Here is a 72,089-nt window from a genome sequence, read left to right as displayed (position 1 = left end):
TCCTGGAGTTGGCAACATACAGCTGTCCATGGCTGAAGACGGGGCTCTGAAACCAGACTCCCACTTCTTTCAGTGTCTGCCCCTGGGACTTGATTTTGCTTGACATCATCAGTGGGACTCTTATGACATCACTGATGATGTCACAAGTGCTTTTATGACATCACTGATGACATCACAACCTATTATGCCATCACTGACGATGTCACAATGCCTCTGACATCACTGATGATGTCACAATTTATGACATCACTGATGACATCATCACTGGGACTTTGTGTCTGTGTGTGTGTGTGTGTGTGTGCAGGGCCGTAGCCAGGGATTTCGGGCCCCATGAAAGGATATCATATCGGGCCCACGGATGCCGCCGTCCGAAGGGCGGTGGTGGACAATTTTGGCCATTTGAATCCCAATTTAGAGGAATATCTCATTTTAAATCAGAGGGTTCCCCAAACTTTTGAGTAGCCAGTCAGATTGAAAAAGTAGCCGGATCATGTTTGCGGCGTTTGTTCCAGTGGTCCTTTTCCCAATTAATAAACAAACCTCCAATATGTATCTGAGTGTGACAATTGAAATAATACAAATAAACATTCTTATAAAGGCCCAATGCTCAATTGAATTATAAATAAAACAATATCCATATTGCAAAACACAAACAGGCAATGTATATTTTTAAGAACAAAGAAAATACTAATAACTGTATGTTTCCCACAGGATTTGGAGAGATTGTGGTGGGTAGACCTTGCTTGGACCCTCTTGGGGGGGTTCGGGGGACCATGCCCCCTGTAAGAAAAATGTGTACATTTTAAACTAAAATGCATGAATCTGGTTCACTTTGAGAACCAATTTAAGAGGCTAGATCAGGGGTGGGCAATTATTTTTCATGGGGGGCCACATGAGAAACCCAAATTGTTGCCGGGGCCGAACAAATATTGTCATGCCGTAACCCAGGAACTTTGATGATAGCGAGGACCACAAAAAAATGTCCTCGCCACCAGAGGGCCAGATTTTCCTGAGGGTTGGGGGCCGAACGGTGCTGGCGCGGAAACATTTGGGGCATTTGAAGTCAGGTTTAGAGGAATAACTCATTTTAAATGAACAGTTGTGATGTCATCATTTTAGGGATGCACCGATCGATCGGCACGTGACTGGAAATGGCCGATTTCCACGTGATCGGCCTCGACCGGTGATCTGCGCCGGTCACTCTAAATAGCCGATTCTGTGAGCCGATTTTCACGTGACGTGCGCGCACCCGAAAGCAGCGAGATCGAAACGGATGAGTTGCAGCCAAAACAAAAGCAGCCACTACACACATGCCACAGCATGTCTTCGTCGGTGTGGACATTTTTCACCGTCAGTGAAGACGATACAAAGCTTGCAGTTTGTCACACATGCAAGTCGAAAATAAGCCGCAGAGGGGCAGGGTAGGTTGGAGTCCACTCCAGTTTGAGCGGCTCGCTTCACCTCACCGGCCCTTCTTCCCCGACCAGCTGCAGTCCACATCACCGATGCCTGCTGCAGATCAGCTGCTTCTGCTATCTTGTCAGTCACGTTGTAACGTGGATACAGGAGAGGACTATTTGTTTCGTATTGCGAATAGAACGACGAACATACTAATAAAACGCATCGGACCAGTGTGCAAGGTTTTCTGTGCGAGATGATTTTTTTTTCAATGGAGGATTAAAAAAAATGGACTCTGTGTGTAAACTACGATATTCAAACTGAGTCAACTCAAACTCATTTCCTCATCTACCCAATAACAGCCGAAGGAAGGTCTGGGCTCCAGACCTATAGGCTATAAACTCCTTGTCCATGGATAACATTTTGACGTTTATTTATTTTATTTTATTAGTTTATTTGGCAGGGACATATACAAAAAAACATTAAACACCATAGGGGAAGCTATGCTTTGTAACAGATTTAGCCATAGGCTACTTTCCATCTGGAGCACCTGTTCTGTTGCACCTTTTTTCTTTTGGAAAAGTAAATGCATGATAGCTGTGGGATATACTAGTTGTTTTATATTCATTGTATTTACACAAAAAAGAAAAGCTCTGTCCAGTAACCTGGAACACTTTTATTTTGAGATGTTTTTGAGTGAGATCGTCCTACCTCATGCAAATGATAAGAAATGTGACATGAATGTTAATTTTCTATTAAAGCAAAGTAAAAAAAAAAAAAGAAAACGTCAAAAAATAACCCGCCAATTATTGTTCTTAGAAAGAAAATCGGAATCGGCCAAAATCGGTATCGGCAAGTCAGACTATTCAAAAATCGGAAATCGGAACCGGCCAAGAAAATGGCAATCGGTGCATCTCTTCTTTTCTCACTCACTATGTCACCACTTGCTCTCCCTGCAGGGCTTGAAATTAGCTTTTTTGGCCACCTGCCAATATGGCTGCTAGAAGTTACCAGCCAATTAGAATTTCCACTAGTTTTTCTTGAAATAAACCAGAATATGAGTTTGTTAATTTAAGCATAAGTATCAGTAAGTGGCCCGGGATTCTCAAAGCCTGTGTTGAGGGTCACATGAACAAAAATGCACTCTTGAAGCTAAATAAATCCAAAATCAACAAGTTAATTATTTAAATTTTTCACTTCAATGTAGAACAGTCATTTCTTACACATGAGATTACTTTTAGCCTTTTAGTCATAAAGATTATTGAAAGATATTCTATATTCCAGACTGAAATGTTATAACAGAAGTGGAGTATTGGCCAGAATGACATGAACAAGACGGTTTTAACTTGACAACAAAAACATTCTAAATTGAACCCCCGCTCACTTCCTGTTGCAGTGTTTGCTATGGACATAAAAGAAAAAAAAACATTCAAGTGCAGGACTGACCATTCCGTGAAAACCATCTATACAGCTGAGCAGCGATAACAAAAGTAACGATGTCGAGTGAATATTTCTGCAGTTTGCCGAATGCTGAGAAAAAGGAAGTGCTGTGGGGTTGCGCTCTGGTGAAAACCGTCTATACTAGACATCTTGCGCGCTCGATTCCTAGGCTTGCCTGTTGGGTGGCCTCGCCTGCCCTATTGGCGCACGCGCAATGTCTCCCTCTCTCTCCCTCAGTCTGTCTCCCCCTCTCTTTCTCCCTCTCCCTCAGTCGCTCTTGTGTGTGTGTGTGTGTGTGTGTGTGTGTCACTGATGACATGATCAGTGATGTCACAATGCCTATGTACGACATCACTGAACTGTGTGTGTGTGTGTGTGTGTGTGTGTGTGTGTGTGTGTGTGAGTGAGAGAGTGAATTTATGACTTCACTGATGATGTCATCAGTGGGACAGAGAAACAGACAGAGCCCGAGCTCCCTTTTATATACTGATGATGATGATGATGATAATGATGATGATACTAGTGGACCTGTGGGGACCCCCCTGTGAGTTAGGCCCCCCTGGTCTGGAAAATGACATCATCACTGAACTTATTAGCCTCAGCCAGGAAGGATGACATCACTGATGACATCATCACTGACATCACTGATGACATCATTAGGTAATCAGGGCAATCACCTAATTAAAAAATCCAACTCTGTCACCCGCACAGGTGCTCTTTACACCCACTGAAAGTTTCAGCCCGATCGTACGTAAAATGGCATAGCCGTGGCCGGCCAAGATTCTGCTCACTCACTCACTCACTCACACACACACACACACACAAGCACACGCACACTTCTCATTTTTAGTATAGAATAGATAGATAGATAAGCTTGCAGATAATATTATGAAGAGAAGCTACAGCAATCAAATGTAAATTCATCCTCAGTATGAGTTGGCACACAATACACAGCTTCTAGAGCAGATTTCAGTAACAGGACGAATACACAATGAAAGATGATGCAAAAAGAAAATTATCTATTAGTTGAGTAGGAAGAGGGGGTATATGCTGTGAGAGCAAAATTATTGATTGATTGCTTATTAATTGGTTGTTGATCATTATCGACTCTGTTCCATAATGATCTATGACTCTTATAAGACGTGTCTTTTGTGGACTCTGTTCTCCATCTGCAGAGCATTCCTAAAGATAGATAACATGTATTTTGTCTTGTGACCAGACCAAGGTTGTATTGTCTCTTATGATCATTATGGAACAGAGTCGACAATGACAACAACCAATTAATAAGCAATCAATCAATAATTTTGCTCTCACAATGCACCCCCCGGAAATATACTTCATCAGCATTTCTAAAGTGGAAAAATTGTGTACAAAATGATGAGCTATAATAAAAAATATTCCTGAAGTGGCCACATAGAGGCATGCTATGTAACTTAGGCTACTGCACCGAAAACGCATATACTCAAATGAGCCAAAATGTGTATCTGCATTTGTGTACCTGCACAATATTTGGCTATCACTATCAAATCGATTGCATATAGTATTTTATATTTAGGATTTTCACTCCAAATTAGATTTGTGTGGAAATGGCAATCAGACATACATGGCTACCTGTGAGACTGAACTGATAAGGTTTCTAGCTGCATTTAACGGTATTCTCCGTCATTTACTTTGAGCAAACAGGAGAAAGAACGGTCAGTCAATTATGAGAACATTGTCGCTCAAAGCATAGTGGGGGTGTGTGGCAGGGTATTAGGATGGGAACCTGGCCACAATAGCGTATTTTTCTGCGTTGAGTGACTGTGGGAAAATCTCCCTCCTCTATTCAGACATTTTCCCCTTCTTTTCATATAATGAGGAGAGAGACTGATGAAGGCAAAAACAGAAAATGAACAATTACAGGCAACGAGAAAGCAGAACCACTCAGAGCTGAACTCGGCAATGCTCTCTAGAAGGGTTAATCATTTTAGGAAGGGGGTTTGAAGACAAGCCTTTTATAGTTTAATTCATCTCTTGGGTGATATTTCTTCCCTGCAACAGGAAGAGAACTGTAACACTTGACATGGTTTGACATGCTGAGCCATTGCTGAATGTTCTGACACAGCAAGAAGCTCAAATTATAAACTGCTCGTTTAATTTGCCTGACTGCATGCACAAGGGCTGTCAATCATCTGTTCTCTAAATTGACAGGAACTATATAGGCTTATTCAAGGTGCTCAAATCTGACAAAAATATCGGATTTTCTTTCTTTCTTTCTTTCTTTCTTTCTTTATTGTAATCAAATCACATAGTCATGATCTTTGAATGTTACTTTATTCGTGTGTGTGTGTGTGTGTGTGTGTGTGTGTGTGTGTGTGTGTGTGTGTGTGTGTGTGTGTGTGTTAAAATAACCTTTTGGGGTTACATATTACATACTGTACATGCAAGAAAATGCATGGGCTAACAGTTTTACCCAATTGGATGCTAATTCTTTGTTGCTCAAAATGTCTGAAGTGCACCTCAGATAGACCCTTCCAAGCTTACAAAATAAAGTATTTACTCCATGTATTTCACATTTACATCCACAGTAATAAACAATTACAAATCAGCCATATGAGGAAAAAAGAGACAAACAAGAAAAAACAGCACATGAGGACACGGAAAACTATTATTTATTTTCATGAAAGTTAACTGAATATGAATATATATTTACTGGTTCATAATAACAGGACTTTTGCTTGGAGAAGGAGTTTGTGTTACATAGGGTAGTCAGTGATTCCCAAACTTTTTCACATCGAGGACCCCTAAACTGACACAAATTAGACCATACACCCCCATTTGATACAATTTTCTCCCAGGGTCCCCATCTGATCAGATTTTTGCTTATAGATGTTTTATTACAGAAAGTGCAAAACCCATGACCAAAATAGTACATTGTGTTACTTTAGTGGAGAGGGGCTCTTGCCTCAGTCACATCAGCCACCTGCAGCAAAGTCAAAGGCTTGGCTTTGGAGCCTGTCTGTTCCACTCCTGTCTGTCTGTTCCACTCCTGTCTGTCTGCTCCACTCCTGTCTGTCTGTTCCACTCCTGTCTGTCTGTTCCACTCCTGTCTGTCTGTTCCACACCTGTCTGTCTGCTCCACTGTCTGTCTGTTCCACTCCTGTCTGTCTGTTCCACACCTGTCTGTCTGCTCCACTGTCTGTCTGTCTGTTCCACTCCTGTCTGTCTGTTCCACTCCTGTCTGTCTGTTCCACTCCTGTCTGTCTGCTCCACTCCTGTCTGTCTGTTCCACTCCTGTCTGTCTGTTCCACTCCTGTCTGTCTGTTCCACACCTGTCTGTCTGCTCCACTGTCTGCCTGTTCCACTGCTGTCTGTCTGTTCCACTCCTGTCTGTCTGTTCCACTCCTGTCTGTCTGTTCCACTCCTGTCTGTCTGTTCCACTCCTGTCTGTCTGCTCCACTGTCTGCCTGTTCCACTCCTGTCTGTCTGTTCCACTGCTGTCTGTCTGTTCCACTCCTGTCTGTCTGCTCCACTGTCTGCCTGTTCCACTCCTGTCTGTCTGTTCCACTCCTGTCTGTCTGTTCCACTCCTGTCTGTCTGTTCCACTCCTGTCTGTCTGCTCCACTGTCTGCCTGTTCCACGCCTGTCTGTCTGTTCCACTCCTGTCTGTCTGTTCCACGCCTGTCTGTCTGTTCCACTCCTGTCTGTCTGTTCCACTCCTGTCTGTCTGTTCCACTCCTGTCTGTCTGTTCCACACCTGTCTGTCTGTTCCACTGTCTGCCTGTTCCACGCCTGTCTGTCTGTTCCACGCCTGTCTGTCTGTTCCACTCCTGTCTGTCTGTTCCACTCCTGTCTGTCTGTTCCACTCCTGTCTGTCTGTTCCACTGTCTGCCTGTTCCACGCCTGTCTGCCTGTTCCACTCCTGTCTGTCTGCTCCACTGTCTGCCTGTTCCACTCATGTCTGTCTGTTCCACTCCTGTCTGTCTGTTCCACGCCTGTCTGTCTGTTCCACTCCTGTCTGTCTGCTCCACTGTCTGCCTGTTCCACTCATGTCTGTCTGTTCCACTCCTGTCTGTCTGCTCCACTGTCTGCCTGTTCCACACCTGTCTGCCTGTTCCATGCCTGTCTGTCTGCTCCACTGTCTGCCTGTTCCATGCCTGTCTGTCTGTTCCACGCCTGTCTGTCTGCTCCACGCCTCTCTGTCTGTTCCACACCTGTCTGTCTGCTCCACGCCTGTCTGTCTGCTCCACGCCTGTCTGTCTGTTCCACGCCTGTCTGTCTGCTCCACGGTGGCAGATGATGCTGTTGACAGAGCATGAGATGGAGTAAAGGCCAGACGAGAGGGTCAGGAGAGAGACAGACAGAAAGACAGAAAGACAGACAGGCAGACAGAGAGACAGAGACACACAGACAGACAGACAGAGAGGCAGACAGACAGAGACACACAGACAGAGAGACAGACAGAGAGACAGACAGACAGAGAGACAGAGACACACAGACAGAGAGACAGACAGATAGAGAGACAGACAGACAGACAGCAACACAGAGAGCCAAGTGGAGTGCAGAGTGAAGGTTTTGTCTCATTTTATTGAGAGGGGAATAATTAACCATCTCCTTTTCTCTGAGCCAGCCGGGGACTGGACCCCCCCCCCCCCCCCCCCCCCCCCCCCCCACAGCAGATGCACATTTGGAAATGTTTCTCTGAAAAACATTCTCTGTCCAATTGTATCTTGCACCAAAAACAAGGAGCTGTGGGGGGGGGGGGGGGGGGTGTCCTAGGATTGCATTTATTTGTTATGCACTTCTTAACAGAAATCTTCTTCTTCTTCTTCTTCTTCTTCTTCTTCTTCTTCTTCTTCTTCTTCTTCTTCTTCTTCTTCTTCTTCTTCTTCTTCTTCTTCTTCTTCTTCTTCTTCTTCTTCTTCTTCTTCTTCTTCTTCTTCTTCTTCTTCTTCTTCACAAGGTTACAATGTGAATGCAATAGAGACAGTCGGCATGTGTGGGAACGCCCACAAAATGTTATACGGCTGGCGCGCGAGTGGGGTAAAACCGCCCATATATCTCAATAGGCTGACCCACCAAAGGAAGGTGCTGCGAACACAAGACGTCTGTTCAGATGTGCGTTCACTGCGGTGGTTAAATCCCCGATCGTGTCTGCCTGGGCTGGGCTAGCAGCTAAATTCTAACTTTGCTGAATGGATAGAACGGGAGATTTACCCCACCCTGACCATGCCGCCAGCCAGGCTAAAAAAAACCCCCCAAAAAACATTAACCGGTTACACGCTGCCAGAAGGTCCTGTCGTGTAGAAGAAAATGTTGTTACCGTTGACATCCCTATGGGAAAGTAAATCTCTGGTACAGTGCTGAAGCAGGAAGTAGGCGGTTACTTTGCCTCTCTATGCCTGTGGTTACTTCATTTATTTCAGAGTTTAACCACAAATAACAAAATACTGAGCGAGGTCAGAAAGTTGTGCGGACCAGTGATGTCATTCATGCACAAAATGACATCACTGGTCCACAACTTAACTCAATAACTGTCCAACTAAATGAATGTCTGGAAAACTGTTTACAGTGACTTGTGACTGTGGAGAACATTATAGGCCTACATGGCTTTTTTTTACTGGTTGCACACTTGCTGTTGTGCTGCTGCCACATGTCGAATCAGCGCGACCAGCAGCACTTCAGCTGTTCCATGCTCAGTCGCACTCCTTGATGATCTTTGATGCACATTCTCTTACACACATGGAGCGATTCAGGAGTGTCTCCTAGCAGTGGTTCTCAACATGAGGTCCAGGGACCACCACGGGTCCTTGGGGGTCCCCAGCAAATTGACGCATTTTTAAATTTCACAATTATTTCATTTACACAAAGTTAGAGAATGTAGAAGTAAGGTTGAGAATCACTGAGCTATACAGTGATTCTCAAACTTTCTCATACATGTACATATCTCATACCTCTATTTTAATGCAGTATAGGACCACGGACCCCCATTTAATGAAACCAAATCTGAGACCCCCCCCCCCCCCCCCCCCAGAATTAGGCATAGAGATAACAAATAAACTGTGATCAAAATAGTTTTTCTTCTACATTCTCTATTTGTGTTCACTTCTTGTACATGGAATAATGGTTAAGTTAAACAATCATCTGTTGGGGACCCCTGGAACCCCCTCAAGGACACCTGGTGGTCCCCGTACTCCACTTTGAGGACCACTATAGCCTATACTTCACGCTTAGATGTTTTCCATTAGGCTTACATATCTGCATGCCTTTGTCTGCTTTGTTTAGGTGTCTCATACCTGACAAAATCACCCGTAAGGCTGATGAGACAGCGAAAGTCGGCACTCAGGCCGCTGTAAGGAAGGGAGCAAGTCACGGGTAAGTTGGAGCCCATAAGTTGTCGTCCTCCTTACAGCTGTGGCAGTAACCTGGGGAGCCTAACTGGCACAAGTGGAGTGCGAGTCAGAGTGCTCCAATCACTCTGCAGTCTGCCCCTGAGAGGCTGCATGGTGTTATTATATCCTCAGAGCTATGGGGACTCGTCTGACACATGGCCGTCTGCCAGCATCATACTGATGACGAAGACCAGATTTTTATTATTGATAATGATGACGAGCAACTGATACATGAGAGTGATGCTGTAGTCCAGCAGCGCCGGGGATCTGAGTCCATTTTGAGTATAGCACAGAAAGCGTTGAAAGTGCTTTGGGTCAGGTTAACAAAACTGAAAACCCCATCTTTTTAAAGGCAATGTACACTGACTACAGTACCAGTCAGAAGTTTAGACACATGCATTTTTCTCATTTTAGAATTGAAAATACATCAGAACTACACAAATGGAATATGCAGTGACCAAAAAAAGTGTTAACCAAATGAAAACTATCTTTCTTAAAAAAAAAAAAAAAGCCATCCTTCGCCTTGATGGAAAGGTAAAGGCTTTGGAAAGAAATGAATGTATCAACAACTTAATTATTTATATTTGTCTAAAATAAATAAATAAATACATGATATACACACACATATATACTGTGTGTTTGTGTGTGTGTGTGTGTGTGTGTGTGTGTGTGTGTGTGTGTGTGTGTGTGTGTGTATACTTGCTATACACACATATACTGTGTGTATGTATGTATGTATATATATACTGTATATATATTATATATATATACACACACACATACATACATACTGTACATACATACATACAAAGAATGGCTTTAAGATGGTGAAGAAACATAGTTCAATCGGGTGTGTCCAAACTGTTGGTAGTAGTGTATAATCATGTAGTAATGTATACCTCTTTTAAAATAATGGTTGACATCAAGCCATTAGCCAGAATATTTGTCACTTTTTCCGCTCAGTCAGCATGAGTCCACCTTACCTCTGTCTGGCTGGTCCTGGGACTCAGTCTTGCTATAATACCCCCCCCCCCCCCTCCTTTCATGACACCCCCTGCCTGCCCCCATCTTCAGATGGCTGCACCTGTCACCTGGGGGCCTCTGCCTATTCAAGATCAATTTACATAACCTCATTTAGCAGTTCACAAATCAGAGCCATTAAGAGCTGCTAACAGGAACCAAGGCTTCTCATTTAGCCTGCCTTTCACAGTGGGGAAATTGTTCGGCTCAGGCCTGCAAAAAAAAAAAAAAAAAGACTCAGGTCTTGGCTTTGATTGTTGATTGTGATGGTAAATGTACAGATGATTAGAACAGATTCCCCCCTATATTGATTTCCTGCCAAAACACAGCAGGCACTGGTCCTGCACTGAAACCAATGGAGGAGGTAAGGGGAAAGGGAGTTTGTTGCAGACAGATGTGCAACATATTAAGTGTAATAAGGTATCTGTTAATCAAATGCAATGATGTTCTGCAGTCCTGGAGTTTTTTAAATAGTAAATAAAGATGCTCAGGTCTCAAACATCTACCATTATGGAGTATGGACTGCTTTTCTGTGTTATTTACTATACATTATGTAAATAAGACATTTTAAAACTAAATAGATTCTGACAAAAAAATACTATCCTGAGAAATAATGAACAAATGATCATTTCAATAATTCATTTATACACCTATATATATGTAACACAGTAGTATTTTTTTCACTCCCTCCATATGCACATTAGAGCACAAGTACATGTCCCCCAAAAGCCATACAATCATGTGAAGGATTTGCTTAAATGCTTTTATTTGTGTGGCAATATAACAGTAGCAACAAATTCAGAGTGCCATGAATAGCTGAAGTCAAGAGCTGAAAGATTATTTTCAATCGGCATTCAATTTGGCCTCAAAGATGAGCCTCATAGAATAAAGAGGCTTCAAATGTCCACTTGTTCGCCACTAAACTTGGAGGTATCGTACCGTGAATGTGTCCATTTATGGCGGGGGCACCTTTAATTAATGAACAAATCAATGCTCTTCTCACTTGCCTTGCAGAGGCATTATGATTGCAGTGCACTTCAATGTAGAATACGGAGGAGGCTCTGCATGAGACGTAGCCTACAGATTGAATCTTCTCTGCTGTTGCAACATCAACCATCCGCAAGCGGATGAGAACAGGAACAACAATAAAGATTTGTCAAGGTTTAGAAGATAGGGAGTGAAACACCCAGACATGCATTGACTGTATAAAAGCATTCATGGGGTCAAGTCACACAAAAGTTGAAAATGTTTCTGGGGGGGGGGTGATTCATGAAAATGCCCTATCCAGCTCAGTCCAGCTCGTTTTTAGCCATTTCACTTGAGGATAATTTATTACAAGTAGGTCTAGTGCAGAGCAGGTCTGTGTGGGGGCTGGGATTTAGCAGAATGGTGCTTGAAAATGCTATAGCAACCAACAAGAGGTAGTGGGCCTTTGGTAAAAGCAACTCTGATTGTGTGTAAAAGGAGATGAGATAGCATCGTGATGCTAAAACATGACATTACAGTTCAGGCCCTCTTGAAAGTAGCACATAATAGTCTAAACCAATTACTGGATGTCTGTCTGTTTTCTGATGATAATAATGAGAACACTATTACGTTTATGGACCGCAAGCAGGTCCATCTAAATCTGGCCTATAGTCGATTTCATGGGCTGGGTGGATTTCTAGACAACCTTTCCCACATGAACAGCCAGTTTGCCTTCAATCATTATACCTCCATGCTTCAATCCAGCTTGCTGGTCGCAGTCTGAGTCAGATGAAATGTTCAAAAGGGAGTTGGACAGCAGCCAGTGTCTTGTCCATCACTGCTTTAAAAGGGACAGGGGGAGACAACTATAGCCTACACAAATTACTTTAAATGAACATGTAATTAATGGAAATAGACTGAACGCTTTCAAAGCAAACAACGATTCTAATTGATTTGCATTTCCCTTTTTGCGCTCCCATTCTCTTTGTCCGGCGTCTCTATTGATTACCCGCTCTGTGTATCGCTCCGCATGTGTTTTCCTTCATTAACAGATAACGGCTTCCTGATTACTCCCGTCCCTGGGTTTAATGTCTACTTTGTTCCCGTGTCATGTCGCAGGGCAGCGAGAATAATGAGAGGCTGGGTGGGCCATGATTGGCCCGTATAAGGCAATAGTGTTTAGGACGCCGGCTGCAAGGGGATCAGTGGAGAGGTTAGAAAAGCAGAACCTTTTGGCTGACTGAAACGCAGCATGTGGCCCCATGGCTCTCACTCTCACTTTCACTGCTGTTTTCTGGTAAATTGCCATTTTGCTATCAACACCTGACACCCCCTTTAGTGAACTGCCCTGACATCACCCTGACATCTCTGAAATGTGTGTTATACCGATGGCGGCTTAGAAAGAGTTTAACATAAATTTGCTTTTGAAACATTAAACTATCTTCTGAGCAGCTTTGTACCAATACTCAGAGGATTAGGCGGTAACAGTTTACAATAAGGTACACAACATTTACAGTAGTATAGTAGGGAACTAATGAGGAATGAACTATTAGTTCATGCTTAGTTAATGATTAGTTAAATTCAGTTTGTGAGTATAATCATTAGTAAATCATTAGTTAATGATTAGTTGGTCAGTTCCTGAGTAGTTAATCATTAATGGTTTTGGTCAGTTTGTGAGTTTAATAGTTAGTCATTAGTTAACCATTACTTAATTATTACTTGTCAATTCGTTAGCCTACTCGTATCCTATTGTAAAGTGATGCATCATACTGAGTAGTTCATGAGTAGGCTACTGAATCATTACTTAATTATTGCCTGTCCATTATTTACTCTTTTTGTATACCCTAATGTAAAGTGGTGCGTCAGAGTGACTACTTCATAAGTACTGAACAGGCGCGGACTGCACCAGGGAGCTGCGGGCCATTTCCATGGTGGCCTGGCCTGCCTTTTTTTTTTGCCCGCAGTGCAGTCACTGTCAGGCCACTCATTGAACAGCAGCCCAGTATATATAAGTGTTCCTAGTTGTGCAGATAGCAGGCAGGCAGGCTGCAGGCAGCCAGGCAAGCAGGAATGAGTTAACTTGTCAGTCAGAAGCTGCTGAGACCCTAGCACGGGTGGGTGGGGCTTGCTGTTCAACTATGCCAAAATGGAGAAGAAAAGAGGTGGAAAGAGAGGAGCCTATGTTGTGTCTTGGCCTAAAATATCAGTGGTAGACAATTGTCTATTGCCTCTAGAATATTCAAGAGAAATTAAATTAATAACACTAATTTGTATTTATTAATTAATTAATTAATTAATTAATTAATTAATTAATTACTTTATTTATTTATTAATTTATTAATTTATTAATTTATTAATTTATTTTATATTAGGCTATATTAAAAATTTAATTTGTCAAATGTAAACAGTAGTGGCTAAACTGAAAGTATCGGTTGGATTGCTTTTGGGGTTTTCTTCACAAAAGTGGAGGAGGCAGAAGCAGCACTAGCACTGCAGCAGGTGCTCCTGCAGAGCTGGGGGTGTTGAACTGATCAGAATCAGGAACCTTCAGGTAGGCTACAATTTCAGAGCATTAAGGGAAACATGTAGGCTATGCTTATTGCTTTCACATTAATGTGCTTTATGAGATTATCAGTAGGACTGCACAATACAGTTTAAAGGGGAGATGAAGATAGTTTGATTTTATTATTTTTGTATTTGCATTTCACCTCAGACAAGACAAGACAGGACACTGCACTCTTCCTTAAATTAAGTTTGCTGTGAAGCTTTTGTACAGAGGCATGTTTTTGTTTTTACGTCTTCATATTATACTTGCAGTTATCTAGGCAATGTTTAATTCTATTAGTGAACAAATAGGTAACATGTAACATCATGTTAGCATTATATTCACTAAATCTTGCTTCAAACAGCCCAGATTGTTCTTGTGTGTGTCCGTGTGTGTTGGCCTGGCCTGAAACTCCTGGCCTGAAAGATGGTCCCAGTCACTGGTACTGAATCATTACTTAATTAGGACCACAATGGAAATAAATTTAACGACTTTATTGTGATATCCGGATGAATGATTTTATACTTGTTAGTGTATTGTATTTTTTAATTTGTCTCATAAATTCAATCAATCAATATATATACTCACAAACATAATTTTACAAATCATTAACTAATCATTAACTAATGATTAGCAATACTCACACAAACTGACTTTAATCATTAACTAATCATTAACTAATGATTAACTATACTCTCAACCTGACTAACTAATCATTAACTAATAGTGAGTTTGTCATTAGTTCCTAATAGTTCCCTATTAACTACTGTAAATTTTGTGTACCTTATTGTAAAGTGCTATAGACTAGGCCCCTATATGCCCTTCTGTCGATTTCCGTTCTTTATAGCCTGTAAGAAATAACATGGCTCCATGCCCTATACTGGGCAATTCAGCAACTGCAATAAAATACACTGACAATGGGCTTAAAAAGAGAACTACCGCGTTGTGAACAGAATTGCATGTTAGCTAATTGTTAATTTAAGCGGCTCACAGAGGCTAATTATGTCGGCACAGCCAAGCCATTTGCATGATGGACCAGCCACCTGCCTAAGGCGCTGCCAGGGCGAACTATATAATCACTGAACAGCAGTGGGGCAATTTTTGACTGTCGCCCCTTTTGTGTTACATGAATTCCTCGTAATGACATATTTCATTAGGGGGGCAAATAGCACCCCTCCTCTTGGTTCTCGGACAAAACATGCAAGTCTCAACAGGTCCTAAGCCGACAGGACATCTTCCATCCAGTGTTTTCATTAACCTGCAGTTATGCTTCTTTGCTGCGAGTTAAATGGACGGCTATATGCCTTTTCTCAGCTCAGTTCCATTGGTCAAACCATGGCTTTGATTGGAGCCTGAACTCATTAAGCTGCCAAATGTCTGGGATTGGGATCTTGATTGCTTATTGTGTAGCAACATGCAAGGAATGAAGTTTTATTTTAGTCTGGCTTGAAGGAGAGAGTCTGTGAGTATAGTCATATTCACAACAGAGGCCAAAAACATATAGGCAATAATGATAGGCTGCTCACATTGACTGACTATTGGACTCAAGTTTCATTAGATTTTACTAAATGGTTTACCACTTTATTGGGATTTGTGTAAAGTTCAAAATTGTCTTGCAATACTTCAAATCCAGATCAATGAAACGTTGTGAAATTTATTTTGATCCGCAAATGAGTCCAGCGTCGGCCGGAAAAATCACCACATGGGGCGATTGCTTATTATAGTGACCTTATAGGCTACTTTATATGCGACAGCTGCTGGTATTTTTCGACCCACATGTAGCCGGAGGTCATTTTTCAGTTTTTTACAGATTATGAAAATTCAGATTGTAAACATTCAAATGGTGTCTCACACATTTAATTGAATTAAGGGAGATGATGCTTATTTGAATGTTCACACTCCTAAAAGCCACATTCAGAGATAACGGCCCTCAAAGTTGGAGAAGCTTTTCACACCAGGCAGCCATGGGGGGACTGGACAACAAGGACTATTATTTAACAAGATACACTTATTTACTGATTCTAAAATGGCTGCATTGTATGTGGAATGGATAGTTCAAAACCTAAACTTTTGTATTAATGGAAAAAACGGGGGGGGGAAAAAAAAAAAAAGGAACTATTTTCTAATTTTCTGGGAATTACAATTGGCCTACATGTGATCCCTTCTTCTGGGGGGTGTTTCCTGCCCTATGTGCTAATATCTTTATAACATTATTTTACCTTCAGGAACCATAGTTTCATTTTGATATTTTGTATAGTGGCCAGCACTCTAAAATATTATGGCGTAGCCCACTTTTTGTAAGGACTGTATTGATTTTTTTCTTCCACATTATCACCCATAAACATAAACCAATGTTCTATCATGGGTAGCCTGTAGCCATAATAAGGTCAATTAAATTTGCTTAAAGTCTTGCCATTTGAAATAGATAGATTTGCACTATTCAAACATAAGAGAGGTTACAGCTGCTAAAGGCATAGAGCAAACTGCGGGATGTGAGTCTGCAGGGCTTGACGGGGTTAGTGATGGCTTGTTGGTTTCTAAAGGACTCCTGCTGACAACTCAGCTCAGACATGGCAAGCTTTAAAACACAAACGAAAATGACCTACAAACATTTAAAGCAGGACTAACCCCCAGATTTCTGGCAGAACGGCATGCTGCTTGATTTGAAAACTCTGCAGGCAAGAATTCCTCCCCCATAAACTAACATAACTTGGCCAATAAGTATGTAACATACAAAATAAAACAACCGGTAATGTCTTCATTTGATGTAGAATGCAGAGGACATGTAACTGTTTAGTTAAACTTGCATTCCAGGAATATTGCTCTAAAGATAACGTAAATGGCTCGAGACTGTTTCGTCCTGAAACCCACTCGCTTTGTGCCAGAACACAATTGATTGGGGGTGGAACACGCCAGGATTGGCCAACGCCAACGCCAGTGCCCAGAACTGTCAAATCAAATCATCGACAGAGACGCTATGGCCCGCCTCCCAGTATTTTCATTGTATCCGAGATAGATATCATAGAAAACTTTATGAAAGCCACGTTATAAACAACAAACTAACGCTGGTGATCCGTATGGAAACAGTGTTACTCGAAGTGGTTAAAAGTTATATCAATTTGGTCATTCAGTGGCGTTTTACTGCCATGTAACATAACTAACTATAGCGGCTAATATTAGCCACAGTAGGCATTACCTATGGATGCATTGCTCTTAAAGGGCTCGCGCCGCGTGAACTACAGTAATCGCATGGGGGAAAAAAACAATTTTCACATGAGTGGGGCACGCGCTAACCCCACCGTGACGTCACGATGTACCAAATCTCCCATTCATTTGAGGGCACAAAAAAAAGCAGGTTTGAACCCATAGAGGGAACTTATGCTGCTGAAAATGATACAAATGGTACAATGGTAACAGTTTGGTCTCAAATGTGGAAATTTTGACCAGAATTCTTCACACACCACCCCCAAAGTCATATATATTGGTTAAAAGCTGAAAAAAAGTGTTTTGGGGTTTAGTCCTGCTTTAACTAGCTATGTTAAAAGCCAAGCCCAAATTATCTAAAAAAACATTCAGTCACAATGAAGTCCCTGTTCTTGCATTATAAACACAGATCTGTTATGACCTTGAATTTCTCCAAGCTGGAGTAGGATCATGAAATTTAATGTTACACATCAACCTGGTCGCCAGCATAACATACACAGTTTGGATATGAGCCAGGTGTCTAATTTTATGACTATGCAGATTTTACACTTAAAAAAATAACTTAAACCTTGGACCGACCGATTGATTGATTGATTGATTGATTGATTGATTGATTGAAATAACAACAGCAACAATGATGATGATGATGATCTTACTAAATACGGTAATAGGGCAACCGGCAGGGGCAGCGCAGCGGTGTCCCACACCAAGACAATCCATCAACTGACCATGCAAACGACACCGACTGATGATGTCATCATACCCACTGATGATGAATCCATCAACTGAGCATGCAAATGCCACTGACTGATGATGTCATGCATGCCCCACAATCGTCAAGTGATGTTATACCCACTGATGATGCCAGACTGAATTGTGTGTGGCCAGTGGTGACTGATGATGTCAGCAGACCCACTGATCAAAGAGAAAACACGCACATCCAAAACCAGGTTGGGCATGCGCCGAGCTCAAAGGTGAACAAGTAGTAAAAAATGAATAAAAAGCTTGCACACTGCATGGGCTCCAGTTTCAGTGTTTTTTGATTTAAACACCCAAAAAGTGACGTTTCGAGCGTCAAAGCTCTTCATCAGACCTTTTTAGCAGCCCCGCTGATCTCATACCCACCCTGACTGATTATGTCATCCCCACTAATGATGGCACATAGATATTGTGACATCATCAGTGATGCCATAGACTGAATTTGGGATGGATGTTATGAATCACTGAAGTAAATAAGAACAGAAAAAACAGTTATCCCCATTTATACATTCAAACATAGCCTACATAATATGATGAAGACCTACTGTAAAATAAAGTTCATTGTGCTGCTATTCGTATAAGTGCATGTTGCTTTGTGCTGCTGCTGCCAATTCTGTGCTTTCAAAGTGCAAGTATTGAACAGCTTCAATCAGGATATGTGTTGTTCCTGAGGCGAGATGTCCTGCACTTAAGAGACTGCAGTCTCCTACCTAGCAGGGTGAGAGGGGTCGGCGATCATCACCTGGCTTCTGCATGTGGTTCGCAGTTCGCACGTCCTCCATGCCACACGTATCAGAGGACATCGCCACAGTGGCCCTTCTACAGCTCAGCCGCCATGCGGCCTCGCCCGCAGCTCAGCTGCTGCATGGCCTTGCCAGCTCTATTGGCATGCACAATTGCCCAACTTTGTATCACTGATGACATCACTGTCACTGATGATGTCACAATGCCTATGACATTACTGATGATGCCACAATGCCTATGACATCAGTGCCTATGACCTCATCAGTAACGTCATGATTTTGGTCAATAATGATGTCACTGATGACATCACTGATGATGTCATGACATTGTGACATCATCACTGAGGCAAAAAATGAAACAAACATTGCCCACTGAAACAGATATTGCCCACTTGCTCCCTTTTATATAATTATATAAAGGATATATGCAAGGTGTTGAGAATACCAGATGTTTTTTCATTATTAATTTATTAATGGTCTTAGGTCAGCAGGCTGTTTATAGCTATGGCTTATTTAGAACTTACCACAGAGTTGGAACCTTTGAGTTGGCTGGAGGTTATGTTTTCGCCCATGTTGTCTTTGTCGTGTGTGTGTGTGTGTGTGTGTGTGTGTGTGTGTGTGTGTGTGTGTGTGTGTGTGTGTGTGTGTGTGTGTGTGTGTGTGTGTGTGTGTGTGTGTGTGTGTGTGTGTGTGTGTGTGTGTGTGTCTGTCTGTCTGTCTGTCTGTCTGTCTGTGTCAGTCAGTCAGTCAGTCAGTCAGTGGAGATGCGTCCATATGTGTGTGTGCTCCCATTGAACAGGCCAATTAAATGAGAGCAGATTCAGCGGCTATATAGTGCCAATAGCCTAATTGAGCAAGACGCTGAAATCAGTCACAGCACATCACTCGCGGAGTCATATCAAAGTGCATGTATGGCCGGAAAAAAAGTGATGTTGATATACATGGGCATTTACAATTTCAACAGCTTTTTATGCACTCGAGCAATCCATACATAAGTAGGTTATTTGTATTTTAAATGTATTATTCTTGTCATGTATGCCTTTTCCCTCTCCCATGTCTTGTAGACAAATTGCAGCCAGCGCCATTTAAATTCTCTTAGAAATAAAGACAAATGAACACCGAAGACGTATAAAATGCGCTTTGTTCATCAGAGAGAGAGAGGGGGGGGGGGAGGGGGAGGACTGCACTCAGCCTCTGAATGCTGCATTTCATGGCTGCAACAATTATGCTGAAAGGTCAAGTATTACAGCATCATGTGTTCCGCCTTGCATGCAAAGTATTTCAGTCCACGAAAGACCCTCGGTGCGCTCTTTGCGCAATGAAGAACCAGATAAACGCAGGACAATTAAAGATTTTTTACAAACAGTTGAGTTGACAATAACATTGACCAAAGGGAGTGATTGTAGTTGCTGTGTAATTGTTCTATTTGTAATGCACATTAAGGAATGCTTAGGTCCTGCTGCACCTGAAAAAGGTATATAGCCGAAAAGCGGCTGTGTTCAACAATAAGAAAGTATTTTTTGTCTATCCGAAAGTTTAATTATGTTCAGCGGTGAAGAAAATACTTTTTTAGTCTATCGAGTTTTGGTGCATATAAGGATAAGCATTATATAGCATTATGAGCTTTATAAACCTGAAACAGTGGTCATATATCTATGAAATTGAATTATAAATGTGTGGTCTTTCATTATTAATCGTACAGGCTAACTAATTAACATCGTCAGTCTGTGGGATTTTCCATTCACAAGTCACAGGCATATTTCAGCACCACGGACAGCACCATGAGCCCGCCTATCTTAAATCTTTAAAGCACATGTTTTATAGCCACTCTCATCCATTGCTAGTGGTTTATGTTTCCATAAAACCGTCAGATTAAATTGTTATTATTGTCTGCATGAGGTTGATCTAACTGCGACTTAATGTAAATATCTTACAATGCATTTTCCATGCACGTCTCCTGTAGTAGAAATGGGTTCACTTGCCTTCAAAGCTGTAAATCAACGAAGTCGCTGTATCCCCATTTATTTATTTATTTATTTATTTATTTATTTATTTATTATTCTCAATTCGACTTTGTATTATCTTGGGCTGCTTCACTCTTGGCACCCCACACACCGAAATATCCAAGTAATAGCAATAATTCAATCATTACTGTATGTGATCTGCCTTATTCTCATAGTTTCCAGATATTGACATGCACTTCATGAGAAATTTCCTTAAAAAATTGCATTGGAAAATAAATTACATTATTTTCAATGGGACAAAAATGATAAGATTGACACTTTTGCTGCAAAGTCAGTAATTGTACGTCAAATTTCGTTCTCTAAGGCAAATTGGCTTTGCGGCCACTGTAGGCTAGCAGCCACAGTTTAAATTAATCTGGCAGATGCTGGTTTCTTGACTCTCTTGTGGAATTTAGCAGCCTTTAAGAATTTGAGATGCACCCATATCAATTCAAAATTAAATTATGATCTCTCCCGAAAGGCATATCGTTTGGCTAGGTCTGTCTTCACTGACACTGTCTCTAAACACATTTTACTGACACAGGTGCAAGAATGCTAAATGTATCCAAAAGAGAGTGGAAGCTAAACTGGCGAATAAAATCCACCAGCCAACCCATATGATTGAGATTAGGGACTAATTGCTTGCGGTTCATGGAGACTTGCCCACCAAAGCAGGAGGACTTGGGTCAGACAGTGGGTCTCTACAAAAGAGAGCGATGAGAGCACACACGCTTCCAACAAGTCATTCTCAACAGCTACAAGCTCCACACAAAGACCACACACCGCGCCAAAGACATGTTAATGTAATCCCAAAGTTCCCACTTCTTTCCCGGACAAAACCTGGACAAAACCAGCTCGGCAATAGGCTACCTAGAACATAGTTTCTGATGCTGATGCTGATGAGATTTCGCTTAAAAAATCCAAAGGCTTTCGGTTTGCCTGGTGGCTATGCATGGGGACTTCTGTCTCAAAGTGATACACAATAGAAAAGAGTCGAATTTGAGAATTTAGTTAACGTCCCAATTTCATGTTGTGGTAAAAAAAAAAAAAAAAAAGTTTGCATGTTGGGAAGTAAAATTGAATGTCGCCTCAATAACACATACATTAATTAACGGGACCTATACTTAACGTAATAAGCACCCTTAATTGCAGCCTTGAGTTGAAATAAGCTTGCTATAGCATATAACCCAAGGACGTATTTCCCGGGAGGGGGGGGGGGGCGGCACACAAGGCATGTCCCCTTTTTAGAAGGCGTATTGGACATATTTTTCAACTCCTATTGTCTTTCGAAGGCTGTAGTGGTCCCATTTTAAAGCCATGCCAACCATGTCATGCTAGCTTGTCGGGAATGGGGCTAAATAACTCTCCAAACTTAGGCTCAATTTTGGTGAGGGAAAACTATAGCATGGCCATTTTCAAAGGGTCCTTTGAACCTCTGGACCTCTCACTCAAGATATCTGAATGAGTTCTACCACAAGTCTCCTCATATACAGACATGCACACTATCGCAGCATGCCGTTTTGGCAAGCAGTTTTTTCGCATGCAGTAAATGTGATATTTGCCTATTCTATTTGAATATTTCTGCATATGGTCCCATAAACAGTCTTGGAATTGCATACATTGGGACTCCCTGGGAAGCTGCACTTATGGATTCAATAGATGAGGCCATTTGCATTCATGAGTGATGATGTTAGTCCCCATACATTTCATTAGAACATTTTCTCTAAACTTGACCTCATTGTATGAAATTACCTATTGTGACGATAATCACAGCTTCATGAAACTTTACAACCACAAGCTAGAGACTAGGGCATTCAGGGGAGGTGGCTTTCCTATGGTTATTCTATATTATAAATAAATACATACATACATACATACATACATACATACATACATACATACATACATACATACATACATACATGGGGACCCCCCCCCCCCCACACACACACACACACCTTTGAAAATGCCATCCTTGCTATACCTCAGCCACTTCATGCACCAAAATACTGTTAATTAAGGGTTAGTTAATGCTTATTAAGCATTAACTAATCCTTAATTAATACCCTTATTGTAAATTGTTGCCAAATACCCTGGCCTGCAGTGAAACCACTCTTACAGTAAAATAGTGCAAGCAAAAGATTTGTAGTCCGAGTCGAAATAGCCTACATGCAAAGCTTCTGAATGTGCGGGGAGCTATATGTAAATATGATGGTAACTAGTGAACTTACATCCTGCAGGCCAAATGTAATTTCGGATAGCATCAAGTTAGTGGCTCAAAATGAAAACTGCATTTTTGGTCCCGCAGGCTATCGCACACAGGCAGAGGACAAACCCTTAAAATCAGTAATCCCAAAGCTGCAGGCATTATGTCAGGTGCATGTGGCCTGGATAATCTGCAATGGCTCTCTTGCCTTTTGGGCAACATATCTGATACATTTCCCTTGTTAGTAGGTAGACATGTTTATACTTTGATGTTTGATATTAGAGATTGTATTCCCACACATGTCAAAGATATGCCCCCTAACACGGCATTTAGTCCACCAATAAGTAAGCGGTTGCGTCGATTTTTTTTTTTTTAAGTAGGCTATAGGCGGGTTCAGAGGATATGGTCACCTGAAAATATGGATTTACAAAATAGAAACAAGTTTACAACATCAGCATTCAAATAACAGGGCAGTGGTATTTGGCTATACGATGTTTAGCTGCCTGCCATCTTCACTTAGCCTATGTATTTAATAGCATATTGGATTTTGAATTCCATGATAGCTTTTTTTGGACATGAAGACAAGAAGCTGACGTGGAGGGAATAATAAAATTACGTTTGGCTATCCTATCAACGCCAGATGGACTACGAGCTAATAAAACAGTCATCGTATCTTGAGTAAATGAACATTACCATGCATTGCATGTACCGCGTAGCAACCATGCACGTTGTAGGCCTAAGCGTATCGGCCCATTGCTTGGAAGAAAACAAAGATTATTGGTGTTTAATTATGATGGTCTGACAGACCAATAATAAAAAAAAAAAAATACATTTAGGCTCTTCTCTTAAATCCATCTTAAATCTCTTTTTATTTGCTATAGCCATACCGCCGTTTTATAAAAGCACAGTCAGCTGATATCGGACCTTTCTTCTACACTCATAAATGGGTTTGAGTAGGCTATACCGGTATGCTATTTTCTTTAAAATAAGCTCATGCACGCGAGACAGAAAATAAAAGAATAGGCTAAAATAACTAATCTTTGTCAAACTTTTCGCTGACACGTGTTGATTTCTTATCAACGCGTGAAACAGCGCTTTGCAGTTTTCTTTCAATTCCCTGATTGATTAGGCTATTGATAAACCGAGCCAGCTGTCTGATATAGCTCAGTTCAGCGCCGAAAGTTCGCCTGGCGAGTTAGTTGAGAAGAATACGGCGTTGTTTGGTCAAGGATTTCACCGATAAGCTGCCCTTTGAGCAGCGTTTGTGTTTGATGTTGGGAGCCGAGACCTCACCTTTCTGACTCACTTTCAGCATACAGAAAACACCAGCGCTCCAAAACAGAGAGAAGAAAGGCTCCGTTTACTCTGAAGGTAGGCTTGGGCTATAGAGGCTGCTAGAGCCTCGACGATAAGCCTGCAGGGCAGTGTGTGATTTGTGAAGGAGCAAAGTAGAAACATTTGCCCCAAGTATTAAGAGACTGCCGGCTGTATAGCCCATAGCATGTTGTCAATTTACCAAGCCTCTCTGCAGATGTGTCCCAGCGCATCATGGATATCTTCATAGAATCATAGGCCATAGGTTTAATATAGTCTGAGGCAACATTACCATGAGCTGATGCATTAAAACATAAAACATTTGGGGAAAAGTAGCTTATGCTCCAATAGCCTATTCCATGCTTCTTTTTTCTTAATAAGGCTAGAACGGGCTGCATAACAGACGATATAATAACAACAACAATAATAATAAATAATAATAATAATAATAATAATAACGTGTAGAAAAAGTATATCCCAGCTCGGCTTAATTTATCACCTGTTGATTTTTTTTCTCTGGCCTCTTTCCCTATTCAAATCAGAATATGGTGGCATATTTCACAAAAAGTGTAGCCTACTGACTTTTGTTTCCATAATTTATTAATAAGACTGTTTTGTAGTAAGTCATCGATATAAGTTACAAAGAAATAAAAACGTAGCCTATAGCTACAAATACCAATGAAACGACAACAAACCGCGGCAACAGCGTCAAAAACTTTGTACAACCATGGGTTGGTATACAACAGATAGCTAAAAACTATTTTCCAATTCAAACCTTTTACAGAAATAGGCTATACAAGCTATCTACGGCTTACATTAAACTCTATTATAAACCAGAGCCATCTGTGTGTGTGTGTGTGGGGGGGGGGGGGGGGGGGGGGGTTAGAAAAGCACCCATATAGGTTCACTTTATCCTAACAGGTGCGGCTATAACTGTTGATCGTATTTTTCTCTTTCGATATAATTTACATAAATAATTCCAAAGTCATGGTCAAAAAGTGTTTCTTTTTCCTCATGCAGCCAAGTCACACTTCCTTCCAAAGATGAAAATATCAAGAAGAGCTGCACCAAATTGGTTCTTACAAATGCGGCACATTTACAGTGAACTTGCCACTCTTGAGAGCAAAGTGTCTCACGTCGCGTTTTTTATTATTATTATATAAATAGATTAACTCATATGTGCTCTTGTCACCATGTCCTGCCGTATAACAGGGCTGAGCACTGCAGGGCAGAGCCGTATTCTGTACCGGGGGAGTTCAGGTGCGAGAGGCCGGCCACTTGGCTCTGGAGTGACGGGGGACTGGAGGAGTGCTGTGCCAATAAGTCTGGAGAGTGACCCGTGCTTCCCACCTGCTGCGGGGCCTGGTGCGTGCTGTTGGACATGATCATCACATTGCCTCCTTGCTGGTGGTGCGTCTGTGCGGAGGATGTGGGCGTGTGGCCGCTGCCCTGACACGGCTTCCCGTCCTTCACCAACACCGGCACGGCCACCCTCCGAGGGGACTGCTGCTGGCAGGAGCCGCTCTCCTGCTGCATTTGCTGCTGCGACACTTTGTCCTTAGCCTGCCTCTTCATCTTGTAGCGGTGGTTCTGGAACCAGATCTTGACCTGGGTCGGGGTGAGGTGGATCATGCTCGCCAGGTGCTCCCTCTCCGGCGCCGAGAGGTACTTCTGCTGCTTGAAGCGTCGCTCCAGCTCGTAGACCTGAGCCTGGGAGAATAGTACCCGTCTCTTTCTCCTCGGGGTGCCGGACAGGACACCCATGCCTTTACCCACGTCTGCCAGCGAGCTGAGACTGCCCATGCTGCCCATGTTCATGCCCGTGGAAGAGCCCATGAAGCGAGAAACTGGAAAGAAAGAGAAATACAATGAAATAACTGATTTCATCTTCAGCGAAATTGTCACAATTAATGCACGATACAAAACAAACACAAATTAGACACACAAAAAATACAATTACTAATATAATAATAATAATATGTATTGTTATAGCAAAATTGGCATCATCTCCCCGAAATACTAACACAGGTTTAAAGCAGGTGGTTTAAAACAGGACTGTTACAGTTTCACGAACCCTGGCATCCGGTGGTTCCAACCTTGTCAATGAATATTTAAACAAGTGCAACTTGTGATCTGCATTTTGACAAGCAGAGCAGACGCGTAGTCGAGTCCTAAAACGCACCGGGAAGAACACAAACCCTAACCTAACGCTTAATAATATTATATTATAGGCGTGTATGCTATACTTGATATAATATCACTGTCCCTTATTTAACTGGATTTCTGGGGACAAAATGGAGCAACGACTGATGACAGCAATGTTATTATTTTGGTCAATGTGATAAATTAGAATTATTTGACGTTTGTCGTCAAATTACGCACACGGAACTGACCATGAAAACCTCTCTGAGAATTTTCAGATATTGCCACCAAAATAATTTGTGGAATTTTGGTTGATATTTCTTCTCCATAATAATGATGAGAAAGATGCATTTTGGACTATTAACTTAACCCAAGGTATGGCGAGTGGCCACATTGGCGCTCATACACAGGTGAGTTGCAACCAATATCCTCAGACGGACAGGCAAACGAGCACTAAAATACAACATGAACACTCATGAGAAGTCTGAATTTCAGCGTCCCCCTGCGGGAACACAGTGACTAGCTTGCCCGTGAAGATGGTAAAGGCTATAGCCTACTCACTGGTGGAGAAGCGTGGATCTGGGTTGGCTCCATACCAGCCGGTGGCTGTGGCACTGCTCCTCATGCCGTCCTGGTAGGAGGGAAGGTCGCTCATGTTGCCCAAGGTGCCATTGCAGTAGCCCCCCATGGCAGTGTGTGACAGCTGAGAAACACCTGCCGCAGTCATGTGGTAAGCCGCAGACACAGTCCCATTATGGCCCATGTGGTGCTGTTGCATCGCCGCCTGAGAGACCTGCGGCTGCCGGTAAGAAGTGAGCGGTGACGCCAAGTTGTTATTCTCCATACTTACTTTCTTATAGCTCTCCTCAAGGGGACTCAAGATATCGGAAACAGAAAAAGGAGTCGTATGCTTAGGGCTCATCGACATTGTTCTGGGGCTGGAGAGGGAGAAATTAGAAGGCAAGGCAATCTCTCCTTCTGTTTTTTCTAGGCCAAAGCCCCTCTGGTTCCTGTTGTCTCAGCGTCGATCCACAGCTAGATGAACATGTAGGAGAGCTCCTCAAGTCCGCCTTAATTGGATTGAGTGGGAGCTCGGTGCTGGCTTTGGTTTGTTTTAGCTGGGTGCCAGGTTTAAGGCTGCCATCAGAGGCGGGGCATCGGCAACAAAACAGCTATAGCCTCCCTTCGCCCAGCGTAATTTCACTTACAAGACATGTGCTCCCCTCCCACTAACAAAGTACTGTACATGGGTCATATATGTCCATCGCGTCTCTGGAGCTGCGGAGTGTCTGCAGCGATGTCTGAGCGCACAGCTGCATTTGGAGTTTCTGACTGGCTGCAGTGCACCTTGGGATTGTAGTGACTGGCCACAATACACTTTATTAACTGTAGTGATGTTTACGAGGACCTCTTGATGAAAGGAGGCCTATATGGACTTGAGAGTTGGAGAACCACTCCTCAGTTGAACTACTGACTTTTAATGGCCATGAGAGGCCTAGTGATTGCAGGATTGTTTGTGTTATGCCTTATCGTACTCAGACATGCAAAAGTGCACTTGCGGGGAGGGAAATTGACTGATACTGATAAGTAAATAAATACACATCCGCGTGTTAAGTGGCTGCGTAAATGATTAACCCTTTTTTTCTTTGATATCATTGGACACAAGCAGCATGTTACCTAAATTCAGATGCACACACTCGTCTCAGCACAGTAAAACAAGAAAATAGTCTGGAGTAGCCTAGAAGAGCCTCTCAAGTTAACAGCGTTCAAGTAGGCCTACCTACTCCTGCAGCACAACGCCAGGTAGTGTATTGCTCAACGAGCCATAACAGTTTAACTTAATCATATCTAATTTCCAATATGTTGCGTAAATATAAGAAAAGCTTCTGCCTCTCTCAAACCACCTTTCAAGTTCAAATAATTTCCTTGCTCAAACATGCACAATTGAAGCATTTACTGTACCAAACCAAAGTGCGCTTTTACGCAAAGCGTGCGCTTTTACGCAAAGGTTTTTCTCACTGTTCACCCCAAACATGTTTTACGCAAGTCAACGTACTGTAGGAATTAAACAAATAAGAATAAATTACAGGTCCTAAATATTGTCTCAATCAGTTTAATTATGATGATGATGATTGTGATGATGATGTTGTTGATGATGCTGCTGCTGCTGCTGCTGACGACGACGACGATTATTATTATTATTATTATTAATATTAGGTTATTATTATTATTATTATTATACAATGTTAATATCATCACTATTTTTGTTGTTGCTGCTGCTATCATCAGCATTAGGCTATTGGTGTTGGTATTAGTATTGCTATATTGCTATTAGTGTTAGTATTATTAATAACAGCTGTAATATCAGCTAATTACTCAAATAACATATTTTTGCTACAACATTGTTTCAACCTATTTAGTCTTGCTTGCCAGACTCTCCGTTTACAACCTATTTGACACCCTTGAACTCATGAATATTAATATAAAGCAATACATGGATTAAGCTAATTTAGTCGCCTGCTTAAGCCGCTTTTGTACAGCAAATTAATAATACATGAAAACAGTGTCTTAGTTGATAAAATAACTTAAACCTGAATAAATTATCTCTGGATGTCAGGATACCGGAGTCAAATAAATATAGCAACTCTTTAGTTTTTCAAAGCTCTTCTCGACAACGCTACCGTCGCCGGCTGCAGAAGCCTGCCCTGCTTCTCGGTTCAGCCAATATCCGCAGGAATTACAGAAACACAGCGTCTTCTGGTGGCAGCCACAATCATTTGTAAAACTCTTTCTGTTTCATATCAAAAACAGCCATTTGCAAAACAGTGAAACTCTAACAACTTTAACTGTAGGCTATTAGCCTATACATTATTGTTCTGTTTTATCTTGAATTTCACATGGGATAAGTACAGCAATAGTGCCTAAATAAACTACAGTGACATGCCGATTCCTCGCTATTGTCATCAGTGGGCTCCTCTAACGTGACTGTCTTATTTCAGTGCTGTCATTGAGCAGCATATTTCACGGCACGTGAACTGTTACCATAGCTAATCTGATCCAAGTGGCTTATAGATGTCAGTGCTGGATGGGGCTGTGTCATGGGCGTAGTTTTAGGGTGGGACAGGTGGGACACGGGACACCCACTTTTCTGAGGAGCTAAAAATGGTCCCCACCACTTTTTGGGTTGGCCCGAAAATCCGTGATTGATATTTTTATTTTATTTTTCATTTTTTTTCAATATTTTATTTTCAGTTTTCAGAACATCAAAAACAAACTCAGACAGAGAAAGAAAGAAAGAAAGAAAGAAAGAAAGAAAGAAAGAAAGAAAGAAAGAAAGAAAGAAAGAAAGAAAGAAAAACAATATTCAACATTTGTGTTACAACATGGTGCTAGCTGCTAGATGTGTCTATGCTTCCAAGAGATGTCATACATGGGATCCCACACAAGGGGTTCATGAAAAAGCAGCTGCAAGTCTCAGCGGTCGCCCCTAACCTCATCAAGGTAGGCCAAAAACGGGTCCCAAATAACCGAAAACTTTCCAAGTGAGTTGGTCCGCAGGAACCTGAGTCTCTCCATTCATATAACAAAGGTCATGTCCGCCAACCATGGCTCAAAAGGAGGAGGAGAGGGGGACTTCCATTCCTGCAAAATGAGTTTCTTGGCAACAATAGTCCCCTGTGTCAGAGACTGTTGCACAGCTGTAGGAAAGTTCAGAGAGGACTCTGAGCAACCAAAGATGGCGATTTCTGCCTCTGGCTGAAAGGTTATTTTGTAGGCTTTAGAGTACCAATCAAATATTTTGGCCCAGAAACCTGTCAATGAAGGGCAGAACCAGAAGGCATGAGACAGAGCGCCCTCTGACACCTGACCCCTGTCACACAGTGGTGAGACAGACGGGTAAATCCTGTGCAACTTATGTTTAGAATAGTGAAGACGGTGAGTGACTTTCAATTGGATCAGTTGGTGTCTACTATTAACTGAGCAGAGTTGCACCACGGACATGCTCCTATCCCATATAATGTCAGATAAGTCAATGCCAAGTTCCCCCTGCCTCTCCTCTCTAATCCTCTCAGTAGAGGCTATGGTGTTCATTTTAATTTTTAAAGCTAGCTAGGAATTGATTGGTGCCAACCATGTCAACCTACCATGCCGGGGAGGGGGCTAAATAGCTCTCCAAAGTTAAGCTAAATCTTATAGGGAAAAAATTGGCATGGCCATTTTCAAAGGGGTCCCTTGACCTCTCATCTCAAGATATTTTAATGAGAATGGGTTCTATATAGGATTAGGGCTACACACCTTGAGTTGCATGCACTTTCTGTCACAAAGGTGTCTTTCGCTTTGAAAATGTTTAAGCTGTTTTCTTTTCAATCAAGTCTAAATCTAACTGTAATATAAGTTTTTAATAAAAGTTCAAAAGTTCGAAAGAATTTGGGCACCTCTGATTTAGCTGCTGTGCAGGACTGTTACGCTGTTCTGCTGTTGGGATAGGTGCATGTATGGTTCTGATATTCTGAATATAAGCTACAGTACAGTATAAATAAGGTTGTGCATTGATTTCCCTGCTGTGCTGCTGTGTTTGGTCATTAAATAAATGGAGAGAGAGAGAGAGAGAGAGAGAGTCCTCCACAGATACTGTATATGTCGGTTCAGTCTTTGTTTTTCGATTAGAGGTGGGCTACCCGACTCGAACCACCGATGGGTCCCGACAGGTCGGGCCGGGTTTGGACCAAAAAAAAAAATGAAGTGATGTTCGGGTTTGGGCCGGGCTCGATCACGTTGTTCAGTCACTGTAATGTGTTGTGTTGTTTTATGCTTCAAATCATGCTGTATCAGTGCCTGAATTTATTTACTACGTCCCTGACAGCACCTGAAGGCATCGCTGACAGTGGCGCTGACAGTGAGATTGATGCATTTTACTTTAAAATGTACAAAATTTGCCTCTGGACCCCCCTACAGAGTCTGTGGACCCCATGCCAAATGTCCCCACCACTTTCCAAATCAAACCTATGCCCTTGGGCTGCGTTGACCCTCATTTGAAAAGGGTCAGAGTCCTGACTGCAATATTAGTCTACCATATCTCCCTATTTATCCTATGAAAACAATATTATGATATAGTAAGATAAATATTACAGCCATACTAAATATGGTGTGGGTGCCATATCGCAGGCAATTCAAATTAAAACATGTTGCTGCTGCATCCAAGGTTTAGCCTATATAAAGGCATTACATCAGTATACCTGTTCCCTATTCTGGAACATGGCTATTATGACCAATTAGCGGTAATTAGTCCAAATTCCTCTGAATAATGAGGATTTTACTTTTTGAATTGGTGGTTAGAGCCTTTATTTGCGGCTCCAAGTTGTTGTTAACTGATTAACGCATGATGGGCTGGTTAGGTTTGGGACTTGGGTTTAGGGTTCAGATTATTAGAATTAGGCTACATACATACATACATACATACATACATACATACAGTACATACATGCATACATACATACATACATACATACATACATACATACATACATACATACATAGTTAAAAAAAAATAAAAAAATAGAAACATTTGTCCACAGCCTAAAAACGTTTCTATTTCACAATTTCGGCTCAAAACTTGTTAAATGGATTTAATGATTTATTTTTTGGTTAGTGTTACGGCCTTGGTCAGAGTATGGCCTAGGTTTGGTCTCAGTATTTTTTACATTGCCTCACCTCTGTCTCCATTCCAGACACGCCCCCTCTGATTGCCTGATTGCTGTGAGGAGTGCTCACCTGGACCTAGACAACTTTTTCATGGTCATAACAGTTAGGTTTAGGGTTAGGGACACGCCTAAACCTAACCTCTCCCACGCCTAACCCTAACCCTAAGCCTAACCTCTCCCACCCCCCACGCCTAACCCTCCCACCCCTCTAAAACCTCCCACCCCTGTAAAAACTACCATTATAAAAAAAAACGTTTCCATTTAACAATTTTAGAGCCGAAATTGTGAAATAGAAATGTTTTTGGCTGTGGACCAATATTACTATTTCACAATTTTCTAAGAGACTGTGTGTATGCATGCATACATGCATACACATACCAAGGTCAGTAAACGCACTATTGAATATAACTGATAACACACTAAGTCTCTTTAGTAATAATATAGCCAATAATATTATGACACAATAGAGATATAAAATACCATAAACTCACTAACCTGACACAATAAGTCTCTCTGCCAGGAGTAGCCTATAAATAAATCTCTTCAGGAATAGGCTAGGAATATTATAATCATCTATTAATAGCCAAAAGGGAGTAAGTGGGTTCTGTTTGTTTGTTTGTCTGTCTGTCCGTCTGCAATTTTTGTCCCACATTTTTGTCCCACTTTGTCCCACATTGTGAGGTTTGTGATGATTTTGGTCAGTAATGATGTCACAATGTCTATGACATGCAAAGTTGAGCAATAAGTGCGCTGCGTGATGTCACTCGAGCACTCCTGTGATCAGTGATGGTCACTCGAGCAATTGTGATGTCATCAGTGAGTGATGTAATCAGTGATGCGAAATTGCGGAATTTTGCGCTGCGCATGCCAATTAGGGCAGGCGAGGCCACGCAGCAGCCGAGCTGCGGGCAAGGCACTCGATGATGTCATCAGATGTTATCAGTGATGGTCACTCAAGCAATTGTGAAGTCATCAGTGATGCGAAGTTGAGCAAGGCAAAGTTGATTTGTATAGCACATTTAAAACAACCGCAGTTGACCCCCCCTTAATGTGGGTCTTTCGAGAAAGAAATTGACAAATATAAAAAAAATATCCAGATTCACCGGTGTCTTGGCTGAAGTTGGCTCATATTCCACTTTGTGTTGGCTGAAATATAGCCTATTTCTACGTCCGCCTCGACTTGGAGCACACACATTAGGTTACATTCATGGTTTAAACAAATAGACAAATACAAAGGGCCTTGGTGAATATTATAGTCAGAGATGGTTGTTCTATTCTCATTTTAAAATGTATTTAGTGTCTCTATAGCTTAAAAAATGAAAAAGTTACAAATATTTTTTAAATCACTTTTTTTTAACTGAAACCCCATACATTCAGGAGGTGTCTCGTCATAGGGTCAGCAGGGCGTCATAGGGTCATAGGGCGGTGTCTCATCAAGGTCAGCATGGCGGTCGGGGGAGATCCCGTTCTCCCCAGCATAGTTAGCATTTAGCTGCTAGCCCAGCCCAGGTAAACAGGATCGGGGATTCAAGCACTGCAGTAAACGCACATCTGAACAGATGTACCTGCTCTAGAATCCCCAATTCTGGAGTGTAGAGCCGCAGCACCGTCCTTTGTTGACTCAGCCCATTGAGATGCATGGGGGGTTTTCTCCCCCACCGTCTAGTCTCGCGCACCAGCCGTAGTAACATTTTGTGGGCATTCCCACACAGACCGACTCTATCTATTGGTAACTATAGGGACAACCAAGCATTGCGACAACCAGTGCTGTCAGTGTCTTTGAAGGGTTATAGGCTACATTACAAGAATGAAAGGGATATCCATTTCAAGCAATGTAGGAATGACTATTGTGAGATGTGTTGATGATGAGCAATCTATGCGAGAGTAAAAGGGCAACTTCGGTTCGGGCCAGGGCCAGTGCATCATGTAGCAACCAGGCGACCTCATGCAACTCAAGCCCAGTCGAGGAAACTACATCTTTCAACAGCCCAAGTTTGGCACTGATGACATCATCACCATTTCAACAGCCCAAATTTGGCACTGATGACATCACTGATGACATCATCACTGATGGCATCATCACCATTTCAACAGCCCAAGTTTAGCACTGATGACATCACTGATGACATCATCACTGATGACATCATCCTCCATTCCTGACTGACTGACTGACTGAATGAATGAATTAATTCCTGACTCACCCCAAAATGCCTTCTCTTCTCCCCTATGCTTGTGTTTTTCTTCATCGATCATCTCACATGAGAAAGAAGACACACACACACACACACACACACACACACACACACACACACACACACACACACAAAACTCACTTCTTGGACAGAAAGCAGAAAGCTGCATCAGCAATTATCCACTGAAGGAGACACAAGGAGATGTTTTCAGCAGCTTCTTGAATCTCCAACTGGCGGAGTTGAACATCATGTTGTTTCATGGTCATGACATGGTGCAAAGCAGCATGCTGGATGAGTGACTTTGGAGTAACCTCGCGTCACCAGGCTACTTTGGAGTGTGGAGAACAGCATCTATTCTACAGGAATGACGTCACACACCAGGCCGCCAACACACCATTGTCCAAACCAGTGTAGGAGTGTTCAAATGTAGGCTACAGCATGTGGTTCAGCGGTGAAGCACGGCCCCTAATGGAACATCTATTTTTCACCAACTGAAATCACCATCTGGTCATAACCACAGTGAGTGAGTGATTTTGCAAACTGATAGCATGTGTTATACTGCTATCTAGTGGAGGTTTGTATAACAAACCACAGGAAACTATTTTCAGTCTGCCAGTAGGAACCTGGCTGGCTGTTTTTTGACTGTCCTTTAACAATTCAACTCAACATTTTGTACTTACTGCACTTTTGTTCTAGGTATGCCCATTGCCTATACTTAAACGCATGTAGGCCTAACTGCACTGAAACTGAGAAAAATAATTTCATCATTTATCTCCTGCCCCTGCTCAACTATTGATGGTACAGCATAGGCTGTATGCTTATAGCATTCGGTATCATTTTTTAAATGTAAACCCTTAAATTTGATCAGAAAGTTTGAAACTGCTCTGCGTCTATGTATAGGGCAGCAGTAGTCAGAAAGGAGGGAGGAGAGTTTGTCCAGGCCCAAATCGGTAACGTCACACAGATGCGCAGCTGTCTAGAGAATGGATTGATTGTGAGGCTAGATTTGGTGTAGATTTAATTTTGAGGTATATTTTTCGGTTTACTGCAACATGTTGAAGCACATCCTTTTAAAGTCTTGGCTCATGGGGTTTATAGCTTGAGAAAGCATCATTGTATGTTGTCTGAATTGTGGACAAGAAGAATTTCAGTAGAGAATCCCAACATTTAGTGTTATTCCTTCTAACATTCAAAACAACAATGCAGTCTGTGTTGCCAATTATTTATTTTCTGCAAAGCTGACCTTAATGGAGTTCCATCAACTCATCTCTCTTATTTTTGTCATACAGATTGTTTTGGTCTTTCTTTTTACAACAGTTTGTAGATTTGTTAAGAATAAGCAATGCAAATATGATGAGAATACTGTCTGCAGTATAGGGAACAATCCCTGAAAACTGGCACCTTTCTCATATCATATCATATCATACGTGTACAAACTGCTAGTGGGTAGGTTACAGGTGTAGCCTCAGCAAGTGGGGCATCGGTAAGAGTGAGGAGGACTCAGAGGAACCAAATGCAAGGGTTTTTATTCAACAGATCCCTTGATTGTTGATGGTAGGTTGGCACATGTAGACAAATGGTACAGATGATTTACACCTATAACACAAACAAAGTATTAAAAAATGATTCTATAACAAATGGTTCAATTTAACAACAGGGAAACAGCTTTAAGTAATCGAACCAATCTAAGTCAAATAATCATGAAATCAATACACAAAGGAAATAACTAACAAAACTGACTTCAGATAATGCATCTGCACCATCTGCACGCATGATCAAACACCAAGGGAAATGAGAAAAGGCAGCCTCCTCTACTGCTGTCCAGGGCACAAACTGAGTATGGAGCCTTTTGTACAATGCGTGTCCCCAATACTTGCAGTACACATGTCCTCCATGTTATAGATAGATTGATGCTTAAAACACCTTCTCTTCAATATACTGACATGATTTCTATATTCAAAAAAATATTTTTGTATCAACTGAAATGAAGAGAAGCATCAGGAAGCTTGAGGAACCTGCAGCTTGCATACTTTTTGTTCCATGGGCAAAACAAGCATTTGAACTGAAGGGTTATCTCCATGTACCAACAGCTGCACCTCCAGCCATCAGTCTGTCAAGCTCCTGAAATTCGCAGATGACACCATCCTCATAGGGCTCATCTCTCATGGAGATGAGTCTGTGTACAGGCAGGAGATCGACCACCTGATGACCTGGTGCAATCAAAACAACCTGGAGCTCAATGCCAAAAAGACAGTGGAGATGGTTGTGGACTAGGAAAAATGCAGCCCCACCTTCCCCCATCCATCACCCCCATCCATCACTGTCTGGTATGCTGCTGCTGCCCGCAAGGACATCTCCAGACTGCAGCGCATCATCCGCCGAGGTGAAAAGGTGGTCGGGTGCAGCCTGCCATCCATTCAAGACCACACTGCCAAGATGCTAACGCGGTCTCAGAAAATTATGGCCGACCCAACCATCCATAAACTCTTCAGGGTTCTCCCCCATGGCAGAAGACTGGTGTCTTGCAGTACCAGAACCACCCATCACAGGGACAGCTTCTACGTAATTGCTATCCGAAAGCCCCCAAAAGTCAGGAGTTTGACATCCCCTTCCCAGATGCCCCGGAGCAATCCGGCTCTGCAACGACTGGGCCCCTTCTCCCTATGGACATTATCCCACAGACATTTAAGGACTCAACTTGATATTTCGCATGGACTTTTACATGATCATTTTACATGGACATTATCCCACGGACATTCTCTTCTGTCTGCTCTATATTTTGCTATTTGCTTTTGCTATTGCTGTGATTGCTGCACTGCATACTGCACAAATACAAATTCCTCTAACATACTCACTTATGGCTATATATCAAATTAATCTTGAATCTTGAATCCAGTGGAGAGGTCAGCAGGCAATGTCAAAACATTTGAAACTTTTCAACTGCTCATCTTCACATGTATAATACTTGGTCTTTCAAAAGTATAAGTTGATAATTCACTATTGTTTTTAATTATTGGCTGAGATGAAGAATGCAGTCCGACACTCTTGTCCATATCAGGCTCGCCATCACAATCAATTTTAGCCTGATTCAAATGCTGCAGTCACATCTGTGCTGAGTGATAACTTTCAACTTTTACCACAGACTGTTGTATTCTGACTCTGAGACTATAAAGTCAGCCATGTCCTCTCTAGCCACTGTCATGCATCTTAAGTGGATTGTGGCTGGCAGCACATCACCCATGGCTCCAGATGCACTAAATCAAACTCATTTAGTTTATATCCAAGTCAGCGCAATCAGCCTCTAATAATAAGTTATAGTTCAATCAATTGAAAAAACACCAGAGATGTCAGTGTCTTGTTGCTTTGTGAAATATTTTTACTATGCATAACAATAAATAGTTAAATCCCTTAAGATTTATTTTCCCTGCTCCTAAATAGGCCTTATTCTTCTTCCTGATGAGTAAATGTTAAGAGCCATTTGGTTTGGCTGTAGCACTGATGAAACAACAGAAGTTTAATTTAAAAATAAACTGCAAGAATGTTAACTTTTTTAGACAATGATTCCCTTACATGACTGCAGCAGACTAATAACAAAATCTGTTGAATACAAAGAGCAAAAGACAATCTTTGGTAAAGCTTTGATGGTTGAAGTGCATTTCTAGGCGTGCATGTGCAAATCGAAATATAATAGCAACCAAATAATACCAAAGTTTAGTATAAAAAGTAAATCCTAAATCCTATATTGAACATATTTTGCAAACACTTGTCAAAGCGCCTCCCGTTGCCTTGGAACATATCTTTCCCAAAGGGGCCCAGTGTTGGCCAACGAGTAAAACTAGGATGGGTAGGAATACCGAGCCCATCCTTTTCAGACAATTCCTCTGACCAACTTAAAAAACCAATGGCAACCTCTAAAAGCCTGTCTTTGTCACCCTTAAACCCCACGATGCTCTAAAACACCATTGTGCAGTTAAACCTCATAAATTTGTCGCAGGGACTGATTAAACATCACGGGAATTGAAACACTAAAGATTTTGTCTAGGTCCCTTTTGGATGAAGGACAATGGTCCATTCACGGGGAGACACCCAGACAAAAAGAGTGTTTAAGGGGAGATGCAGCGGGCTGAGGGGTTTGGCCAGTCCCCTCCATATGTGATACAAGGTGGCCCCAGCAAGACGGACAAAGGGCCAGGTGACAGGGACGATGCGCTGCAGGGTCACAGGACGAGCAAACAACATCACAGGGGGCGTGAAAGCAAGGAAACCCCTCCGTGCAGATGAGCACTTAAGTTCTTCAATAATACAGTATTTATTCAAAAAGTTGTATTCTATCCAAAATATATGGGGAATACTGCGCAAAATCATCTTAATTTAAGTGTTAATCACTTTTGGGTATCAGTTCTTGCCAATATGGAAAGCATAATGTTTCATGAGTGGACAATTATTAACTGAAAAATCAACCAAACTAGAAATATTTGCTGTGTTATTTCATTTAGCCTACCAAATTTTAAATGGCGAAACTGAATAAAACACTCATGCTGATGTGCCCCGTTGGAAATACGAGTAAAAATAACATCCTCTTCAAACCCTATAAGGTCTCCTATGACCCCCCCCCCCCCAGTTTATTCTTATAGCCTTATTTAGCCTATACTTTTGACTTAGGATAACAAAACGTTAATTTGCTTAAAAGTGAAAAGCACCCCATGGCCCAGACGACAAAAAGGCTATAGTGAGTGAGGCTGTAATGTTTACTGGGTATTCTTATGCTTAACCAAATTCATTCCGCAAGTAATGTTTGCTCAGCTTTTGGGTGCTTGATGAGTTTTTAACATCATAAAAGCCTTTGGGCCTGTGTCATGACCTGCTACATATTTGATTCAAGCCAGACTGGAATGCTAAATTGATCAAATTTGCTTTACGTTTAAATAAAAGCATAATTTTCATACAAATAAGCAGCTTTAGAAACGACCGTATCCATGGACTAGATTGAATATTATTAGGTCTAGTCTATAAACAAATATATATAATACATAAATAAAAGTGACAAATTACAAAATAGGAGAAAGTATTTATTAATCATTTTGTTCAAGAAAAAAGCAACAATTTAAACAGTTATGGCCTTTAATGAAGGACTACTTGAAGACAACAAATAACATTATACTTTCCTTACATTCAGGATAATAGCCTACTGACTTTACTACCGGCAACTCTTCTTCTAATATGACCAAGCGCATCCTCCATTTGACCTCAACAAAAAATATGTTTTACAAATACTGTCTATAGCTTCACACCAACACACGCATAAAAATACATTATTTTACAGGATAAACAAAATCTTCTGTAGGCTACACCAGTAAGCCCATGCACGAGAAAATATTATCAGCATATTTTAAGTATCAAAATAGTCACAGACGTACACAAAATATCAAAATAAAATGTGCAAAATAGTTTCATCCTGCTGTGAGAATCTAAAACATTTTAAGTTGCTCGATTTTTTTTTTTTTTTGCAGTGAACATTCAGAAAACATTTGATGCCATTCTAAATGAATTTGTGCATTAAATGAGGCTCTATAAGGAGGCTTCACTTGAAAGTACCAAACTGAACCGAGTCGCTCCAAAAGTCTCTCCAGGGGAAGGAGTATCTGGAGGCCACCGTGCTGGGAAAGTGCTGATATCCGGGAGGAAGGCTAACCGGAGGGGACGGATGCTGAAGAGACTGGTATGCCAAAGTGAAGGGAGAGGTGGTCGGCGCCATACAGCCACTTTTGTCCGTGTCAAATAAGCAGGTGTGGAACGGTTTCCCGTCCCGGACCAGGATTGGCACAACGACCCTGCGCAGAATTGGAGGGGGTATCTCCATCTCCTGCGCCCCCTCTGCCCGTCCTCTCTTCATCTTGTAGCGGTGGTTCTGGAACCAGATCTTCACCTGGGTGGGGGTCAGGCTGAGGATGCGGGCCAGCTGCTCTCTCTCCGGGCCGGACAGGTAGCGCTGCTGACGGAAGCGCCTCTCCAACTCCAGGGTCTGCGCCTTGGAGAACAGAACCCGCCGCTTCTTCTTCTTGCTGCTGCTGCTCTTCTCGGACTCCGAATCCAGGGCTGAGTCATCCGGCTTGGTTGAGTCCGGGGAGGCCTCGAGACTGCCTTCATCTGAAGCTGCATAAATGAAAAGAAGAGGTTAGTCAATTTAGCTATAAGAAAATATTATAATGGCACTCTATAGGGAAATTCTCTTTTCTCGGAGTGGGTAGGGATGGTAATTTTCTCGTGGACACTCAGCAGGTTGGATACCCGGTTGGACAATGCGTTGGATACCGGATTCATGCCCCATCACAGCATGAACTCGGGTTGTCAAATGACATGTCTATCCTCGTCTTAAAACAAACCTATTAAACTACGGTAAACGTAACCAGACTTCCAATAGGCTGGAGGAGGGAGGGTGATTTTTCGCAGACTTTTATGATCGAATGATAAATAAATGCAACACCATCAACGCGCCACGGCTTTATGCACTTACATATACATGGACTCCGGTCGCAGTCCATCCAGGAGGAGTAGGGCGAGCAGTGGAGCGGCGAGGACCGCGGCACCGTCTCCGCATAATGCTCAGGCAAATCCAGGATGCTCCTGACAGAAAAACTGAACTTTGTCGGTACGGCCATTGCCCCCAAACCGTTTGCGTAAAAGCTCTCCAAATTGCGTAAAGGCTCTCCAAATGGCATAAAACCCTATCCAATACAGTGTATGCCGTGCGGATTCTCTCCACTCGAGGCAAAGCGGGGCTACACACTGTCAAAACACCAGCTAGAATACCAATGTGTGCACTAGGCTCAGTTTATACAAACAGCACTCCATAAGCCGCAAACACAGCCTGCTTATAAAGCCTCTCTTCTGCAGAGTACCTGAATGGCTCGAGTGCTGTCACCCAATGATGGTAGGTGTGGACGCGCACAATGAAAAAGCCCAGAGAGCCTCAACAATGACCGAAGGAAACACTCGTCATCATTACAGATTCGTCCCGTATCGTCAAACTGGGAAACAGATAATGGTAATTGTTGTAGTTGAATCACGTCTTGGGTGGCAACTGACAACACAGCCCAGCATCATCACCCCCTCCACCCCTTTGCCAAAATAACGTGTCCAATATTTGCATACAAAGTGAGCAATTAGCGTGATGCCTTGAGTTGGTTTAGCTAATACACGTGTTGCTGTGCGGCCCATTATAGGCGTATAATTGCAGGCGTGAGAATTCTGACGTTTTACAATGTGGAGAATTCCGAGCATTTAGGCGGCAGCAGCAGGTTTGTTCACGTTTTTTTTTACTTTTGTAGGAACCCCCCCTTCTTTTTTTACTTTGCTGATTGAAATTATTGATAGCCTAAATAGACCCGCAGGTGACATTTTTTATTGATATATTATCGCATGATCTCATATCACATGATATCCTTTTTCTTAAATTGTTTACATTATATGTTTGGAGAAATGTCAAAGGGCGTCAATTCACTAAACTCGAAGGTGTCAAAGTCCCTGCATCTGATATTATTTACTGCCAAACCAAAACTTCCAATCATTGATTAATTGCAATGATTGATGACACGATATCATCATTGTGATAGATTGCTAGAGGTCACCAAATATCCTGCACAGACGTACAAAGCTTAGAGAGAACATTGTGGCTTCCAAATAAATTTCTGGTATTGCTTGAGCTCTCAATATAAAAAAAAAAAAAAAGAAAAGCCAATGGCATTTAACTGCCCAATCAGAGGGAAAACGTACTAAATGCGTGATTCCTGTCTAATGTGGGGCGTATAGGCTATTTCTTTCGTATTTGATATTGGTCCACATCCACTTCAGTGAGGTGCATGAGGCAGGGAGAGGACATGCCTCTCAGTCGTCCTGGGTGGTCGTATAGAGGGAACACAAATACATGCCAACCAGAGGAGGAGGACAAAAGAGGAAAATGTAGCCCCGCGTCCGAGACCCGTTGGAAGCATTTGTTCCAGTCAAGATTTTGCATTTGTTCAGTCCCGCAATAATGCCTGATTGACGCCCCGGCACAATGTCCTTTAACTTTCTAGGATAAATCCGAGCTTGTTCCTTGTTGTCATGGTTTTGAATGGACCTGAATAGGATCCGGGCCACTATCTACTGCTATACGTCTACTGCCGCCAAGTCTATAGACCAGAGCAATATTATATGTGCGATTTGGCACGTATTAAATTCCTTTTAGTTTTTCACAGTTGAGCAAATTCACTGACCTGTACGACTAATAGTCCATATGGCAAACACAAAGCGCTTAATGCAGCCTTAATTTGTGGCTTTATCCTTACATAAAACATTATTTATACATCAAGTCCTGTGGTTGAAAAGGAAATATTGTTCAAACTATACTTTTAAGATGAAGCACAAGCACCCAAAACACACAACACCTCCTCAGCTGCTCTTCAGAGGAGTGATTCCCTTGTGAAGCATTTCTGTGTACACAGGCAGTGGTGGTTGACAAACAGCGGATTACAGTAGGCAGGTTTGCTGAGTGGGTAGTTTGCAGAGGGCACTCGATTGGAGAGCAAAAACACTGGAAGGCAAAGAAAAGTCATGTCCAAAGAGCGGGAATTTTCTTTCCACAATGACCTGGCAGCCCCTTAATCTATTTAACACCCGCAGGCTTCAGCCAGAGAGGGTCCTCTGCCGCTCCCAAGAGCTCTCCACTGCCAAATATTTACTCTGTTGTTCAACTCTCCATTTCCAATCTCTTCTCAACCAATGGAGATTTTCCTCACTTGGCTCTGGATTTAGCACCAACTAAACGATATAGGAGGTTCTAACATCTTAAACTGGCATGGTTAAATACTGCTTAAATTGAACCCCATAAAACAATCAAAAGCTTGTAATTTATTTACCATTGAAGTTGCCACTAGGTGTTAATTGATTTCAATCTGAAATGTTGTCCTCTAAGTGATTCTCAAACTTGATCAAGGTCCCCTAATTTTTTAGAGCAACGACTCACATTTGTCTCTTGGATGCAAATCTCAAATAGTTTTTATTGTCAGATATGATTTTGTCCAGAATTCAATGAATGTCTATAATAGTCTAGAGATAACAGCAAAACTATCATCAAAGCAGTTATTCTTCCACATTCCTTCTGTTAAATGAATAGGTATGGTGAATTTGGACAATTCATTAATTTGCTGCATGGGACTCCCTGAACTGACCCATGGTATTCTGAGAACCACTGCTCTAACAAAAAGATTTCCTCTACTTTTGTCCTATTTTTAAACACTATTTTCCACTGAACCACATAAAACCCTGAACGGCTGCGATTGATTCCAACCTGAGTCATTTGTCCACCAACCAAGCAGCCACATTGAAATCGCTGTTTGTTACTCCTTGAATATCTCAATGGGTAAAACTAACATGCTCACTGTATATAGCATGATGCCTTGGCAGCTGCACCTGCCTCTGGTATCCTCTCCCCTTCTGCCTGTCCTGTAAATACTATTAGCATTATCATGAGGAGGGGGAGGAAGGGGGGTATCTAATGACTTGGCAGCCACATCTCTCTCTGTCTCTCTGTTGTAAACTGTGGGTCTTGTGAGGCTCAAGTTGGTTGAGCATGCAGCAGCTGTGAGTTGGAAGCATGCAATCACTAAGTCAAGCAACGTTATTCATATGGCGCTTTAAAATACAAAACCAATGTGTGCTTTACAAAATAGGGGGTTATACATGCACAAAACAGGGGAAAGGAGAGAGAGACTGACATCAACAGCACAGTTAAGATAAAAGGCAAATAAGAGCCAGGGTGAAAGCAAATAGGCAGAGGGTATAATAAGACAAACAATGAACAAAAAAAGCTTTTATGAAGAGTTTAAAAAATGTGACTGATTTGGATGATCTGATGTTTTGAGGAGGCTTTTCCACATCAACCAGGATGAAAGAAAGCCCATCCTAAGGGTCACTTTTGGATAATCAAATCCATTATTTGAATGTGGTTTGTTTGCAAAGTTGTATGATCATGTTATTTCCAGATTATGTTTAGGCTACTTGAAAAAAAGTATAGGTTAGCTCACAAAAATATTGAAATGTCAGTTGCTTTTGAGTTGAAATGTTCCATCCAGCCCCTCCTCTTTACCTCCAAAATTCCATCCCAAATGTGCTTTGGGACGGATTTTGTGATTTGGGATTACCCTGCATATTTGGGAATGGTTCCTTAATATCAACAAAGCTCAGTTCTGGGAGTTGAGAATGATTCTTGTCTCTTAAGTGCCAGGTGCTACCATAGTAACCATATACAGTACCCACAACTCTTGAGCCTAAAAATAAAACTTCCTCAAATAATAGAGGAAATGCATAAATACAGTACAGACTAAAAGTAAGCATAGTTGCTCTAAAACATATGGCTATTCAAATGCAATAATAATAAAATAAATAAATAATATAATAATAAATAATAAAATGATTTAGCATAAAGACCTTCTCAATTAATGATAGCAATAGACTGAATACAAAAATGAGATTATTATGGACATTAGAAATATTGCACGCTTCGCACGTTCATTTCGAGCTTGGCCTTGTGCTTAACTAAGCTAATGCAAAGGAAAAGAAGCATGACATCTTTTGACTAATATAGCTGGGAATACAAAAATGTATTACTTAAACTTGCTAAAAATATTGTTTCAAAAGTGACAATACGGTATTTGCAAAAAAAAAGTGTTAAGGTGAACTTTCAAACTTCACCTTCAGAACTTTTAAAATATTTTCCTTTTCTTCTTGGTCCTCAAGCACTTGAACAATTGAAAGCTCTGAGGAAAGACATTATCTAATCTATATAAATCAGCATCACTCTGTATTAAAAGGTGCTGGCTACATGTTTTCCGCTCCAGAACAGCCACCCTGCGAAGATGACATGCTGTGTGAAGAAATAACAGCTCTGTGTGAATTAGAACTTGCATTAGAGGCACAACAGTTTCACCTTTCCACTTCTTTCCTTCAAAGCCGTTCAAATGTTTTCCTGAGATCCATTGTGGAAACTGATATCTCCTTGCTATATATAGCATTAGCAAGGAGTCTATATATAGACTGGGTCAGCAGTCACTGTGACTCATGCCACTCCAACTTGATTTCATGTCTTATTATCCTGAAACAACATTTGGTTGCTTGGTCTTTTGGAAAGTAATCCCCGAACTGAACTGATCCTCCTAAGACAAAAAGAGACTTTGAACTCTCAGTGCTACAACTGACTGGTGCTTTGCTGCCCTCTTCAGGATACTCAAGTAAGTGACAGAATTACTCGGGATGTTTTTAACCCTTATTCAAGTCATTCTTACTTTCACCAACAGTCTGGGATGGTAATTACAGGGGAGGGAGACTTATATGAAGTCACACCTGGAAGATACGTATATGACGAACACTGTTGGCCAGCTCCATTGGATGCAGTGCCTTGCTCAAGGGCACTGAGACGAGAGTAGCTGCAGAGGGAAGGGAAACTGTTACTCACTGGCCTGACCCAGGTTTCTCTGCTGGGAATTCAAACCGCTCACCTTCCTCTGAGCCCGCATCCTACGCAGGGTACGCTATGCAACCACCCGGCCTGCACACTGACTTAGCAAACCCTTCTCTTTCTCCATGTCCCGATCTGTCCCAGAGAGATTATAGATTGTAGATTATAAAGCGCAGGGCAATATATGGATATGATATGATATTGATATAGATATGGTGATATGAGATTAAGGCTTAGATTTTGGATATGGTGATATGACATAAGTGTTGTCTTCCTGGTTTTAAAGGCTACATTACAGTAAAGTAATAAGTACACCAGAGATGGGAAGTAAGTACAAATACTTTGTTACTGTACTTGAGTAGGATTTTCAGGTATCTGTACTTTACTGAGTATTTATTTTTCTGACAACTTTTAACTTTTACTCCCTACAATTTAACACAAATATCTCTATAGTTTCTACTCCTTACATTCAAAACAGGCTAGTTACTTTAGTTTTAATGCATGACAGACAAATATGATGTTGTTTGTCTCTCATCTCGCGCTCCCCCAGCCTTTACGCATTATCTGCACCTTTTCCATGGAAAAACCATATCACACAAATTATTATTCAAAATATAGTCTTTATATATCTTGGAGGGGATATTTTAAGTTGAATAGCCTTTGAATTATTTTAATATGATGCAAGTTTCTATTAGCTTTACACAGAAACATAGAAATATTTTTACTTTTCAGAGTCTGTACTTTTTTTACTCTTACTTGAGTAAACAAGTTGAAACAGTACCAGTCTTCTTTTGAACAAGTAACTGTACTTCTACTTAAGTAAAGAATGCGTGTACTTTTCCAATCTCTGTTTATCGATACTGTGTAAAATTTGTTCAAATGCATGTCAACAGATTACATGTGGTTAGAAACTGACAACTACTACCAATAACAGTTATAATGCCTGCTGCTCTAAAATAAACTTCTGGAATTGCTGAACTAGAAAGTTGACCACAAAGGGACTCAAGCCATTCGTCTTCTGATCCAAAACCAGACACCTTATCCATTAGGCCAGGTGGGTTGACTGCTGCAACAGGGTAACTTATTTATTTGCCACTGTGAAAAGGTTTTTGTTAAGTGTCTAAAAGCCCTTAGCCTCAGTCAAACTAGCCACACCTGAACAGTTAACAGGCTGTGATTAGGCCTCAGATCTGTTTGCCCTTTGACTGCTGAGAAACTGCTTTGGTATTTTAATTCCTGAGATTGAGACAGGTGTACAATCAAAATACATCTCTATATATTTCTCAGTTTGGCATGTGATTTGAAAGCATAAAAAGTGAGAATGGACTGGATTTGAACCAGTGAACAACTACACACCAAGCAGCTGTTTATCTCACTGAGCTAGAGTCAGGGATAGCACAGCCTAATTCACCAGCTTATTGATATCAGTGTTTAAACTACTGATAATAAAGAAGCATTCTGAAGAAGCCAGTCTGACGCTGGGATTGAACCAACAACCTTCTGCACCACATCCACATGTTTATCTGGGTGAGCTATACAGGCCTCTTCCTAGCTGGTATGGAGCTGGGCAATATTATGGACGAAAAATCATGCCTCTGCAATTTTAGGCTGAATGGTGATTTACGATAGGCTATATATTTCTCATCCTCATGCGTACTAAAATATTTTATATGGGGTGAGGGCCTATAGGGGTCATTAAACCTGTGAAATCTTGATCATCAGTTTAGGGTGAGCAGGACCCAGTGACTAGGGTTGCCAACTTCTTGAAATGGAAATAAGGAACGGGGCGGTCCGGCAGAGAGGGGGGGTGGGGTTGCTAACTGTAATGGCTTTGGCTTCAACCATTTAGGCTACCGATTAATAACAAAGCGAAAAATGAGCTGCTTAGAGTTTAAAGGTAAATAAATTTAATAAGAAGTAATTTGTACCTGCGTACTTCACAGTTAACAAACAGTGTACATCTTCATATAGGTGATACGGGCAAGATACAAAACGCAACGCGTTTCAACCGTTGGTTTTCATCAGGCTGTATCAGTGTGGCTACCGATTAATACAAGCAAACACACAAACCTGGTTTTTATCCGTTTTTGCGCTATGGATAAAGTTCAACATTTTAAGAAAAACAATAAACAGTAGTGCAAATGTGACATGTCACTCACTGGCAGTGACATGTCACACTTGCTGCATTGTTTGTTTGTATAAAAAATGTCCAGCAGATGGCGCCACTGTACTGCAGAATAACTGGTCTGAGTCTGGTCATCATAATAGTCCTTGCTGGCAATAGTGGCCCGCTGTACAGCTCCTACAACTGACAGTGGTGAGATGACATGACATGATACATGCAACTTTTGCAATGGCGATCAAGGAGTTGCTGGAAGCCACATTGCTCAAAAATGCGAGTGGCCCCTTATTTGCCTTGTTGTAAGAATCAACTGACCTCATTGTACCTGATGCTGATTCTGCAACATGCATCTCGCTTGTGCATTTTCCATCTCGCAGCATAGGCTACCCGAGATGGATTAGGAAGGCCCTCCGTGCAGGTAATCCCGTATGATGTCGAATTAATCTGTAAACTGAGACCTGCAATACGTTTTTATAACTTCTTTTCTGGGAAAAACTGGCCCACCCAATTAGTCTACTGGCCCATCCAAAATATAGTATTTTAGCCTCCGGCGCCTGCAGGTTACCCAGCTATAGGCCACATTATAAATCATGCACAATGACAGAAGAGTTTGTCACAATTCCCGCTGACATTACACATCTGATTTTTCCCAGTCTATAGGGATATTGCAGCATCGAATAACATTGTCTAAAACCCCGTGTGCCCCTAACTGACCAATTGCGGCGAATGTTGTTTGTGCAGCAGGGGTCTTAATGGATGAGGAAATTTAATAATGGTATAATTCAGTTATGACTCAACTATTCCAGTGCTCACAGTGGTGTAGGCTACTCTATATCAGCACCCCATTTGCACTTTCTAACAACAGAAACACAACATTAAAAGCGCAGTAAAGAGGATATAGAGCTCTCCATCTTTCCCAGTGTCCTTGGTCGGACCCGGATAAAGAGGGCTCCAAATTAGGGCGGAATGTAATATTTAATACTAATGAATGCCAGGTGCCAGACGAACAGATGTCAAAGTGATGGATGCTTAAAAGTGTCGTTAATATTGTTTCTTTTGTCCCTCTCTCTTGGAACCCAGCCTTGGCCTCTGAAACACGACTACATACGTCGTTAACCCGCGTTCGTCCTCATTAAGGCCGCACTAAAGTTACCGGGCCACTCAACTTTGGAGAAGTGCTAACCTGCAAAAGAGTTTAATGGTGTCACCGCATGTGGACGCTAAAGGTTAGAGTCATCAGCAATTGATATTTTAAAGGCGCTCAAGCGACGACATTTCCCAAATCAATAGCCAAACGTTCCCTATAGCCTATTAATTTATGCATAATGAGGAATATCAGTTTGGAGACAATGCCAATATGAAATGACGTGTGAAGAATATCAGTTGGGCCAGGGCCAGCATGATATGATAGACTTCCCATCCTCTCTGAAATCAGAAATCACTGGTGTCCCCATAGACTGGGACTGTTGGGAACAGCAACTGGGAACTGCAGGGGAACATTTACCCACCATCTCCGAAAGTGGAGCAAGGGGAGCTTTGCACCCATGTGTTGCAGATAAGAAAGTCTGCGTTCAGCATATAGACTTATAAGACCCCCCTTTCCCGAATGACCACAAAGAAGAATCAGCGGATGGATTACAGACCAGGCGTATCAATCCACTTCCAATTACTTGTCTCTTGATATAAGATGTGTTTTGATGTTCAGGCCCATTGATACAAAGCCATGTATGCTATCAAGTTGCATTGCATTTTACGCGGATGGATCTGATTAGTTCGAGTCTAAAGTCAGATAGGCAAAACACATGTCAAGTGCTGGCTCTTTGCGTGTAAATAAAGGGCTTTAAATCAAGATAATAATAATAATTATTATTATTATTATAATAACAATCAAGTCGTATAATAAACAACAATAATAACAAAAACAACAACAACAATAATAATAGTAATAATATTATTATTATTATTATTAATAATAATAATAATAATAATAATAATAAAATGGTAACATGTATAAATGGGCCTATCAAGGGCGTTGCTATAGAGACTGTACATACAGGGTTGACTGTTCCTTGACATTTCAGCTGAGAAACTATTTATTTATTTATTGTAATTGATAGCCTATAATAATCTTCAACCCGTTTACGTGTCTGCATGCAGGTGCATGTCCCAATTTCTGCCTTAATGCCTCCACGACCACGATGCAAATAGGGTTTTTTGTGTGTGAGATATCCTACAGCTATACGGGCCTGCTGCAGCCCTGAAGGAGATTGGAGAGAAGTGTATACGTTCAAGCAAAACAGATAAACACATGAGTGGAGCTATTTGGAAACCATGCAGAAACAATAAGACCCGCACGATCACAGGCGTTATATACTAGAAAGATTATGATGGCTGATGGATTAATGGGGGGAGATCCCATTATCAACATCGATGTCGTCCTCATCATTTGTGGAGAAAAGCACGTGACAGGTGCTACAGAGAACATTTAAATGCTGATATCCTAAATCAAATCGCTTAACAACATTTTGATATCCAATATTTCTATCGCATTATTTCACTCATAATTTGATTTCACAACAAAATGAGTATTTGTTATTCATCACCGATATCATTTGGAAACATTTTGGTTCGATTGAAGGGATGGACATGACTTAACCTCCCTTTTTGTCTGATAGTTATAGGCTCAGATTAATCTTGAGGTCAAATACAAGTAATGTAATCCTTTCATTAAATAAAAACGATTTTCTGTAAATATTATTCATTTTTGTTTGATTTTTGATATGACACCGACAGGAGGTCACAGCATGAATCTTTTATTTACCACAACACTGATAAAGTCCGAAATGCAATCGTCGATGGAGAGGAATCTGGATGTGTTTGGGTGCAAATAAAACGTTTAATGACTTTGAAGATCTTCCTCGTGCTTTTTCGATCAGGCTTAATCGAAATGCTGAAGCAATCAGCAGCTCTCGCCTGTTTCACATTCTAGTTGGTATAAAGCAATGCGTTCACAGACAGCTACAAACCAAAATGCATGGCTAATTGTTTTGTTTTTGTTTTTGTTTTTCTCATGAATTATTGGCTGCGTTACATTTCTCTCAAGGTGCACTCAAATGCAGAGAAAAATGTTGCTCATGCCTTCACTTGCTGAATGCTGGAAATGTAAAACAAGTGGGGAAAAGCAGACATGGAGAAGATAGTCGAAGTGGGAGTGTGTATCAGCATAACTCACTATGATAGTATGATGTCAATCTGTTGCCACCATTCAGCGTTTTCTCTCGTCTGTCGGGACTTTACTGCGTCTTGAAAACAAAACAACAAGGAAAACATCCAAACATGTATACATTTATCGTTGTAGCCTATATATTATTTGGAATTTGTCGCCTATATAGGCTCATCCTCTCTCATAAAACACGTGAATGCCATAGACTATTTTCGTAAACGAATTAAACATTTGGAGAGTGAACTGTCTAAAATCAGGGTCCATCTTCATATCACGGTTGTTTCAGGCAGTGATGTGTACAACTGTGAGTGAACATTGACTTCCATTATTAAGGAAAACAATGGCCAGAAAGAAAATGCATCATCAGCAGGGTTGTGGTTTATGTTTTTCCCTATATTTTCATAACTTCCATCAGTTTCAGTACTTCTGGCCCGATATACATTTACCTCGTATAGATCCATGTCCAAAGTTGGTGAACTCTATAGCCTGTAAAGGTGGTAGCTGATTTTAGTCAGACTTTTACTTTCCTTTTTGTTGTTGTTGTTGTTGCTTTTTGGCAGGCCTAACCTTTGTCATTCAATGTGGCCTATACCTTCAGGACTCTAAAGGCTATCAGTATTTTTGGCCGCGTCATGCCTCTTGCTCATCTTGAGTCAATGTAAGGACTTATCAGCCCGTGAAAACAATGCAAGTCAAATAGCCTACCGGCACTTCACGAAGCCTGATTGGCCTTACAAGTGCAGACGGTGCAGACATCCAGGCAGCGCAGCGACAGATGCAGCATCACGGTCCTGTTGGGACAAGAGCTTAAGCTTTGTTTGCTGAATATTTTTTTCAACGAAGGTAAATAATAATAATAATAGCCTAATAATAGTAACAACAACAACAACAACAACAACAACAATAATAATAATAATAGTTTCATGTCTGCACACAGGTAAGCAGCGCTGAATATAAGAAAATTCATGCAGAGGCGCAATTATTTCGATTGGAATAAATCTGATAATTATCATCATCATCATCATCATTATGTTGATGCAAAGCCTCATGTGCCTATATATTAGTTGGTGGGTTTAGGCCTATTTCGCATCACCAAATCATTGATAGCCTATAAATTGAGGTATGCCGGGTTATCAGCTGAATTGAGGTATGCCAGGTTATCAATGTTTTCAATCGAGTTTAGCTAGGCATATATTCTTATTATTTTACCATACATTTGTAAAATTTAATAAAGTTGGAGACAGAACAACTAGCTAAAAAGGAAAATATTACAGCAGTTTTAGACAGAAGAAAGTTGATTGTTGAAAGTTTGTACAAAGGGTGTTCTGGAGGGGGGCGCCACTGATGATAATATAATTTTTCTTCAAAATGTTCCTCAAGCATTAGATTAGGAAAAAATTTTAGGCCTGTTAATTACCAAAGCACAATGACACTGACGCCACTAGTGCTAAATCTCCGCATAATAAGAGCGAACACACACACACACACACACACACACACACACACACACACACACACACACACACACACACACACACACACACACACACACACACACACACACACAACACACAAACGTCTCTGGAGTCGTTGGAGTTTGCAAATAGCCTATGGTTAGCCTACCTAAACCATAAGTTCGGTTCAAATGCAAAACTTGTATTTGCTGTAGGCCTACCTGAACAAGCAAACGATATTAGCGTCATGATATTCCTGAAGCCATTTATCACACAAGAAGACAAGACAGCCTGTTTCTGTATCACTTTCCAAGTTCAGAGAGAGGGGGGGGAGCATGAGCAGGCGAAGGGATCGAGTCGCCCAGCTTCAGAAAGCTCAGTCCATCGTTACACAATCTGTCTGACAAGTGATGCGTTGCCTTCACTGGCGGCCTGAACAATTCAATTCGACATGGACAATTTTAGGCTTGTGACAGCCAGTCTTCAGAAATCATGCGTGCAGCTTTAGCTTATTAGCATTGTGGCCTATAGCGAAAATGTAGGCCTACTTGAATTTGTGTATAGCCTAAAGGTCGCATAGCCTTCCTTCTTATTATCAAAGAAGATGCGTTCAGGGAAATGGGAGCGGATGGGCGGTTTAAATATAAGTACATTTATACATGGCCTACAAATGTGAAACATCCCATAGACATCCCACAGGAAGCGAAACGTATCTTCAACCTTCAGTTCCCACTTTCTTAAATGGGCAGTGATAAAAGTTATTATACGTTGTATTAATATTAGTATTAGTATTAGTATTAGTATTAGTATTAATAATTATTATTAATAATTATTATTAAAAAATAATACATATACATATTATTATTAATAATAATACAATTATAATGATGACATGACAGTATTTGGATTTAATATTGATGATGATAACAATAATAATAATGTGTCAATAGTGAATCACTATGTCAGTCATTATGATTTTCAGAATATCGCAATAACTATTCTGAAAGTAATATTTTTGAAAGAATTCTAAGTTTCAATAATTTTTTTCAACCAGCGACATAAAACATTTCAATCATCTGCAGAGTTTGTCAAGAGGTGACGGGTGTGCAGTTGCGCAGTCTCAGGTGCCTGCAGGGTAGTGGTTCTCAAAGTGGGGTCCGGGGACCCCCAGGGGTCCTTGAGGGGATTCCATGGGTCCCCGGCAAAAAGGGGAATCATTTATCACAATTCCATCCACAATCACAGAATGTTATGGGTTTCACCCTCTGTAATAAAACATCTAAAAACAAAAATCATATTAGATGGGGGACCATGGGACAACATGTTATCAAATTGGGGTCCGTGGTATAGGGGTCTTTGACGTGAAAAAGTTTGAGAACCACTGAGCTCAACAAGATTATGGTTTTATCAGAGGAGCGCTTTCCTTCTCACTGGTAGCAGGAGCGCATCCCAGGTGGCTCAGCCTGAACCCTGAAGATGTAGTACTTTGGGGAGACCTTTGATCCCCCACAACTGACCTTCTGTTATTTCAGCCACCGGAAGCACCTCAATGGAAACAAGTTGAGCACGTTTCCCAATGGTAAACATTATCCTTGACGCATTAGTGGGGAGGAGTGCGTGTGTGTGTGTGGGGTGGGGGGGGGGGGGGGGGGGGGGCTAGGAGGTGACCTGGGGGAGAGACAACCAGTCGTCTAGTGGTAAATATAAATAAATAAATAGAAAAAGTTAACTGACCTCCAGTCGTGATCACCACAAGGCAAGATAAAAAAATCATAAATAAATAAATATAAACTACAATACAATTTCCAGAAAATCGTCCCCCCCCCCCCTTAAAAGGCCCCATATCTCCATCATGTCTTACATCAGTGTGATAACGGTTAAACGGTATGTGCATTTACATAGGCTACCGGTAATCGAGATTTATGCCACCATAAGGTGAGTAAACTCCATTCCAGAAATGGAAAATTGAGGTGGGTTTTCCCTCCGAGTCCACGACATTCCTGCCCACACATGAACACCCATAGCGCCGGAGAGCTGTGCGCGCTGAAACAAATACTGACGAATTTTGTGTATTATTATATTATTTCCCCTCAGACTCGTTTTGATGCTTAATGCATATTGATAGTGCAGACATTTTCATCAATATCTAGCAGTGCTGCGGGGGGGGGGGGGGGTGTTTGGTGTTTACACAGCGTTGATCCCTTTAAATTCTGCAGCACGATGGAGACGAAGAAGGTCACTGTTGTTCCGTGGCCTTTTGCAGGGACATGGGAAAACTGAAAGCATGTGCCAGGCGGGGGGAAATAGTCCAAGCGCTAAGTTATGGCGTGTGTTTGTTTCTCGTGTCGGCAAGCAACAAATCTCGCTTATTACTCGCGACTGGAGTTTCTATAGAGCGAGTCAATATGCAAAGTTAATCATAATCCACGTTTTATTGTTTCATAATGGCATATCCGAAGGTCTTATGCATTTGATTATACTTTAAACACAAAGCTACACATAAATACCTCATCATATCAGGGTTATGAGAGGGTACTCTAAACGCACTTGCTGTGCGTAATTGGCAAAGAATGGCAACGTTTGGCCTATCCGGTGCCAATCAATGAATTCGACCTATTAACAAGTTAAATAAAAGTCTTACGGATGATGTCCGTTATACCACGCATAAGCAGTAGCACAAATCAAACTATCAACAAACAATCAACATTAAATGATCGTGCGTAATGTTCCTGTATTTTAGGTTTTCTGACAGTTATTTCCAAATTCCACGACCATGCTTTAAGATCTTTGTCTTTTTATGGCCTCATTTTGCGCAAAATATCATCCTGTGTAGTCAATCTTTGACGTGTATTAACTATTTCAAGTTTAAGTTATTGTATGTGTATAAGTAGGTTATAGCAGTCGATTGTTGGTGCGTAATGGACAATCAAAACATACAAATGGGATTACCGCTCATTTCTCCAACGCACCCTGTCAATTACTGAAAACCAACCATAAGGTCCGCCATTCAAATGAATGATAAGCAGGGATGCAGTGGAGACTGAAGGCAACTAAACTCATTTTACGCACCTTTCTATTGGCAGAAGAATAGTTTACACATTTTTAATCTGATATTAATATTTATTACAAATGCATTGTAAAATAAATCAAACTTTTGGTAGAAGTTACACGAGGTTATTTGGTATTTAAGTGAAAAATACATACCGTAGTCTAAAAATATTTATGATTTCTGTTTTTGTATGTGATGTTTGCCTTGTGATGTTCACAACCAGGAGATTTTTTTACGCACCTTTTTATTTACGGCCACATCACTGTTGATAAGTGAAGATCTGATCCAGAATCACCATCTTGATATTGGATTATACTCACCCTATATGTCTAAATAACAAACGCAATTCATGGTGGTATATCCCCGCTTTGCTTTCTGACGAAAGAGAGGAGGAGGGAGGGGGACTCTGTACGGGACATGTCATGTCAAAGTTTTGGACCAATGGGAAAGCTGCTTTGCGCTATCTCGAAATTCTATTGGCGAAGCGAGCCAATCAGAGGGACAGGAGTCTTGCAAGTCCAGCCCACTTATTCCTCCAGATTGAAATGTAAGCCTGTCTCCAGCGCCGTCAGGAAACAGAGAGAGAATTTTGTCCCTCTCGTTCCTTATCGCACAAGAGGGTTTCTTGGACGCGCTTTTGGACGGTGGACACGCTGGACGCTGAACAGGACCCGCACAGCAGGCACAAACCTGACGCCCTCTTCATCTTCTGTGGCTACAACACTATGGGTAAGTCTGATATCGGATCGCTTTCTTGTCAGGGATGGAGCAAGCAGTCCGTCCAACGGCAAGGTGGGAATGCGAGATATTGTCTGCATTGTTGTGATAGGTTAGTTTAGCCGTAACTCAAGCGGGAATAAAACACCAGGCAGGCATTATTAGGCTTTGTCAGTGTGACAGTTATAGCCTGGAAGTTTGGCGCTGTCGCTGTAGACCGGCTATTCCTGTGAGCTTTAGCCCACGATAGCATACAGTGCTATTGGTTACTTCTTATCCAAACAACGTACTCATGATATAACTTAAGCCTATTTCGGGGTAAACATTTGCTGAACTCATTTAACATTATAGCCCGAAAAGATACGGCGGACTACAGTTTAAAGGTGTGAATGTGTGTGTTTATTTGGTTATAAACTAGATTAAATATGGGCTAGGTTACAGCCTGCCTTTATAAATCACAACCTCACTGGAATAACACGATTGAAATCACAATTTAACACTATAGACCTACACCCTTTCTAGTTTCATTTTCTATTTTATTTTCTACAATGAAAACTAGAAATCAATTAGAATAGCAGGCCTAATGGTCTCTTTAGCTAATTTATCGCAGGCTATAGCCTCCTAGATTAATCTAGGCCTCGGATTGGTTACGTATAGGCTATGCACTTCGCCTAATAGCGGTTGTATTTTTCTGTCCCGTGTGTTTTCATGAAACCAGAGCCAGCCTTCGGAGAGGTGAACCAACTCGGCGGTGTTTTCGTGAACGGCAGGCCGCTTCCCAACGCCATCCGCCTCAGGATAGTGGAGCTGGCCCAGCTTGGGATTCGACCTTGCGACATCAGCAGGCAGCTCCGCGTCTCCCATGGGTGCGTCAGCAAGATCCTGGCCCGGTACAACGAGACCGGCTCCATCCTCCCTGGCGCCATCGGAGGCAGCAAACCACGGGTCACCACCCCAACTGTGGTCAAGCACATTCGGACATACAAGCAGAGGGACCCGGGGATTTTTGCCTGGGAAATCCGGGACAGGCTACTCGCCGACGGGGTGTGCGACAAATTCAACCTGCCCTCCGTCAGCTCCATCAGTCGGATCCTCCGCAACAAGATCGGAAATCTGTCCCAGCAGAGCCAGTATGAGTCGGGCAAGCAGGGGCACCCACCGCCACAGCCTACGTTACCGTACAACCACTTGTACTCATACCCAACACCCAAAGTGCCCACTCCTCCCGGCATGCCCACCCTTCCTGGACACATGGCCATGCACAGGATATGGCCTTCCTCGCACTCTGTTACAGATATTCTGGGGATACGGTCTATAACAGAGCAACAAAGTAAGCATGGCTCCCTGGAGGGCAGTTGCATTTCTCCAGTTTAATCCACAAAATGCGTATAATAGTTTTGAAGGCGCGCAAGTGTGTGTGTGTGTGTGCGTGTGTGTGTTTGAGAGAAAGAGATGACACATTTTTTCCACTGAGGTTTTTATAGGCCCAAAACTAACTATTGGACGATTAGAAATTCACAGGCCTCTATGGGGTGAGTCAGATTAAATGCCATTTGACCTCCTGATAGTGATTTGGAGCAGGTAGGCTAGCTAGTTCAGGAACAGATGGTCCAGCTTGCATTAATAATTAAGAGGCGGATGTGGATATTAGAGGGACAACCGAGGGAAAGGCGCAGCAGTGAGATGAACTGCGTCAAAATGAGGTGTGCTGAAAGTTTGCCATGACTGGAGCCAGACATTTTGTGCCATGCAGGCTGAGCATTCAGCAGCTTTTAGACACAAACGAGCTCATATTATGAGGTTCTATCTGCCTTCAGGATAGTTCTGAGATATTGAGCTTCAATGTTGTTGTTTTTTCGTCAATTGAGTTAATTTGAGATGGGTATACTTTTGTGTTGGAAATGACAGGCTCAAAAATCATTATAAAAAAAAATACCAACCACACATATGCCAAAAAGGAACTCAGAATAGGTTCGTGCAGTAACAGTTTTGACAAAAAGGTCAGATATCAAGGTCACGAAAATTTGCCTTTGGAGTCTGCGGGTGTGATAGCTATAGCCTGAAGCATCAACTCGTGCTATGACTGAGTTTCTAGGCTATACTGCATCACTCTCGTTTTTCTAATTGTGTCACATGCAGGTATAACTTTTGTTTGGACTCAATAAGACCACGACTGTTTTGGAAACAATGAAATAGGATCTACCATAAATCACTGTTAATGGTAGGCTCGTTGTTGTGAAAGGGATTTTTCTGAGAGCGTGTTTCTCATGTCGGAGAGGAAAGTGTCTGTCAGTCCAACACACCGTGCTGTCAGGTCAGGACGCAGGCCGCCATGCATAAACTTGCCCCGGTCCTATGCAGGCTACCATGCTGCAGACTTAACTCGGGCAATCCAAACAAGACAAATGCAAGGCAGATATTCATGGTGAACAAGAAATCGCAAGGGAGGAATGTGTTCTCAGAGGCTGCCTTTATAAACAATTTATGCATTTCCAAATTATTAGCAGATGCTTGTGGCAGGTTTTTGAAAGCCGGAATAAAGGCTACTTTCAACGACGTGAGGCCTTTCTTTATGCCACCATTTCACCAAGGATTTCACTTTTTTTTAAGATAATGGCAGGTATAGGCCACCTATTATATTATAGCCTATAATTTTTAAAAATCAAGACAAGATGCTTATAGGCTTAATATCAAATAGGCTATGGTGTTTTCACTTACGATCATATTTCCAGTTTTCTAATCGCCTACTATTCGACACACACACACACACACACACACACACACACACACACACACACACACACACACACACACACACACACACACACACACACACACACACAGCGTATTATGCTAGAGTAGATTGCTGTGGGTGAATTCAATCATACATCAAAAATAACATTTCAAGATGTAGGCGAAACGCAGATTTAAAAAGCACTCTTTAGGCGGATCGAGTTACAACATTGGTGGGCTTGCTTTTCCCATTCTGAACATTGGGGACCGTGCATAATATAATATCCATCACGGGGGAAACGGTTAAAGTAAATCTAATTTGTCCTTGACAGGAAGGCGTTTGGTGGGCTAAATGTTCCTGGCTATCCCTCCGGAGAGTCGTCTTACCTCGGTCCATCTTGAACTGCGCTTCAGTCTGATATTTAGTTGACACGCTGAAAAAAAATGTACATTTTAACAAGTCATTAGTCTCATTCAGTATAAACATCTTAATTTCTTAAAGCAACGGGGGAAAAATCTGGCAAATTTAATCGAGATAATTGTATTTGGTCCGACCCAATGCAGTTTGACTTGGCTGTTTTTTCTGTCAATATCTTGTGTAAAAAAAAGAAGAAGAAAAAAGAGGCAGATCACTCCAAGATTATTTATTCAAGGAAATTGTTGGGGTTGACTTGCATTGCAAAGGAGTGACATTTTTCTCACCCATCTGAGATATTTTACGTGCAGTCCTATATTATCATTGTAATCTCTTTTAAGAAAAATTGCATCTATCTATCTATATCTAATATATATATATCGCCTAAATATATATATATATATGAAGACTTTACGCACATGAAGGCCCATCGGCTTATCTGATATATTGTTTGTGCGGAAAATGCCAAATGACGGTGCTGATGTTAGGGCCAGGAATGATTGCTTTATGCACTGAACCTGTGGCTTAGACCTTGGCCTGGGTTGCGAGGTGACCTTAAACCGCCATGCAGGTTTATCATTTAATCCGCTCTGACTCCCCTCTCTCTCACAGAAGAGATTCTGTCTCTCCCAGTTAGTGTGACAGGCCATCCTTTTCCAGCGCCAAAGAATGGGGCGCTATAAACAGGAGAATAATTTTCCACCAGCAAGCTCTGCACTATAGTGGCGTGGATAAATCGCATTTAGAACCTGAAGTAAAATACGCTATAACAAAAAATTGACACCTCAGTTTTTTTTTGCACTAACCTCCAGCACTGAGATCTGCAGAACCAGCCTATCAAAAAAAAGACCATTTAATGGTCTTAACTGTCTTTTAGGTCTGATTTCTTCTGAATAGTCTAACTGTCCTGCATGCTTTAATAATTAAATAATACACGCCATGGGTAGGCTATTTCTCTTTCACGCATTGAAACCCACTCTGTGGGTGCAATTTATTTTTTGTTTTTGGCTTTACGCGCAGTCGGTGTAGCCTATCTCCTATAGGCCTATGTGGTCGATGCCTTGTATGAATCAATAGATTGCAAATTATTTGAATAATAATACATGTTTAATAGTCCTCGTTACATCCTCGTTTTTGCAGTGTAGGCCTATCTTTTAGAAATTAATTGTAGCCTTCATTTTCAGCCTACATTTCCATAAGGAAACTAGATTGGTTAGACCCAGGAAGTTTAATGTTTTAAGTTTAACAAGAAATTAATACAAATGTGTATTTTTCCACTTCCCTGCTAAATTCCTATATTATACATTTCAGGTTAGAGGTTTTAGCGCCTATAAGGTTTGGGCCAAGATAACCTGCATGTATGGAGAGAGGAAGTCACTGATTAATTTCATAGGCCTATCCCAGATAGCGACCAACGATATAGATTTTGTCTAAGACAAACGTTAGGGAGAAAGCACTATTCTGCATGGAGTTATGAAGGTCGATGGTTATTTGAAACCGTCAAATCCAATGTGATGAATGTAAAAAGAATCAGGGTCAAGGTCAATTTACCTGTCAACAGTGGTTGCAATTGAAACAAAACTATTTTCTCTAAATATATTCTCGAATAGGCCTATATATTTTCAAGTTTTCCTGTTTTTAAATTGTGACTATATCGTCACACGTTCATTCAGTTTACCTTTAGTGTCAAGTCTTGTTTGTTCGCCATAATACCTGCGTTTTGATTTTTTTAATCAGTGGTTACATTTGTATCAAAGACTCATTTTCGACAGTCTGAAACGTCTAATATGGCCTTTGGTTTTCTAGAAGAGGCAACAAGAGGCTGTGTGTGTGATGACAGCAGTGTGTGTATGTGTGTATGTGTGTGTGTGTGTGTGTGTGTGTGTGTGTGTGTGTGTGTGTGTGTGTGTGTGTGTGTGTGTGTGTGTGTGTGTGTGTGTGTGTGTGTGTGCGTGTGCGCATGCGTGCATTTTATTTTTTACAAGTCACGCGATTCTATACAGACAAAAACAATTTCATGCCACATATTTTATTATCCCACTTTTATCACGGGGAGTTTTCCTGCTCATTATAGAAAACAAGCGGATGCTCTGAGATTGAGCGTTCAAAGTTATGGCACCCAGAGAGACACAACACTGCACAAACACATAGCCTACTGAGTATGTGTACTGTCTCGAGCGGTTAGCCGACCAACACAAAACTATGAGTTAGGCTATAATGAAGCATAAAATGCACAAAACAACTATAAAATCACAGCCGTTATGCATACTGCAGGAAAAACAAGAATGATGCAACTATTTCTCAAAGAGACTAGTCCTAGGCTATTATCCTTACCTTTTGCATTAGCTTACCATTTTATCGGCTCTAAACTTAACTAGGCTTATATTTTGTGCATGAGTGCATGCATGCGTGCAGAGAGAAAGAGACATCTAATGCAACAGCCTTTCATGTTGCAATACACTAACAATGTCTTAGCATATGCTATAGGCCGATGTTGCCTCAAAATTTCGTCTAAATTCTCTTGCTATTCACACGATTAACTCTTGTTATCTGCTCTTTTATATAGCCCTATACAAAGTTGAGTGACCGTGCTTCTCCGGGTCATTTGTGTCACTGACTCACTGTGTCAAATATCAATCGACCTAAATCACATAAGCCTATTCATTTGTCGGAGCCCAATGGTTAACATACGGCCCATAGGCGCGGAGCAATCAGATGCGCCCATGGGAGACTCAGGTTTTTCTTTGGAAGAAGAAGTGGATCATTAAATTTACATTTAAGGTTCATTCATACAGCAGGCGCACGACGGCTGTGATTCTTTATGACTTTTTCTGTTTCTGCTTCTCAAAACACATTCGATTCGTCTATACTCATTATAGGCCTATCACGCAAAACCGAATTTTCATTAAAACATATTTTACCCTCAATTTAGTTTCTGGCGAGATGAACCTGCTTTTAAAAATGATCAAATCTTTTTGATTGATCTGAAACATGGCCGTATAACACGGTTATGAAGGCACACCGTATAACACGGTTATGAAGGCACAACTCAAGGTCAATATCTCTGAGTTGTCACGGCTGGGCTGAAGGCGTCAATCCACACTGCAGTGCGAGGACGTGACCGAAATTAATACTGATATATGTTTGGCGTATTTAATCGCTTTTAATTATTCATTATTCAATTATGATTTTCTTTATTGTATTTGTTTTTACAAACATGACCTCTTGTGTTGAATTATTTATTTATTTTTATTAAGAAAATAGGCTGCTCAACAAGATCAAATATCATTTTGATATCAACGCATATGGGGCTATATTAACCTTTTTTTAAACAATATAGAATAACATAATATAATATCTAATTATATTGTGGTAAAACCTTTTTAATGTAGGCTATGAGGCCATAGCCTACATAACAAGGTAAACATGCATGCCCAGTTATGTGGCTATATGGAGCCTATGTATCCGTGTGTGTGTGTGTGTGTGTGTGTGTGTGTGTGTGTGTGTGTGTGTGTGTGTGTGTGTGTGTGTGTGTGTGTGTGTGTGTGTGTGTGTATGTGTATGTGAATTATCAGAAGGAAGTGTGAAAAGGTTGAATGAAAAAAGAATGTTACTTTCTTTTTTTTAAACATAGTTAGTCTGTGGCATTTTTGTAAAGTAAGCTGCAGTATGATTGGATCAAGCAAGCACCCGCAAACACTGCAGGCACCCGGGCTGGCACCCACAGACACCAGACACCCGCAGTCACCCACAGTCACACACAGGCACGCGTATGCACAGTTTATTTCTGCATAGTTGTGTGTTAATCACCATAAATGTCAGTTTGGTGTATCATTATTTGAAGAAATAGCCGTTGACTACTGGCCAAGCAAGTCTAGGCAAATAAGACACAGAAACAGAGAAAATCTCACAGTTTATTTCTACATAGTTGTGTGTTATAATCACCATAAATGTCAGGGGTGTATCTTTTTTTGGTTATTTTTTTTTTTTTAGAAATAGCCGTTGACTATACCGGCCAAGCAAGACTAGGCATATAAGACACAGCAACAGAAAAGATCTCAATTGAAGAAATGATTCTCAGTAGTCATGGACCACCCAGGGATAGAAATTCTGTCTCACTGTTGAAATGCTTTGGTGAATTCCACAAGTTAAGTTTTGTCGCTGCGCCAGAAAAGCAAAGTCCATTCATGCTTCAAATATGTTTGCCTCATTCTCTATCATATTTCCACTCTTCCTGCCTTCACTCTCAATCTCTCATGACATCTGTTTTGTGGCACCCCAACCACCCTGTCTCCCATCGTCTGGCATGGTATATCCCCGCCGCTGGAGGAAAGTCCACTTTTAACAAAACGACAGTCTTATATGGACAGTCAGGCGTTTGTAGCAGGGCGTCCAGAGAGATACTCGCATAACTGTGCATGCAGACTTTTTAAGCAAAATTGGGAAAAATTAGGTTTTCGTGTGTCATCATATCCAAGTTAAGTCTCTGCTTTATACAGTAATGTCACCATCTTTTCCTTTCATTTTCCTCTCCCTCCTCTATACTTTGCCCAACTTTTCACATTACTGCAGCTCAGCCACATTGTGTCTGTCTGGTTTGGTTTCTACTAACTTCAGTTTCAATTAACTCAACTGAGACTTACTTTGTATGAGGATGATTCAAGCCTTCTCTCTTAATCATTTTTCAATAGACTGCTATAGAGATCCTTGCTGCAGCAAACAATTACTTGTTTTTGAAGAAAACCCACTTATAATTGACTGAATTGTATCTGTAGCAAAATGACTCCTGCCTGGCTGTCTACTCCAAGCAGGGAGCCAGTACAAAGAAGCTCCTCTTAACCACCTATAATCAGTGACCTTTCAGACCTGTAATGCAGTTTCACCTATATAATCTTCTCCCTGCCCCCCCCCCCCCCCCCCTCTTTCCCCCAGACGCTGAATGGATTGCCCACAGTGAACAGCTATGTCACAGCGCCCAGCATCCCTCCCTACCACCAACCCACCCAAGTGTCGCCCTACACGGGGTACAGCGCCACCACGTCGGCCTATGTGACCGGACCCACATGGCAGCCAGCCAGTGGCAGTGCTCTATCTCCCCACAGCTGTGACATTGCCACCCCTCTGGCCTTCAAGAGTATGACAGCCACCCGTGACGCCATTCACCCTGTCACCGCCTCAGCACTGTAAAGTCAGCCACACCAACAGACAGAGACGGGAGGGGGAGGGGGGAGACGGTGGGGACAGAGGACAGAAGTCTGTCCCCTCTAGCTTGCATCGCCTCCTTTGTGTTGGTCCCAGGACCCATATTTGTGGTGTTCTCCACAAACTGTGTACGTGACCCCCCTGACGCCAGCTAGACAGTCAGGCCAGAGAGACATGGGGGAAACAGTCTGTCAATTTGTACTACAAACTCGTGTTGTTGTCTGAAAGAACTTGCAGGACAGGACAGGTGCACGTATTGAAGGACTGATACGACTGCTACTATGATGAGGACACTTTGCCATCCGTCGTCACAATTCCTCTTTACTGCACACCTCTGCAAATGTCTTTGGGGAAAACGGGGTAACGTATGACTTCATGAATAAGCAATCACAGAAGAGGGAAAAAAGTTTGCATTTAAGTGTTTCAGGGTGCTTATTATTTGCTATTGTTTTGTTTTTTAATGTTTGTATGCTTTTTTTCTCTATTTTGATAAAAGTAAGTGTCTTAGGGAGCATTGTTTTCCCCCCACTTCTCTAAAAATGTAGCCTATGCAAGAGCTCCCAAGAGAAGTTAACATAATGTTTATTTATTAGACTAAGGTACGTTGAATGAAGTGCAATTGGCCTCACAGACAGCATGGGAATCTCCACGCACATTTAGACAAAATTGGCATTGGTCTGATGTTTGGAGTCTATAGCATTAACAGTTGAGCTGCACAGTTCCAAATGTTGCACAATGAAATTGAATGTATCTTATTAAATTGTTTGGCTGTTATTGGTCTTTCTGAACTTTGCCAGTTCTTTGGGGAATCTTTCACACTTTTGATTGTGACAAGAAATACATCATGTACACCTTTGCAACTAAAATATTTAATTGCTTTCTTTATGCAACTGTCACTATGTCAAATTAGCCTACTTGCTGTTTTACATGAGTAGGAAACTGCATCATGACTATATACGCAAACATGCAAGTAGAGGATTTACAAAAGAATGGTGTAGTAATTCAAGATTTAAATTTATTTTCAAAATATATATATTTGTGCATGCTCATACAAAACCCATATGTCCCACTGCCATGCACCCCATAGGTTCATCCAAAACACTGCTACACACAGTCTATTTGACACGACCTGCTGCACTGTGTGGTGGCCTAATTGCCACTAGTTAAAAAAAAAAGCCCTTTAAGAATTTTGAGCATTAAAAAGAACATGGATCACTGACACATCTCCTCACCTCATTAAACATATAGCTCTTAATATATCCACAACATGCCTGTCTGACTTCTGGCACTTCCAAGCTGGAGTCGGCCTACAGGAGATGGTCAGACTCATAGGACTTCATGATTTTAAATAAATTGTCCAAGATATTGTAGTAATCCTAAAATCCAATAATTTTATAGGTTTAAATTTATTTTCACTTTTAATTTATTTTCACTTTGAAATGTATTTTATGGCAGGTCTGACAGGCATTTTATGTTCAGTAATATTTCTGAAATACACAACCACAAAATTACCTAATGTTACTGTTTATTCTTGGACATGAAGCCTTCAGTAAATGTCTCTGTCTGTTAATGGTATAATTTGGAAAGGCCTATAATTTGTAAATAGAAGTGAGGAACTTGTGGTTAATTTAAAATTTAAACTATTTAGGCATATGTCTATCTTTGCGGTAAGTATTTATAGGTGTATGTAAAATATACAGTGAATCAAAACATAATGTTTACATAAAAAAACAGCGATCTGTGTACTAGGGCCTCTCATCAGCCTCCTGGGGTGAGGTGGAGTCAACTTTGCATGCAGAGTGACACAAATAGGGCTCATTTGACTGTGGTCTCCAAGGTCATCAGGCATCTGACCCAAATGCTACTCTCTGCCGCCACTTTCCCATCAAAGAGCCAAACAAGGCATGTCAGGTCCAACTCAACATGTTCATTACACGACAGGAAAAGAACCAGTTGACAAATAACATGTTGTAAAAATCATGCAAAATACTTCCAGAATGCTGTTTTGCGGGGGGGGGGTAGTGACATAAATTACGAGTATGTCCGGCAAGCCCTGTATTCAGTCCTGTACAAACTGGGCGTCAGTGTGGAAATGAGATTGCAGATATAGCTTTGTAAAATTACTCTCCAGCTCTTTTACATAGGCTGACGGGGACGGCTGTTGTAGTAGCTGTGGCCCCACGAGTTCCCCATTCCTCCTGTGTTACAGCATAAACAGTCCCTCCGTGCGAGAGTGTCAACAGTCCTCCCCACGCAGGGGCTGATTTGACTTGGAAAGCACTCTCCCCCGCATCCAGTGGTCACGGACCGTTGCTCAGGGATCCTAGTGTTTCTTTGACCGTATGTGAACCACATCAGAGGGACATGATGATCATACACTCACTGTACCACCCCTGCCATCCACCATCCATCACGTAAATGATAGTTACAACCAACTCTCTGTGTCGTTAAAGTTCTTAGGACAAGAGTGGCATGAAAAAGTCGTTACATGTCCTCTGTTTTGCACTCCAGCCTACACACAACGCTGCACAACTTTTCCTTTCAACTAGCTACATGAACCCGCTACACATCGGCCATGTCTTGTTAGTCTCCTCTGACTCATACGACAAAATTAAAGTGTGGTCGTCCTAATTGACACCACTATTTAAATAAAAAAAATAGGAACAGTGTGTTTTCTAGACAGGAGAAAATAGTTTCTCGAAAGCCTAATAATGCGTGTGCTCTTGTAGCCTAATGTAGATCAACTTTATGGAAGCGAGGTCTAAAGGCGTAGTTTTAAAAATAGGGGCAAACACGTGTTTATAATTAATGATGTTGAGTCTTGACTTCAGTGTCATATGGTTATCTTTACTTCTCCACATGCAATCAGAAACAAGACAGGCTTTTCCAGAGTAACACAGAGCAGGGTATTCTAACACTCTGTGGATACGTGAATTTACGTATGTTCTCACTCACTGGAAGACTTTTAAAAGAAGGTGACAACAGCCAGAATGTTTTCTTAATGCCTTAAAACAGCAACGCTGAACACACAGGTGAGTAAAACCTTGAAAAAAAATCAACCGTGCTTGGAAAATCACCGCATGTCTGGTTCCTTGTCTTCGGTATATGCATGTGCCTTCCAATCATACGAACACGAAACACTACTATACACACTTACTATGGATCTTGGACTTATTAGTGCATATTAATCATTACGTTTCACCGTGGCTCCATGGGAAAAGACAGGTACAGCCATGTCCTGATTGCACGCCTGTCAGAGGAATGGAAATGTTAAGGGGATGTTATGTATAGCAATAGGCCTATATGTGCGATGGAGGTAAGAAATTGAGGAAAAGGGGACCTGACCAGGGGTGTAGCACAAATGTCTGGTCCCTATACATAAGCAGTCACTGTGGTCCCCCCTTCCTCTCTTGATCCATGTCTCTCGTGCATCTTTTGGCATTTTGAGGGCCTTCCCCGCATTGGGCCCCTGGGTAGTCAGTCCCACACCCCCACTATGACGCCCCTGGACCTGGCTACTGAAGATTTATGATCAACGCGGTGCGTAGGGAATTCAGGTGAAGGGTGGTTCTGTTGCTTAGCTACCCCCAATACATGCTGCACATGTTACAAGCTGTCAAGTCTGAAACAAACATACGCATTCACCACTCCATTACGGAGAAGACAGGTTAAGCGCTTTACAATTCCATCAGTCTGCAAGCCGCAGTTGTTAGTCTCTCACCACGGGCCTCTCGGCAAAAAAAAACCAGGAGCCCTGTTCCATTTTGGCAGAGCACAACTCCTACATTAATGACGGCTGTCAAATGCCAACGTGGCTCAGTCACTACAACCTACTGCTCTCTACCAGATGAGCTGAAGGTGGGTTTCGTACAGAACTGCCTCTACCCCGGGGCTGAGCAACAGGTGTGTGTGTGTGTGTTTGCATGAGTGCTAGGCCTAGGGTGTGCATATTTGTGTAAGAGATAGATCGGCGCAGGGAGAGAATGTGTGCGGTAACCTCCATTCCTCAGTCGCATTTGACTTTCTTGAGCTTGTTGTTTTAGCTTGCGCTAAGCTATGCTGAGGCTCTGACTCTCTCTCTCTTCCCCCAGAGAGAGAGAGAGAGAGAGAGAGAGAGAGAGAAAAGACTGACACTCGGTTGGCTAATACAACCGCCATGGCTGACAGGTTCTCAAACAACAGTGGGCTCTAATGGGGGAACGAGGAGGTGGAGGGAGAAGCGGCAAACTGACGGAAAGCGATATGCTTATAACGTCGCCATGTTGAAATGCACTCAGAGCAAACAAACACACGCGCGCACACACGAATTACAAACCAGAGTTCAATTTAATTTCATTATTTTGTTACCAATACATGCAAGTAACTATCCATAAATGCTCACATGTTTTCCATCTAAAAAAAAAAGGTCTACAGTACAGTGTAAAAGTCAGGTTCATAAAATTTCTTCACATTAAAGTCACAGCCAATAAGCGCTTAATCCATAATCATAACCATAATCTATGGATTTTACATATATTCATAACGCAAGTAATTTTTTTAAAGTGTTAAAATTTGTACAGAGTACATAAAAAATATACGTGCAATGAGTACATGAAAAATAAATCTTCACAATTGTCCTTAACAATAACACTGTAAGGGAATGATTAGGGGACCGTTGTAGCCGTTTGGTTTGTTTCCATATGATGTCAGTACGATGGGTGTGATCACTGAGTCTATATTTGTGTTCATGTTTGCGTGAATGAGTGTGTATATCTGTGCCTTTGTGTACATGCATAAAACATATATATGTATGCTCCTCCTTTACCGCGTGCCAATGTGCACACAGATGTGTGTGTGTGTATAACGCCATCTCTGCGGTGTGTGTGCACGCTGCACGTTGTCTGTTGCTGACCACAAAAGCTGCTTCTTGATGAGCAGGTTTACATGAAGATGTGTGTGATGTCTGATGGAGACGGATGAGCCGGCAGAGGTGTGGTCGGGATGATCTATGTAGTGAGTGTCCTCTTAATTCAATATCTGTGCAGCTGCGTACTGATCATTTCTTCTCAACGTGCCCTGTCGTGACTGTCATGTAAACATGCCTGTTAGCGTTTTACTTCATTTAAAAAAAAAATTCTTGCCATGCACTCTGAACAGAGTACCAAAACGTATAGACAAAGAAGCCATTAAGAACCTGTTGTGTATAATTTAAAAATATATATTTTGTGAACCTGGAAATAATGTTGCTTTTCTTCATCCACGATCAACTGACTTAGTGGGGTCAGTGGAGGGTGTAGGGATTTGAGGTAAGATCCATAAGGCACTCTGGTGGGGTCCCTTTCTCAAACTTTACCAGTTCTTATTCAGCCATCCGGACACATATTCATAGACCAGCAGCATCACTGCCCCACCTGTAACCCAACAGAAGAGGAGAGATACATTGAATGTATCTTTATTCCTATAATCATCTAAACTTTAAGGAACTGTCCCCCCCACCTAAAATAATATAATTTTTATTGGTTCCAATGGAATTGTGACTAAGATGACTAAGATGCTTTGGGGAATCCCGACTAACTATTATTACTGATTATTATGAAACTAATTGTCAGAGATTTTATGGGCATACAACAATGATGATTTAAATTATCTTACCACAGGATATATGCAGGAATCATGTTAAATTCAATACCTTTTAAGACCTTTTTTAAGATCTTTTCAATATATTTTAAGACCTCAACGCCACTTGCGTCACATCAGTGATCAGTGTAAATCACAAGTTTCATCGCGATACAATATTATATAGATTCTTTGGACGACGGTACGATATTTTGTGATATCACAAACTAAGTCTTTGCTGGTATCACAAAGTCTGCCACAATATGATTTTGATTCAATTCAGAGATCGATATGAGACGATATCATATGCCCATTTAACACAATCAGCTAAAAAATTGAATACCTCATCAAATGGCCATTAAGACTTTTTAAGACTTTTTAAGGACCTTAATTTTCCCTAAATTGATTTATCAACTTTTAATACTTTTCAAGACCCAACTCAACTCAAACACCGATTATACAAATACAAACAATCTCAAAGTCAGTTTAGTGAACTGAACTAACTAACTGAACTTAGTGCTGAACCACCTCTGTTGTAACTAGGGTTGTTGTCACGATACTAGAATTTCTAACTTCTATACCGATATCCAGGAAAATATCGATACTCGATACCACGAGGGGGAAAGGGGGAAAATGACATCAACACATCAAGAGGCATAAAAATAAACGAAGACAGATGGACAGAAAACACTTTTAGCAACAGATACCCAACAATGATAGGAAGGGGAAAAATCTGTAGTATATTTGATTTTTCATTAAGAGAAAGCACTGCTGCTATCGATAATGCTGCAAATGAGTATTGTATCGTTTAATTTTTCTTTTGTATCTTGTCGATACTATTGCTACTTTTGACAACCTTAGATGTAACTAGTCAGTGGTGATGAAGACGTTTTTAATATCACTAGCCTTATTATAGTAGTGAGATTATGGGAAATAAATACAATTATGTTATTTAATTTACCTGGTCCAAGTCTCATGATCTTGGGCACCAACCCCTTGTAGAGTGCCAAATACCTGCAGAAAGTGAAAGGAAACATGATGATACTGTTGCACAAACACTACACTAAATACTATGGAATGGTTAACTCACAAAATAAATTATGTCAAGATTTCAATTTTGGCGTGGACTGTGTTCATAATTAATGTGTGCGTCTGTGATAGTGTGCCTGCTTGTGTGTGTGTGTGTGTGTGTGTGTGTGTGTGTGTGCCTGCTTGTGTGTGTGTGTGTGTGTGTGTGTGTGTGTGTGTGTGTGTGTGTGTGTGTGTGTGTGTGTGTGTGTGTGCGTGAGCATGCATGGGCTGGGCGGGCATAGCTGCAGAGCGGAGGTGAGTGTCTGCCTGCCTGCCTGTCTCTCACCCCAGTCAGGTACAGAGAGCAGTCTAAGGGCCAGTGTTGGCGTGTACCTGCCTCTTAATGCGTTCAAGGTGATCAGTGGCTGGCCGCTGCCGCCTCGTGCTCCCCGTCCCGCGCCCTGCCCCCGCCACTGATGGCGTTAATAAGGCTCGACCCACTTCCTCCCTGGACCTCTGTCTGATTAGATTGACCCGTGGAGCGCCGTGCGGCTCGTTAGGGCCTGCTTAACGACGTCTCCCATAGGGACCACTAATTAGCTGGGACTGTGTTGTGTTAGAGCAGGGGACTGGATGTGGCGGAGGGGGCACCCTTTCTGCACCCCTGCAAAGACAACGTTTCAGTGCCGTTCCTGCAGCAGCAGCCCCCACGGCTCCTGTGTCCACTAACTACAAACATCTCGCTGGCCCTTGTCTAGCGTGGCTGCATGGGGGAAAGTGGAAAGCCTAAGGCAATTGCTAACATAACACTAGATCTTTCCTTGAAGCTTCAATTTAGACCTGTCATCCTCAGAGCCTTGGAAATATGTTAACATTTACTGTACAACTGACAGACTGCAGAAATGTATGATCACAAGAGAATATAGCCCAGCACTGATTTCTGAACGTAACGTCACATTATTGCTTCCAGTCATCAGAAAACAGCTTACATCAAGTTATGCATACACTTCCCCTGTAGTTAGAGTGGGAAATTCACACCACACACAAGCCAAATCCTGGTAACCTCTGA

General features: G+C 41.6%; 4 protein-coding genes across 7 annotated transcripts in view; 1 reads left to right on the top strand and 3 right to left on the bottom strand.

Annotated features, from left to right (window-relative positions):
* Positions 1-25,157: 25,157 nt before the first annotated feature.
* Positions 25,158-27,160, bottom strand: nkx2.1 (NK2 homeobox 1; the record flags this gene model as incomplete). The annotated part of the gene is made up of 2 exons (XM_083632825.1): positions 26,673-27,160; positions 25,158-25,816 (listed from the first exon to the last, which is right to left on the bottom strand). The coding sequence occupies exons 1-2, from the start codon at positions 27,037-27,039 to the stop codon at positions 25,158-25,160; spliced, it is 1,026 nt and encodes a 341-aa protein (XP_083488951.1). The 5' UTR covers positions 27,040-27,160.
* A 12,287-nt stretch (positions 27,161-39,447) lies between these two features.
* Positions 39,448-55,720, bottom strand: nkx2.9 (NK2 transcription factor related, locus 9; the record flags this gene model as incomplete). 2 transcript variants are annotated; one of them, XR_014552508.1, is made up of 4 exons in its annotated part: positions 40,030-40,158; positions 50,854-50,923; positions 51,550-51,635; positions 55,588-55,720. XR_014552508.1 is itself a non-coding variant. In XM_083632463.1 (2 exons), 2 exons carry the CDS (start codon positions 40,662-40,664, stop codon positions 39,587-39,589), a joined length of 717 nt encoding a protein of 238 aa, XP_083488589.1. In that variant the 3' UTR covers positions 39,448-39,586. The 2 variants fall into 2 exon arrangements, 1 of the variants encoding a protein (XP_083488589.1); XM_083632463.1 differs by lacking the exons at positions 50,854-50,923; positions 51,550-51,635; positions 55,588-55,720 and adding an exon at positions 40,520-40,664 and having other exon boundaries at positions 39,448-40,158.
* A 216-nt stretch (positions 55,721-55,936) lies between these two features.
* Positions 55,937-65,200, top strand: pax9 (paired box 9). 2 transcript variants are annotated; one of them, XM_083634101.1, is made up of 3 exons: positions 55,937-56,076; positions 56,783-57,351; positions 64,145-65,200. In XM_083634101.1, the coding sequence occupies exons 1-3, from the start codon at positions 56,073-56,075 to the stop codon at positions 64,397-64,399; spliced, it is 828 nt and encodes a 275-aa protein (XP_083490227.1). In that variant the 5' UTR covers positions 55,937-56,072; the 3' UTR covers positions 64,400-65,200. The 2 variants fall into 2 exon arrangements, with proteins under 2 accessions (XP_083490227.1, XP_083490226.1); XM_083634100.1 differs by having other exon boundaries at positions 56,783-57,394.
* A 3,413-nt stretch (positions 65,201-68,613) lies between these two features.
* The window catches only part of slc25a21 (solute carrier family 25 member 21), a 143,730-nt gene continuing 140,254 nt past the window's right edge, over positions 68,614-72,089 (bottom strand). For both annotated transcript variants that reach the window (XM_083634166.1, XM_083634167.1), the window contains exons 10-11: positions 70,971-71,023; positions 68,614-69,804 (exon numbers count right to left, since the gene is read on the bottom strand). In XM_083634166.1, coding sequence (XP_083490292.1) covers positions 69,743-69,804; positions 70,971-71,023 — 115 coding nt within the window. In that variant the 3' untranslated portion in view covers positions 68,614-69,742. The remainder of the gene's footprint in view (positions 69,805-70,970; positions 71,024-72,089) is intronic.

The sequence above is a fragment of the Poromitra crassiceps genome, assembly GCF_964638095.1.
Source record: "Poromitra crassiceps genome assembly, chromosome: 3".
Taxonomy (NCBI): domain Eukaryota; kingdom Metazoa; phylum Chordata; class Actinopteri; order Beryciformes; family Melamphaidae; genus Poromitra; species Poromitra crassiceps.
The sequence above is the reverse complement of the archived record's forward strand: the minus strand, read 5'-3'. Positions and strand labels throughout refer to the sequence as shown.

What these genes read in the sequence shown, in the direction of transcription:
- pax9 (XM_083634101.1), top strand. An exon ending in TATGGCCTTCCTCGCACTCT is followed by an intron (nt 57,352 to 64,144) that starts GTTACAGATATT and finishes TCTTTCCCCCAG; the next exon opens with ACGCTGAATGGATTGCCCAC.